Source organism: Melitaea cinxia, chromosome 19 (genome assembly GCF_905220565.1).
Source record: "Melitaea cinxia chromosome 19, ilMelCinx1.1, whole genome shotgun sequence".
Lineage (NCBI taxonomy): Eukaryota > Metazoa > Arthropoda > Insecta > Lepidoptera > Nymphalidae > Melitaea > Melitaea cinxia.
This window is the reverse complement of record NC_059412.1, coordinates 10,992,137-11,064,225: the sequence shown is the minus strand read 5'-3', so window position 1 is coordinate 11,064,225 and position 72,089 is coordinate 10,992,137. Positions and strand designations below refer to the sequence as shown.

Genomic DNA, 72,089 nt, shown 5'->3' with positions numbered 1-72,089 from the left:
ATCCCCGAGTAAATACCTCTAACACCACGGCTTTCTAGCCGAAGAGCAATCACATTACTCTATCACAACAACGGTCTCCATAGACCACGACCTCCGCCAGAGTTAAACTCACATCGCTCACCCACGGACCTAAGTCTGACAAGTTACTTTCAAGGTGCCCTTCGGAGGTTGAACGCTGCACACGTCCACGCGCCGCTCGCTGCGTGCTGCGCCGGCTTCACTGTTGATACAAGCGGTCGACAATACAAGCGGTTTTCGGGCAACATCAACTATGTAACGTCTAAAATAGCTAGCTAAACCCTGACAATCGCATGACCTCGTGCGTCCATGTCGTGCATCCGCCAACTCGGCGTTACTCCTCTCGACCTATACAACAGTAACGAGTGACTTTAATAAATGTTCGGCTATTCCTGACCAAAACGCTGAGACCGTAATGCACTAGCGGGTCGGGCGTACTAGGCCCCTTCATCCCTTCGTAACATAGCGTGGCCCGGGCGTACGTGGCCCCTTCAACCTGCTTACCAACCGTGGGTCGGGCGTGCTAGGCCCCATCGCCCCCACTCTATAGCGTGGCCCGGGCGTACAAGGCCCCTTCAACCAGCTTACCAACCGTGGGTCGGGCGTGCTAGGCCCCTTCACCCTCACTCTGTAGCGTGGCCCGGGCGTACAAGGCCCCTTCAACCAGCTAACAACCGTGGGTCGGGCGTGCTAGGCCCCTTCACCCTCACTCTGTAGCGTGGCCCGGGCGTACAAGGCCCCTTCAACCAGCTAGCAACCGTGGGTCGGGCGTGCTAGGCCCCTTCACCCTCACTCTGTAGCGTGGCCCGGGCGTACAAGGCCCCTTCAACCAGCTACCCATGGCCCGGGCGTACTATGCCCTTTCAACCCTTTACATAGACGTCGCTCGGGCGTACTGGGCTCATCCCACTTCTGATGTAGTCTTTCGACTGAATTGGAAGCTGGTTTTCTATATTTGCAGGACGCGGGCGTAGGTTATACTCGCACTCTTTACAATACTATGTAGGTAGTACGTAATGTAATGCGATCCGATCCAATCTATCGTGTGGCATAGGGAGTAACTCAGAGCAGTGCCTAGGACTTGCGACCCAGGTGTAGGTTTAAGGAGGCCTCCTTTGGGATGCGCATCAACGCTCACCTTCACTGCTCGAATTATACGTCCCGCCTAGCCACATTAATCGTAATAGATAACAATTAATTCGTTTGCACAAATTAATTATTGAACGAGTCTAGGTTAAGCTACTAGCAGGATACGACAAGTATATCGTGCCAAGCCAGAGCCAAGACTGCCTTAGCGGCGGTTGCACCGTTCGTTTCGTACACGTCAGAATAACTCGAGTAATATAATAAATGAGGGTAGATGACTATCGAACGATGTGCTAGGTGGCGCGATCGTTGCATCTGTTGTTTATAATTTCTTTTCTAATTGCGTATGAGAGTACTAGTGTTGACACATATTAAACTATTGTGGTATGTTGTTGTTGTTGTTGTTGTTGTTCACGGGCTCTTTTCCGCAACTCGACGTCTTGGTGCGCCTTTTTTGCGTGATTGGCTGGGGGGCACTCTTCGTGCCAGCCTTTCTCCTTGAAGAAGCCTAGCAGACCCTTCACGTTGCCGATGACTTCCTGAAGCAACCTTGGTGTCCCAAGGTGTAGTGCCCTGTAGTTCGCCACACCACCGCATTCCAGCAGGATATGTGAGGCCGTTTCTTCTGTCTCCATGCACGCTCTGCATAGGGGGCTGTCTGTAACACCTAGATTGTGTAAGTGCTTGTTAAGCAAGGCATGTCCGGTAAGAGCCCCGACCAGTAGTCGGAGCTGGGCTCTTTCATAACCGCGAAGTTTGCGGGACAATCCTGGGTTGATCGTCAGAATAGCTCCCTTGGTCTGCCTGCAGGTAGTTATGTTTGTCTAATATTCTTGGTGCATTACCTTGGTGTTGTGTCGTAGCTGGCTACGCAGCCATCCGAAAGGCAGAGGCAGAATGGGTTCGGGTCCGTGGACCCTCATCTCCGATCCATTCCTCGCCAGTCGATCGGCCGCGTTGTTACCTCGCGATCCACTGTGTCCCTTTATCCATTGAAGGGTAATGGTGTTTGTTTCACTTACCTTCGTCAGAGCTCGGTGGCACTCGTATATTAGCCCTGATGTCATAATGTCGCTCTGTAAGGCTTGCACTATTGTGGTATTCAGTCGTACAAATTGAACACCGCTGTAAGAACGACCATACGCGGGCTGGCGTCGACGTAGGTCGGTATTCAGGGCCCGTCCGCGCATGAGTTAAATGACATACCTGACTCCCATTATGACACTAGGGCATTGTTGTCGGCTACACGGGAAAACGGCGGACAAATTGTGTTTTCCATTAATTTTCACTTTCTTTTTAATTTATAAAAAGCTACATCATGGCCATGTCATTGATCGCCTGAATTTTGAATATGCTAAGGGAACTGTTTTATTAAGGAAATGTTACACGTGTATATAGAGATATGAAAAATAATCGGTTGGAAATCTTAGTTTCTTTTTTTCTCACAAAGTTGAACTTGTAAAATTTGTTTTTGATCATTTCTTTTTTGTAAAAATGTCAATTGAAAGTGAGCAGTATATTTGCATATATTTAGACTGCATTTTATAATAAAATACTCAATTAAAAATACAATGAATTCAAGACAAAAGTAGTTTATCCCAAAAATTTGAAGTTGTTTTCAATTTGTCAGAATAAAAAAGTTTCATTGCACGTATGTCCAATAACAATACCTTAACATTTATTTATTGTGTTAAATTTACTTACCTATAAGAACTAGTAGGAATAGAATTTGATAATAATTTAAACTAACATTTATAGAAATAGTGTAACCATTTACGTTAACCATTTTGACAAATTTCGTAAGAGAATCTTGAATATATATTACAAATTTTCACGCATTTTGGACCAGCATTGAGTCTAAATGCGGAAAATCGAGCCCGCAACTACATATCTTACAAATGTTTTATTATTTTCATTTTATTATATAAAATTTGGCTGTGTGGTTACGGCAATGAAGAATATAGCCACCCCCTCTCTTCCCGTGGGTATCGTAAGAGGCGATTAAGGGATAACACAATTCCACTACCACCTTGGAACTTAAAAAACCGACCGATGGCGGGATAACCATCCAACTGCTGGCTTAGAAATACACAGGCCGAAGACGGGCAGCAGTGTCTTCGGTGCGACAAAACCAACAACCCGCCTGCCCAGCGTGGTGACTGTGTGGGCAACACACATGGGTACACGCCATTTTCGGTCCGAACTTGTGGATGCCCAACAGTGGACTGCGATAGGCTGAAATGATGATGATATATAAAATTCTTGTGTCACAATGTTAGTTACAATATTCCTCCGAAACGGCTGGATCGCTTTTTATGAAATTTTGTGTGCATGTTGGGTAGGTCTGTGAATCGGCCAACATCTATTTTTCATACCCCTAAGTTATAAGGGGGGATTAATCGTCTACGAATAATGATTCCGACTAAATTTAAAGGAAAAGTTAGCATAGTTTTCGCCTCAAAAACACAACACGTAGGTACTCTCGAATCACGTCTATTACTTTCATATATTTGTTCCTATAAATATAGGAGAATAATCATTTTATTGTACTTGAACAAAACTTATTAAGTAACAAATCACATAATGTAATATAACCATGTTTAAATTGTTTTTATATTACGATTAAAATCATAATTAATCATATGACTGATAATAATTTTAACAACCTTTGTAACTTATTAACAAAATTTAAAATATCAGCACATCAGCAATTTCCTTACTGTTATGAAGAAAAAACGAAGTAGCCGTAATTATACACGAAACTAAATAGTACATAAAAATTTTATATACCGCGATACGTTGTAGTTTTAAAATTATTCGCCAGTATTTCATAGCCAACCATAAACATAATGCCATAGTGTCGGTCAGTATTTCCATAATACCAATAGTGGGTATCGCACGCTCCCCCCCCCCCTCTATCCCCACCCCACCCGGACATTTCCGGCCGAACCCGCGCGTGACGGTAGCCAGTCACGCGAGAGTGTGGCTCAAGTTACAAGCGTAGAGATTTTATTTAACTTTTTTTAAATATAGGTCTTAAGATATATGCTCATTTAATAGAGTTGATATTAATAACATCAGCTGTAATGAATTTATTTTAATAATTAATTTTTATGCGTAAAAATAAGTATAGAATTTGCAGGAACAATTTTTATAATAGGATTATACTTATTTATTTATTTAATAAAACCTTCAGCAGGTTTAAAAAAATTACAACGAATTGCATGCTTAGGTATTATGTATACAGAATATTTCCTCTTGAAGGCAGTTACAGCATACAATTGTGGGTAAATAATTACATAAAATTACATATACTTTAAAGTTATATATACGCGTTTTTGTTTTTTTGCGTCAAAGGTTTTTTTAATTTTTTTCCATTATTGGCCATACTACTGTAAAAATCTTATATAATTTTCACTAATTTTTATATCTTTAAAATATAACAGGAAATCTATTATAAAATTTCCACGAATCAAGCGTTGGGCCTATCCTAAAACTCCTACTGTTCGGGCCAGTATAAATTACTAGGTAAATAAAAAAGGATTGGAACAGCTCTGAACATTCCGAAACGTGTAAAACTGTTTCAAATTTAGATTTTTTTTTCTTCTTTTATTTTTGTTTGATTCCTTCATTTATGCAGTACTTCGTGCCAAACTCGTATAAACATTTATAGTATCAAAATTGTGCAATAATATTTTACAGAACACTAGTATCCCGCCCCGGCTTCGCACGGGTATTCTACAAAAATTTCATAATTTCATTTCTCTAATTTTTCTGAAAATATTAGCCTATGTCACCCACACATTTTAGTAGTTTCGGAGCCTATTCAATGCAAACAAACAAACAATCAAATCTTTCCACTTTATAATATTAATATAGACTAGCTTTCTGTTTAAACGCATGGATTACCCAGATTTGTCTGTCTTTTTTTTCTCCCATTTAAATATAGTCTTTGTTACAACGTGATAACATATCATTGTCCTGGTAAAAGAATTTATAAAATCGGTCGGGATAAAGGAGATATCCCGGGGATGGTACCATGATAAGGAAACCAGGATCTAATGATGGAATCCTAGAGACATCGAGGGGAACAATCGAAAATCGTAGTGACGACTAGTGCGTTTGTTATTTATTTTTTTCATCAACTTACGTTGTACTACTTGTCTATGTAATTGCAGTAGGTTATTTTTCGTTTGCAAGCAAATACAATTATTAATAATGTTATTGTAACAGTAAAAGACAATTATCGTCATTTAGACGTTTATATATATCATACTACTAGGTCGAGATCTTTCTAGTAAAAAGATAGTTATTCATGCTGTTTCTATGATGACTAGTGATTTTATAGGATCTAGAATTATACCCAGCACATACAAACCATTAGCAATATTTTTCTTAATCGCAAAACACGAAACAAAAGTGTTATCACAGATTTAGCTATTAATTCTTTTTTCTTCGAATTTGAGCTTATTAACACATTATTTTTATTTATCTGCTTGCTTTGCTTTTCTTTCAGTTTATTTTTATTTTATTTCACTGGACAATAAAATAAAATATTAAATTAATAATAGATTAAATAAAAGTCAATTGTAATTATATAAATTAAAATATTAATATAATTTAAAATTATAAATAATTCGTGTAATATCAATTTAATACATTGGATTACACTAATAATGACAATATGAGTAATGTTTCAGCTACGTCGTTCTATGGACAGAGAAGTGTATTTGTACTATTAATTGAATTGACCATGTCGAGTGAATTATTAAACAAGAAGTACGTTTCTGTGGAACATTCTCATTACGTTAAGTAAAAACTGCGTACACTTATAGAAATTAGAATATTTGATGAAAGAAAAGCAACGTTTTGAATATACATTTAAATATGTACAACTTCGAAGACAATCTACAGAAGATTTTTCATACTGACTAAAAGACTGTATGATGAACTTGTGTGAATCTTCTTTTGGCACACCACACACGTTTTTTCGTAGGTTGTAACTTAAGCTGATCCGTCACGCTCTGGGGTGAAAGACTCGATCGGGTTAACTCAGGACCGCCGAGTTTACCCGAGCGAGAAAGATACAGACAGCTGCTCTTCGCTGCTGAACGGTGAGTCTCGATTGGATGAACTCGGGACTTATTGCATTATTGCTTGATTGCGATTGCCAATGAAGTTTTCACTTCTGCCGTGCGATCTCAAGCTCACACTCTTTTTTTACCTACATTTATAAAAAAGAAGCGCACGATCAGCCTGAAGGTAAGCGAAAACCATGGTGTAAGGACGTTTACAACACTAGGGGCATTGCAAGTGCGTAGCCGACTCCACTCACAATCCTTAACAAGAGCTCTGGGCACCCTTATCACTACAAATACTCAACACTACTACAGCGGCATCATTTGGCTGTAATAACTTCTATAAGGTGCTTCCTGACTGTTTCTAAATTTAGAGGGATATCTGAGTTGCAACTAGAGTAGGCAACATCATGTTGATTTTTGAAATAAACCTTCTTTAAGCACGCTTGACTTCATATCAATATTCAAGCAGGCAGCTGACATATAATCCACCACGTTATGGTCAGCTAACTTTATTTTTCCTTCAAGATATTCTCTCTCTTGTCGGTCCCTCATGTCTGAGGATCGTGGTCAGCATCAGAGTTGCATCTGGAGCGGATGATGTGCCTCCACCGGTCTCTGTCCATGGCGTCTCTTACGACCGTGTATAACTTAGCGGCAGATGAGTTCTTGACCTGGTCTACCCATCTCGTTGGTGAACGACCGCGCGATCTTTTGCCGTCCGTGTTCCCAACCACAATCAGTCTCTCCAGATTTTTATCGCCTCTGCGCATCGTGTGGCCGAAGTACGACAAAATACGCCGTCGGCATATGGTGGACAACCTGGTTTTGATATGGAGCTGGGCCAGGATCGACGCATTAGTGCGTTTCGCAGTCCAAGGTATTCTCAGCATTCGCCTCCAGCACCACATTTCGAATGCATCAATCCTTTGCCTTTCTCGGGCCAGGATTGTCCATGTCTCAACTCCATACAGGAAGATAGGGAACACAAGGGCTCGTACCAGCCTGGTCTTGGTTCTGATACCGATTCCCCTTTTCTTCCAGATGTTGTTCAGACGCGCCATAGCATCCTTTGCCATCCCAATGCGCCTTCTTATTTCGGGGACACAATTGCCGTCATTACAGATTTGGGCACCTAGGTAAATGTAGCGATCGACGGTGTCAATGCCCGGAATGTTGAGAGTATCTTTTGATAGGTTTCCGGCTCGATCCACTATCATAACCTTGGTTTTCGTTCGATTTACTGCAAGCCCCATATTTAGACTTTCGAACTCCAGCCTATGGAACAGCTCTCTCATATCTTCTACGGATGTTGCGAGAAGAATGGTGTCGTCAACATACCTGAGATTTGACAGTCTTTTTCCACCTATAGGAAAACCTTTCCTCCAATTTTCAATCGTCTTTCTAATAATGTACTCTCCGTATATGTTAAAAAGTGCGGGGGACAGAATACAACCCTGTCTCACACCTTTCTTTGTTTGGAACATACTAGAGCATTCCGTACCAATCCTGACGAAAGAACGGTTCTCAGTGTACAGATTGTGAATAAGCGCAACGAGGTGTTCCGGAGTTCCCATCTCAAGTAGCACACTCCACAGTTTGTCCCATTGGACGCAATCAAAGGCTTTAGTGTAGTCAATGAAGCATAGGACCACGGGGCTATTGAATTATCTACTCTTCTCAATGATTTGCCGAACGTTGAGTATCTGCTCCCGTGTTCCTCTGCCTCTCACAAATCCTGCCTGTTCTTCGGGTATTTGACGGCTCAAAAAGTAGTTCAGGCGTCGGTTAATCACATGGAGGAGGATCTTGCTCGCATGAGATATTAACGCTATCGTCCTGTAGTTACCACAGTCTTTCGAAGAACCTTTTTTATGTAAGGGTATGAACACCGATTCCGCCCAGTCTTTTGGCCACCTTCCAGTCTTCCAGATGGTGTTACAAATTTCAGTAATCGCGTGCGTGCCTCGCCGACCTAAATTTTGAAGTATTTCGGCTTTTATGGCATCCTTACCCGGTGACTTCTTACACTTAAGAGCTTTGATGGCATGCTCAATTTCAGATGGAAGGATATCTGGTTCTTCTTCCGACCATGAAATATTAGCGTTACTGGACTCTCCCGTGTATAACCCTGCGCAGTAGTTTCTCCAGCGCTCTAACACTTGGTCCATATTAGTGAGTAGACGCCCGTCTTTGTCTTCAATGGCGCAGGCTTTTGGCTTACGAGTTCCAGTTAATTCTTTTATTTTTTGAAAAAGATATCTGGTTTCGTTATTCATCGCGTGTTGTTCAATTTCGAGACAGATTTTATTGATGTATTTCTCATAATCTTTCCGACAGCGAAGTTGAACTAGGCGGTTGAGTTCCGCGTAGCGCTGCATATCTTCAGTTGAGCGTATACCGTTCTCCTTAAGTTCACGTCTTTTCTGGATGACTAGTGCTGTCTCTGGTGTTATAAATTCTTTCATAGGTGGTTTCACCAGCCTATTATCCCTAGCTGTTTCTTCTATAATTCTTTTGAGATATTCTCATTTGGTGTCGCTGTCTGCGATGTTTTTTGGTAGGTCTTCTATTTTCTGTTCAAAACCTTTTTTAAAGCCATTGATGTTTAGACGGTGTATATTTGGAACTACTTTAGGTTTTTGTATCCTCTTTAGTCACACCCTGAATGTTGCTACAAGAAGCTGGTGATCGGAGCCGCAGTCAGCACCGGGGATAGTTACTGCATTTGTCACTGAGCTTCTCCACCGCGTCCCTACTAATATGTAGTCAGTGTTCAAGATATTAGGTAAACTATAATTTGACAAATTTCAAAGTGGGAAGAAATGACTAAATTTTTTTCTATGCGTAGGAGGCGTTCAATGACAGCCCTACCCACGGAATCGCAGTTGACGATCACGAATATTCATAATATAAATCCCTAATGCATTTTATGAAGTTTCGATTGGGATGAAATAATTGACCAAATTTGTACCTGGCTCCCGGACCATAATAGCAGTAGCTGCGATAAAATTCAAATCGACAGAGGGTTATTTTTTATGGCAAAAATGAAGTGTTCTTTATCGTTCTATGAATACATAATCAACTAGCTTACACCCACCGCTGTGGTTATTTTAATGGGTTTTCAAGTATCAGATTGTATAGGATAATGGTTTTTTGATTATTTGGTATTTTTAATATTCTGGAAATAAAAACTACATACACTTGTGTTTTTATTACTATATACTAAAGTTTCTTATCTATATTACTTTATTAATTTTTTTGTAACAAAACTTGTGTAATATTACTAACACATATTGTTACAATATAATTATGTAATTATATATTATAACTCTTTTTACTCGTGAAGTGTAGATATTAAATATCATATAAAAATGGTTCAAATTTTTTGATCTGCAAGATCCTTGACTAAATATAAAAAAAAATTACTTATTATAAAGATTTTTCTTTATTAAATATCCAAAAAAAAAAATATTGTTGTGACAATCAATTTTATCAAGTAATAGATATTATAATAACTTTGCCAACTACTTATAAGAATCTTAAATGTAATGTAATCATTTTCTTGAGATATCGGTAGCCAAAAACTGGCAGTCCTTAACCTGGCCTAGTGCCTAATAATTATTTTACTTAGGTCAGTAATTTATACAACTCGATATTAATTAGCTAAAAATTACTCATTATTTCATTCCATTCAGAGAACTAAGGTAATAAAAAATTTAAATTATTTTTTATGTTAAGGGCTTAATCTACTCTCTTAATAATTTTAATCCTTATGAATAAATATTTACGAGAATCTTAAACACAATCTGAAATTATATTAAATTGGAAAATACTTTCTTAGGTGACTCTAAGTTGGAAAGAACAACTTGATATTGTATATAGTTTTTGAAGTGAAACATCTTTAAGCGCATGAGGGTAAAATTTATACGGATGAAACGGCAACGTTTTGATGAAACGACAACGTTTTTGTCGATGGCGCTGGAACGAAAATCTAAAGCTTTAGATTTGTATAAATAATATACAAATCAGACTTACGTATTAGTTTGCCAAAGAAGTTTCACTTCTGACATGTGTAATTTGTACGCACGCACTTTTTTTCTATACCTAATCGTATTATTTATAAAATTTTAATGTTTTTTTTCCTATAACATTAAAATTAAAGCTATTTATATTTATTATAATTATGCCTACCTTAATTAGATTAACAGGACCTGTAATTCGTTTTAATTTTGAAATTTTTACACGTTTTTTGTGAAGATACATATAGATGTGGAATATACATGTGTATGAACTATGAATATATTTTATGTGTATATCTATGTAATAAAAATCGATCGCGGAAACTTTTCTGTACGTACTTAGGTACGCGCGGAACTTTCGAAGGACAACACCAAATAAGATATTTTTTGTGTAAGTATTTGTCAGTTCACAAGGTTTATTTAAAAGAAAATTTAAAAAGAATCTATATACTTACTCGCGGGAAAAGAGTACGGTGGTCCAAAGTTCGCCAGGTCAGATAGCTTAATATAAAAACAACGCAAAAATATCTTAAATCATAAAGTATCCACTTTAAAGACGGGCGATTTGTGTATCTTAAGCTTGTATATATTTATATATATTTAAGAGTATAAACACGAGCTACATGTGATTTTCGCTGAAGCTGATCTTTGAGTGATAACAATAAAAAAGGGCCTTTTTTTAATTTACCAAATTAGAAATTACCGTTAATTTTATTAACCACCCTTTTATTTAATTCCCCCTTTTATTTTAACAGCAAAGATCAGCGATACGGTAAAATCACTTTCCCCTTTTCTCGGAATGAATGAAATAAAAATAAAAAAAAACTAAAGCCAAAGTTTTATAAATCTAGGTTATATTTAAGCATATCCTTTGCGTGATCGCTTTAACTACCGCGATTTTACTGTTACAGTTGATTCACCAAACAATGATGCAAGCCTTAATAAAATAATTTTTATCCATTAAACTTACTACTACTACTAACTACTACTAACTAAATTAATGGGTGAAAATCGTGTCTTAAGCCATTATCCCTAGTGAATACCCAATGTCTTAATGACTTGTCAGTGATACGCATTAGTATTGAACCATTGTGTTTGACATAAACCCTATTTTAAAGATTTTTTTAAACATGGAACTATATAATTTTTTAACCGTATGTCTACTACTGGAAATAAATCTTCTGTACGAATTTCTGACGACTTCGTGCCTAGAAACATTGATTTGACTTTTAAATTTCTGATAAGAATATTACGAAAAATCAAAAATAACGTATGAAAGAATAAATTTCGGTTACCGTTTTAAAATGTTATTTAGCTGCTACAGATAATGAAATTGCATTTGAATAGAATTCGAAAACAGTTCTGTAATAGATGCGCAATTCCGCAGTAAATTGTCAGGGTTTAGGCAAGAGGTGTAATCTACGCGTTTCTAGATTAAGATTGGCCCTTCGCGTGAGTGGAGTCGGCCACGCCATTATAGGCTTATGTAAGAAATTTGACTGTAGGTATGCTTCGACATAAACACTTATGTGGATATACTGGCTTTAGGATTCCGTTAAGAAAATGTGTTTTTTTTATATAATTATTTATTATGATTTTATCGAACTTCGTATCGATTTTTTTTATTATTTATTAATAACGAACACAAAAAGAGAATTATTCAATTTAATGCACTACTTAGGAAGTTAAATATTATAATCACTCTTTGACTGTTAAAATATTTCGTAATTAAAAGATACATATAAATTTTGGTAACTTTTTTTTTATTTAAAACAATTATAATAAATCCTTATTTCTACGGAATACTCATATAACAAACTCATACTTGATTTTAAACTTTTTACTGCTTCCCGTAAATGAAATATAAAAACTTTTTGCTACTGTACAAATGGAATTTTAATGTCTGCAATGTATTTTCTTGTAATATTTTTAAAGTTTGTCATTTAAATTGCATGATTTAAAGTTTTTACGTCATATACACGCAATCATTGTGTTACATACATAAAAGAATAGTTATGTAATTGTATCGATTGTATTGTTACGTAATTGTCTATGGGTTTTATTATATTATTATTTACATTATTCTCGTCATATCATAATCGCTTAGCAAAAACTTATTTAAGTAATTAATAATAATAAATAAATATTTACACAATACACACACGGTCGTCTGTTCCTAAAGTAAGCAACTTAATGCTTGTGTTATAGGTTACAGCCGACTGGTATATAGCTACATATTTTTTTTTTTTCGATAAACATACTTATAAATAATACATATATAAATATATAAATAAATATTTATATTACACCCAGACTCGGGGTGGGAATCGAACCCACAACCCTCGGAGCAGAAAGCAGGGTCACTACAAACTGCGCCAACGGGGTAGTCAAAAAAAAAATTAAATATTTTTAATTATTATAATTTTGATTATCAATACTAGATTTGTGTGAGACTTTCTTTTTAAACCCACTAAATTTGGATTGTATACGTGAAACAAAAACTTTGTACCCCTTTTTACGAAAATTGCGCGAACGTAGGAATATGAAATTTCGTACACTTAAGTTTTACCTATATAGAGAAGGAGTACAGAATGCTAATATTTTTTTAATTATGCATAAAAATATATTAAATCAATAAAAAAAAATTACAGATACTGCCACGTATTTAATAAACATACATATGCACATTATTCTCTTTTGTTGATTGTCAGTCTGTAGTCAAATAGAATTTTTTTTTAAAAAGGTTCTTAATTTTCATTAAATTTAAATTTTCTTTAGGTTTTCTTTAATTTAAATTTTTAATTATGGTCAAATTAGGCGCATGTCCAGTATACTATAACCGATGAAAAAATTTTCACGATTGAAGAACACTACAATAAGCAAAATGATGAAAAAGTGTACGCTCACAGTTTTATAATATGCGACAGAGTCCTAGCGGAATCTTCATTTCTCGCGATAAGATTTTTTGTTTCCCAATAGGGTTTCGATGAATTCTGGCTTTAACAGCACTTACTTGACTGAGGTAGGGCACAGCAGGAATTTCCTGCTCAAAATATAGAGCAGCCCGACTGGAGTAGTAACCTCGACCTTACAGAAGATCACAGCAAAATAATACTGTTTTCAAGCAGTATTGTGTTCCTGTTGGTAAGGTGACCAGAGCTCCTGGGGGATTGGGGATTGGGTCGGCAACGCGCTTGCAATGCTTCTGGTGCAGGTGTCTATAAGCTACGGTAATCGCTTACCATCAAGTGAGCCGTACGCTTGTTTGCCGACCTAGTGACATAAAAAAAAATTAACAGCCTTTGTAGTTCTAAGTTGTCTTCGACAGACGAAGTGTTGCTGTATCTGTTGATAGTACGATATACGAACATACGGCTGATACCAAGCTTTTGAAGTGTCTGGAATATGATCGACGGCTCCATACCCACTTTGTACAAGGCGATCACTGCAATCCTATTTTCTTTAACACCATTCCATATTGTATTTGATAATGAACACGAAAAAATGTGTGAAATGGTGCAAAATCGAAATATTTTTTTTTAAATAATATACGTGTTCCAATTTCAAAATAATTAAAAAGTTGAAAAAAAGAAAAGTTTTTATGTAACAGTGTTTATGGCCAGACTAGTTATAATAAAGCTAGTACCTGTTTCGACCTTCGTGAGATATAGTATGATTAAAAAATATATTTTGTTTCATAGAGACTAAAACTATTGTAGTTACAAAAAATCTGTTACCATTAAGAATTGTCGTTTTAGCATTAATTTACGTTTTTTACATTTTTCAATATATTAGTAAAATACTGCCACCAAAAGATATAAGAAAAAAAAATTTAAACACTGGTAACACTCCTTGTAGTTTCAAAATTGTATGAAAAAAATATTTAAAAACTCATTTTTTGTCTATCAGTTACTGTTCAAAAACCGCAAGAGACGTCTATAATTTTACGGTTACATAATAGATATCGGTTAACTAGGGGTTTTAAAATCAAACAATGCAATTATTCATTTATAATTTTTATTTTCACTTTTTATTAATATCAACTTCATATCATCGTTGTTGGCATTTTTACAAAATATAGTCCCTTTCTTTAATGGAAGAATTAAAACATTAAATTAATTTGGCAAAACCAAGTTTACCTTTGTAACAATTACAAAAAAAAAACTATGTATAAACTTCACATAAATGTTTATATAAAATATACATTTTTTTACAATAGTGCAACATTAATTATTACAACTAGTAACTTTGAAGCTATCGCTTCATCGTACAATACTTAAAATACATCTAATTAATAATTGTAAAAATCAGAATGCATATTAGATAATCTCGTATTATTTACACGCGTATATTACAACATTTACAATTAAAACTTATTCACAATCTTACGTACGAGGTCGAAATATTGAGATGTCTGCCATCAGTACAATTTCAGATCAAATGTTTACACGATTTCATGGAATTATAAACGAAAAAACATACGCCAACATTTGAACAATAGTTGGAAAGCGTTGGTTCCAATGTTGGATAAATCGAATACTCAATTCACTAGGAATGAAATTATGGCAGGGATAAAACAGCCAAACGTTCTTTTAATCTCTTTGAAAAAACAAAAATACGACAAATATTATAAATTTAATCTGTCAAATATCAATGTCACATTGACAGCTTAAATTTTCAAGTGCCTGATTGTTGAGGAAATTAAAAAAAAAACATATATTTTACATTAAAATCGTCAAATCGTGTGACACACGATAATTATGAAATACACTCAAAGCCGTATATACAAAAGCGAACTTTTTGGCCTATCATGTTCAACTTATTCGGTGGAACCTACACGTCTTTATATACAACCGATATTACCCGGTGGGTCTTTACGTATCTATTTACACTTCCACTATTATTATTAAAAAAAAAAAGAGTTTGGCATTTTTTTTGTGACTCACCATACACTACTTTGTACACCGATGTTTCCTGCCCATTATGGCACGCGATCGGCCGAACGCACAAGGCACCGAAATTTAAGGCACATATTTGTACAATAAATATATAAAAAATGTATATAATATAAAACGTTATATCCGATCGTTTTTCTACTGATTTCATTATGGCACCCCACGTGTACGTACATTATTATAACATATATAGATACATATTATTACATTTCAGTCTTCTATCTAGAAATCTCAAAAGGCAAAAGCAATCACAGTAAATAAGTGAATTTTATACGGTGCCGTTTACTACGATCCTTTCACTGAACCTTCTTGTGATATTTAAATATATAATTTAAATTTAAGATCAAAAATGTTAAACAATTTTTAGTTTAACTCTACCATATTAATAAATTTGTTCGGAATTTTGTTGAATTATATCAAGTATCACAATAAGGTATTACAAATCGAATGTCCTAAGTAACAGACCACTAAGATACTTAACGTAACACATCTTCAGCCACAGTTCATACTGATCTTTCCTCTAAACTAATCTTAATTCTAATCAAGTAGCAGACAATAACCAGTTGGACGTAGTTTGTAACAGAACTACAAATTTTTATTTTGAGGGTAGATTGAAATAATATTAAAATCACACTGTTATAGAACACAATGTTATACCTACATAAATTTAGTACTAAACGAATTTACAAAACAATATTAAATATGAAAATCTTTTCAAGATTTTTTATATTTCTGCTAGCCAAATAAAGATATAAACAATTCATTGGGTAATAGATAAATGTACTGTTTAATACATATTTAACATCCGTAACAAAATAAGACAATTTTGAAGACAAAACACTTTTGAAGAGTTTTAGACTTCTGGTAGCCAAGTGGACAAAAATAATTAAATATATAGTAAGTTTGTTAGATATCGTCCAACTAGTCCATTCAAACTTGAACACCTAGGACTCGGTCAACAACAAAATCATACCTCACATCCTCAGTCTTTGACTCCTTATTTTCCTCATTTTCTTTAATAGTCAAGTTGAATGGTTCAATACACGGGTTTTTGCATTCGACGACTTGAGTTTGGTTGTCGGTTTGACTACTTGGTTCCCTTCGCAACTCGTATGAGGTTTTCGATGATCTTCCATCTGGAGTGCTTCTCTCTTCTAGTTCTTCCCAATCGTCTTCTGATAATTCACCTTCGTCGGGAAGTGGTAATGTTGATTTGGTTCGCGTGAAGAATGCCATCTTTTCTCTGTTGATGAAGAAAATTGCTTTTAAAACATTGTTGATATACGGAATAGGCCTACTTTTCCAATTACTTCGTCCTTTTATAATGGAACAGAACAAAATAAAATTTAGTTAGCAAATTATTTCTATTCTATGTTTTGACGAAATATATGATAATAAATTCATCATATGTTTAATTTTAGTCCGTATACCTTTTAAGTTTTAGTAATACCAACTACACAAACAGACAACTGAAGCAAATTTCTAATTATATCTAGACCCTGCATTTTCATAAAACTGTACATGATGACAAATCATTTACGTTACTTTACGTGTTACGTTTGCCATTAAAATCATAAAGAAAAAATAAATATTATTAATTTCTTTAATCATTTAAATTTTTTTTAGTAATTACAACAACACTAACTGGCAACTAAATCTGTATTTAACTTGACACTCACTTGAAGGTCACCAGGTCTGGCTTCCGTCCCCCCTGTCTGGACTTTCTCAATCGATATATCTCTCGGCAAGTTCGATGGAACAATCTAGAAACTCTGTCTTTAGACTCCGCAGAAGTTGAGATGAGACGCCGAAGAGTTTCATCTTCAGCCACCCACGCGGCTACGGCTGGATCACCGCGTGCGCATGCTTCCTCTAATCTGTTAAGAGGAATAGACAAACTTAGAGTGTAGAATTTTTTTTATTGGTCTCTTTTTGTGCTAAGCAAAGGTTTATCTTATCACAAGGCCTGTCCTAATTAGGAATTTAACTGAAATGACTACGTTAGTGACTACGTATAGTTTATACTACCACTTTGAAAATTTAATTAATATTTCCAGACTTATATGTAACATTAAGAGTTCGTATGTCAAAATATACTACAAAACTATTGTCTACTAGATAAGCATTTATCGTCAAGTGTTGTTTTCTTATTTGTAACTATTTCTTGTTCTTCGAAAAAAGGTTCCTAATTCGGCTATATTTTTTTATGTGTTTGCCTCATAGCTTTTTACGGGTATACAAATATTGATGATTCTTTTTTTCGAAAGCTGATGCTTGTCATGAGATCTAATTTTAACTCGATTGAGATCTAACGATTACTTTCTGATTTATGCCTGATAATACATATCTAAATGATTACGTTTTCGACTACGTACGTTTTATTGCTAGTCGAATTAAATTGAATTCGGCTTTTATTTAATTATTTTTTCACTTGATGGTAAGCGAATACCGTAACTTATAGACGTCTGCTCTACCAGAAGCATCGCAAGCGCGTTATCGACTCTACCCCCAATTCCCCCCAGGAGCTCTGGTCACTTTACTCACTACCAGGAAGACAACACTGTTCGAAAACCATACTACTTAAGGGATCATTCAAATATTACGTAAGTAGAATTTTAGTAATTTTTAACCCCTTCCTCTCCCTTGCCAGCGAAAGTTAGTAAAACCCTACTCTCCCCACTATGCTTATATAAACATTGGTTGTATATTTTTAATCTATTCAGAAATAATAAATAAATATTGCTGATGTAACCACCATCTAGACCCCTTCGGTTCCTACATCATCAAAAATAAGCAAAACATAGATCCCCCCATCCGCTTTCGGTGTTTAACGTAATACTTAAATCACCCTTAACTGTGATATTTTAGGTAGTACCCCAGTCGGGCCACTCCATATTATGAGCAGAAAATATCTCGCTGTGCCCTACTTCATAAAAAAAATAGATTTTGAGTTATTCATACGTCACAGGTTGTACCTGTTGTGCTGGCGGTTGCGGGTTCGGTCAACGCACATGACAAACATTTGTATTGGCCATACAGGTGTTTGCCGTGGTCTGGGTGTTTGTGCAGTCCTAGTGGGTCTCTCCACCGTGCCTCGGAGAGCACGTTAAGCCGTCGGTCCCGGTTGTTATCATGTAAACCTGATAGCGATCGTCACTCATGGTAGGGAATATATCCGCCAACCCGCATTGGAGCAGCGTGGTGGATTAAGCTCAGTTCCTTCTCCTAGATGGAGAAAGAGGCCTATGTCCAGTAGTGGGATACGTCGAAGCGATATGTCGGTGATGTTCTCGTTTATCTTTTGAGGGATTATTGAACGTGTGGTTTATGAAGTAGGGCTAGAGAGTGGTGTGTGCGCGCCCACCTGCGCTTGAGCTGCGCCAGGTGCGCGATCTCGCGGCGCAGGTCGGCGAGGCGCGAGTGCTGCGCGCGCAGGTCCAGCGACATTATTGAACGTGAGGTCTATGTCGTAGGGCTAGAGAGTGGTGTGTGTGCGCCCACCTGCGCTTGAGCTGCGCCAGGTGCGCGATCTCGCGGCGCAGGTCGGCGAGGCGCGAGTGCTGCGCGCGCAGGTCCAGCGACATTATTGAACGTGAGGTCTATGTCGTAGGGCTAGAGAGTGGTGTGTGTGCGCCCACCTGCGCTTGAGCTGCGCCAGGTGCGCGATCTCGCGGCGCAGGTCGGCGAGGCGCGAGTGCTGCGCGCGCAGGTCCAGCGACATTATTGAACGTGAGGTCTATGTCGTAGGGCTAGAGAGTGGTGTGTGTGCGCCCACCTGCGCTTGAGCTGCGCCAGGTGCGCGATCTCGCGGCGCAGGTCGGCGAGGCGCGAGTGCTGCGCGCGCAGGTCCAGCGACATTATTGAACGTGAGGTCTATGTCGTAGGGCTAGAGAGTGGTGTGTGTGCGCCCACCTGCGCTTGAGCTGCGCCAGGTGCGCGATCTCGCGGCGCAGGTCGGCGAGGCGCGAGTGCTGCGCGCGCAGGTCCAGCGACATTATTGAACGTGAGGTCTATGTCGTAGGGCTAGAGAGTGGTGTGTGTGCGCCCACCTGCGCTTGAGCTGCGCCAGGTGCGCGATCTCGCGGCGCAGGTCGGCGAGGCGCGAGTGCTGCGCGCGCAGGTCCAGCGACATTATTGAACGTGAGGTCTATGTCGTAGGGCTAGAGAGTGGTGTGTGTGCGCCCACCTGCGCTTGAGCTGCGCCAGGTGCGCGATCTCGCGGCGCAGGTCGGCGAGGCGCGAGTGCTGCGCGCGCAGGTCCAGCGACATTATTGAACGTGAGGTCTATGTCGTAGGGCTAGAGAGTGGTGTGTGCGCGCCCACCTGCGCTTGAGCTGCGCCAGGTGCGCGATCTCGCGGCGCAGGTCAGCGAGGCGCGAGTGCTGCGCGCGCAGGTCCAGCGACATTATTGAACGTGAGGTCTATGTCGTAGGGCTAGAGAGTGGTGTGTGTGCGCCCACCTGCGCTTGAGCTGCGCCAGGTGCGCGATCTCGCGGCGCAGGTCGGCGAGGCGCGAGTGCTGCGCGCGCAGGTCCAGCGACATTATTGAACGTGAGGTCTATGTCGTAGGGCTAGAGAGTGGTGTGTGTGCGCCCACCTGCGCTTGAGCTGCGCCAGGTGCGCGATCTCGCGGCGCAGGTCGGCGAGGCGCGAGTGCTGCGCGCGCAGGTCCAGCGACATTATTGAACGTGAGGTCTATGTCGTAGGGCTAGAGAGTGGTGTGTGTGCGCCCACCTGCGCTTGAGCTGCGCCAGGTGCGCGATCTCGCGGCGCAGGTCGGCGAGGCGCGAGTGCTGCGCGCGCAGGTCCAGCGACATTATTGAACGTGAGGTCTATGTCGTAGGGCTAGAGAGTGGTGTGTGTGCGCCCACCTGCGCTTGAGCTGCGCCAGGTGCGCGATCTCGCGGCGCAGGTCGGCGAGGCGCGAGTGCTGCGCGCGCAGGTCCAGCGACATTATTGAACGTGAGGTCTATGTCGTAGGGCTAGAGAGTGGTGTGTGCGCGCCCACCTGCGCTTGAGCTGCGCCAGGTGCGCGATCTCGCGGCGCAGGTCGGCGAGGCGCGAGTGCTGCGCGCGCAGGTCCAGCGACATTATTGAACGTGAGGTCTATGTCGTAGGGCTAGAGAGTGGTGTGTGTGCGCCCACCTGCGCTTGAGCTGCGCCAGGTGCGCGATCTCGCGGCGCAGGTCGGCGAGGCGCGAGTGCTGCGCGCGCAGGTCCAGCGACATTATTGAACGTGAGGTCTATGTCGTAGGGCTAGAGAGTGGTGTGTGTGCGCCCACCTGCGCTTGAGCTGCGCCAGGTGCGCGATCTCGCGGCGCAGGTCGGCGAGGCGCGAGTGCTGCGCGCGCAGGTCCAGCGACATTATTGAACGTGAGGTCTATGTCGTAGGGCTAGAGAGTGGTGTGTGTGCGCCCACCTGCGCTTGAGCTGCGCCAGGTGCGCGATCTCGCGGCGCAGGTCGGCGAGGCGCGAGTGCTGCGCGCGCAGGTCCAGCGACATTATTGAACGTGAGGTCTATGTCGTAGGGCTAGAGAGTGGTGTGTGTGCGCCCACCTGCGCTTGAGCTGCGCCAGGTGCGCGATCTCGCGGCGCAGGTCGGCGAGGCGCGAGTGCTGCGCGCGCAGGTCCAGCGACATTATTGAACGTGAGGTCTATGTCGTAGGGCTAGAGAGTGGTGTGTGTGCGCCCACCTGCGCTTGAGCTGCGCCAGGTGCGCGATCTCGCGGCGCAGGTCGGCGAGGCGCGAGTGCTGCGCGCGCAGGTCCAGCGACATTATTGAACGTGAGGTCTATGTCGTAGGGCTAGAGAGTGGTGTGTGTGCGCCCACCTGCGCTTGAGCTGCGCCAGGTGCGCGATCTCGCGGCGCAGGTCGGCGAGGCGCGAGTGCTGCGCGCGCAGGTCCAGCGACATTATTGAACGTGAGGTCTATGTCGTAGGGCTAGAGAGTGGTGTGTGTGCGCCCACCTGCGCTTGAGCTGCGCCAGGTGCGCGATCTCGCGGCGCAGGTCGGCGAGGCGCGAGTGCTGCGCGCGCAGGTCCAGCGACATTATTGAACGTGAGGTCTATGTCGTAGGGCTAGAGAGTGGTGTGTGTGCGCCCACCTGCGCTTGAGCTGCGCCAGGTGCGCGATCTCGCGGCGCAGGTCGGCGAGGCGCGAGTGCTGCGCGCGCAGGTCCAGCGACATTATTGAACGTGAGGTCTATGTCGTAGGGCTAGAGAGTGGTGTGTGTGCGCCCACCTGCGCTTGAGCTGCGCCAGGTGCGCGATCTCGCGGCGCAGGTCGGCGAGGCGCGAGTGCTGCGCGCGCAGGTCCAGCGACATTATTGAACGTGAGGTCTATGTCGTAGGGCTAGAGAGTGGTGTGTGTGCGCCCACCTGCGCTTGAGCTGCGCCAGGTGCGCGATCTCGCGGCGCAGGTCGGCGAGGCGCGAGTGCTGCGCGCGCAGGTCCAGCGACAGGTCCAGCGACGTGCGCGCCGGCCGCGACCGCGCCGCGCCGCGCACGCGGCCCCACCTGGGGGGGACAAACGGTAGCTATTACTATGGGCGGGGGCAACATCACAACAGATGGCATCAATTACTATGGGGGGGGGGCGACATTACAACAAATGGTGTCTATTACTATGGGGGGGGCACATTACAACAAACGGTATCTATTACTATGGGGGGGGGGCGACATTACAACAAATGGTATCAATTACTATGGGGGGGGGGGCGATATTACAACAAATGGTATCTATTACTATGGGGGGGCGACATTACAACAAACGGTATCTATTCTATGGGGGGGGCGACATTACAACAAATGGTATCAATTACTATGGGGGGGCACATTACAACAAATGGTGTCTATTAGTATGGGGGGGGGGGGGCGACATTACAACAAAAGGTATCAATTACTATGGGGGGGCACATTACAACGAATGGTATCAATTACTATGGGGAGAAACACATTACAACAAACGGTATCAATTACTATAGGGGGGGGGGGGGGCGATATTACAACAAATGGTATCTATTACTATGGAGGGGGCGACATCACAACAAATGGTATCAATTACTATGGGGGGGCACATTACAACAAACGGTATCAATTACTATAGGGGGGGGGGCGGTATTACAACAAATGGTATCTATTACTATGGGGGGGCGACATTACAACAAATGGTGTCTATTACTATGGGGGGGCACATTACAACAAAAGGTATCAATTACTATGGGGGGGGTACATTACAAAAAATGGTATCAATTACTATGGGGGGGGGGCGACATTACAACAAAACGGTATCGATTGCAACATATGTAATTATCTCATTTAGTGACAATTAGTCGTCTAAATAAAAAACACGAAATTTCTACAATATATACACGTGATTGAGTAATACTCTATTGCCGACGGGAAATTGACCGCAGACTTACCTCAGAGATCTCCTCTCCCTAACGGTCCTGTCGAAGGGTATACCGACAGTCGGAGGTTTTAAAGTAACCCTTCGCGCGTACTGCGCCATAGATGAATCTGATTCTGATCTATTTAATCTGCAAAAAAAAGTATTTAACATTATATTATGACGTCTAGTATAACTAACTGTACGACGATTTAGACTTTTGCCTATACAGTGAGTAACGATAGCTATCAAGTTTTTTTATAACATTCAGGACTAATAGCTTAACGTGCTATCCGAGGCACAGTAGAGACACCCACAAGGAAAGACATCCAAACCAGAAATAATCGAACCTGCAAACCGTCGGGATTTTCGGCAACTACCCGCAATACTACACCAGAGCGTTTGTAACTAGCTGTACATTGACATTAATTTTCATTTCTATGTTGGAGGTTATAATAAGTTCCTACGATGAGAATAACTCAACAGAAAATCAGAAACCGTAAATTGTAATTGTTCTCATTCATAGGAAAAGTATACTGTATACTATATGTATACTGTATGTGTGTCTGAGTTTTCTATTCTATGGTTTCCAATAGCATAATTGATAAGAGACCTTTATTTATCTAAACCTCCTTTTGGGGTTTAGTGTTTAATTTAACCTCCTTTTTCCCTTCTTTTTTTAAATCAGTCAAAAACGTAACTGGTTATGAGAGAAATAGAGGACGAAAAAGTGTTTTCGCACCTCTCTCTTGCTCCGTTCGCCTCACCCGGTCACACAAAAAGACAAAAGATAATACATATTAGAAAATTAATTTCTCACCTGCAAATGTACTGGCCTCTGCTAATGCTTTGCGGTTGTGGCGAAAATGTCTGAGATCGTTTTATAGTCGCTAACGACTCTTCTTGATTTGAGCTAACTTGTTGACTTTTTCTGTAAAACAAAATATAATTTTTAAGTATTTATTGCAGTTTTTATTTGCAAAAAAACACGCACAAAAAAATTGCTCTTGAATTAATAACCTCTTTATACTTTTTTTATTTGCAAGAGTTTGGACAATTTTTCTATGTCAAGTAATTGTCAAAATATCGAAATCGAGTTTTCGAAATCTTTCTGAAATCTTAATTAAAATAGCTGATCTTTTAATTTCATATTATCATCGAAAACCATGCGTTAGGTTTAGTAGATAATAATAAAAAAAATATAGATACATTCACATTGTGCCACGTTTCATGCCATGCAAAACTCACTTTCCATGCAATTTCCATAAAACTAAATTTATCATACATTTTTGTGATCTATAAAATATTAGTTATAATATTAAAAAAAAAACAGTTCGGTAAATTTTTATTATATTCTTCCTTATTTAACAACTTAAGTAACTCTTTTTATCTCCTAAGTATCCTTAAAAAAGAGGTTCACAATTCGACTGTATTTTTTGATACGTGTTAAATCATAATTTTTGTACCGCTTTTAACGATTTTTTAATCGTAAACTGGTGCTTGTCATGCGGACAAGTACTTCTGGAGTTAATAATGCTAATTATTTATGTATTTAATTGATTATTTACTACCTATCGGTCACCATACGACTATGAGCAAAACACATGAGTTCACGTTATTTTTGGCGTAAACTTGTGGAGGCCTATGTCCAACAGTGGACTGTTTAGGCTGTAATGATTACTACCTATATTATATTACCTCTCGATGTAAATAAAAGTAAGTTTTGTTCGTTTGCGAGCAAACACAATTATTTCACTTATCAAATTATACATTTAGTCAATATATTAGCTAACGCAATAAAAATATGTTAAACATCAATACAACATCAAAATCTTGGAAATTACGAGTGTTTTTATTATTAAAAAAAGCGATATTAATATGAGCACACGTCTCCAATCAAAGCTTTCAGACACAGTGCAAACATACCTACGTTACAATATTTACATATATATATTTGGACGGTATATAACTATTTCTCTAGGGCGATATCTTCGTGGGGCTTGCCGTCGGCTTCCCGCCTCAATATGTATCTGGAGGAAATTAGGTATATTTTTTGGCGCCCAAAAATATTACCATTACTGCTCTAAATAGGACTGCTATTTTGATTTATTTGATTTTTGAGGGTAGTGACACATTGCCTTAATAGAAGGTAATTTTTGAGGGTAGCGACACATTGCTTTAATAGAAGGTAATTTTTGAGGGTAGTTACACATTGCCTTAATAGAAGGTAAAACCTTTGCTCTCTGCATGATGTTTACAAGGTCTGGTAATGAGAATAGTATACGATAGATGTATGTATATTTTGAACGGATTTATGAAATGGTCTGCATTACATTTAAATACATGAATCGGGTAAAAAATAGTACTTATACAGGATTATATTCAAGATGCCAGATGAAAAGGTTGATTTATATTTGAGTCATAAATAACTGTAAGAAATATATAAGAAATTCGAACAATTTGAAAAATGTTTTAAAATAATGAGAAAAAGTTTGCGATTGTAATGATTATTTACTATGCCATTAAACAATGAATTTGAAAAAGGTTTCTCAATAATATATGTACATATTCTTATGATGATCTATAATGTTTAATATCCCTTACTATGTACAGCGTGTCGTCTAAAATACACGTTTCACGCATCCTAATAATTCTGGAAAATCTAATAATTTACAATCATCTGTTTCAGCAATACTACTAAATACTAAATAAAGAATGAGAGCGAAATTTACCTATATTACAATGATTGATCCGTCATCTAAGATTAACATTGTATTAATTGAAAAACTTTGGAGAGTTTTTTGGATAAATACAAAGATCCTAAACCGAAAACAGTACCAAAGATTTCTAAAATCGCTAACAATTATATAACTTAAAGGACTAATATTAGAAGAGTATATACCGTCTGTGTAGTTGTCTCGCTCCCTCCGGACAGAAGTTACATTCGGTGTTTGTTTCCTTTTCCGCAGTAGTAGGATGTAAGTACTCGTCTTCCAACGTTATATCTTCAGGAATGTAGTCTTCGAATGAATCTTCCTCTACGATCTGTTAAGAATAATATTTATTAGATACTATTTATTCGTCTGTTTTCGCTTTTATTAAAAACTAGCGACCCGCCCCGGCTTCACATGGGTGCAATGCTTTTACTAAATATACTACAGAATGTCTTTATTTATAGTGTGAAGCTAGCTTATAGCATGGTAATTAACATAACAACAACAACAGTCAAAAATGCGTCGTTAGATTACACGTTGTTACAGAGTGCATTGAAGAAATAAAGGTTCACTGCTCGTTCCCCGTAGGCGATAGCGTGATAATATGTAGCCTATATGTTGACCCGACTTCTTTATAATATTCGCGCCAAATTTGAAGTAAATCCATACAGTACTTATTTAGTTTATCCCGGTCATACATACAGACAAAGAGACAAACAGACAAAAATTTTAAAAACTATATTTCTGGCTTCGGTATCGATTGTAGATCACACCCCCAAGTATTCTTTAAAAAAAAATATTCAATGTACAGTTTTGACTTTCCTACCATTTTATTATATGTATAGATTTTGTATGAGCAAACTACAGCATCTAATTGAATTTTAAATTTTTTAATTCAGCCTATAACATCCCACTGCTCGGCATAAACCCTTTCTCCATTATGAGTAACGATCGCTGTCAGGTATTTATGATAACAACCGGGACCGACAGCTTAACGTGCTCTCTTAGGCACGGCGGGGAGACCCACAAGGATTAACAAATCATATTTAAAAATATTTTTACCTGATTCAAAGGTTCCCGTGACTCTTCGTCCTCCGAAGCGGAATTCTCACAGTCGACATTACATTCTGCACTTGTCATACTCTCTGGACCTATTTAAAAAAAAATCTTAGGTTATTTAATATAATATAGTAATTAAGATATATGGTATATTATAATAAACAACTTAATACGAATATAATAAATATTTATAAGAATTTGTTCTTCTAATGTTGCAGGCGTCTATAGGCTACGGAAATCACTTATCATCAGGTGAGCTGTACGCTAGTTTGCCAACCCAGTTGTATGAAATAAAATATCAAACAAAACTCGACTGATCTTGCTGAAATTTAAATGGGACCACATGATAGGCACTAACTTTAAAATAAAAAAAGTATCATCACTATCGTTAAACCTAGTTAAAAATTAGCAAATCTTACCTCTATTCCTCGTAAGAGTAGATGTCTGTGAGCTTATAACTGTGGATTCGTCAGAACTTTCATCCCTCCTAATACTTCTAAAGCTCAACACATTATACCACTTCTGTGACACGGTGTCGGGGTCAAAATCTGCTAAACTGATTTGCGTACAACCCTGCAAAGGATTTAAGACTTAATTCCCAGTGCATTATTACTAAATTTGCTCGTATTTAAATATTATATCAGAATTTTTATCGCTCTCGCCTCATTATTTTTCACATGGCACTCAAGGCGTAAGCCGAATACTCGAATTTGGCTAATATCATCATTTCAAAATGTCGATTAATTGTATTTGTTATTTATTGCTATTAAATTACTAAGCCCAATAGTAGGACCAGCGATCAAATGAATTTTATACCAAAGCAATCAATTAAAAAAAAATTAAATTTGAATATGATTATCAAATTTTCTTTACAAAATTAATTATATCATAATTATGTACATATATCAAATACACTCTTTATAACTTGATCTACATACCAGGCATTCAGCTCCAGCGGCTACATTCAGTTGTAAGGTCGCAGCCCTTAAAGCTCTAGGTCCGAGAGAAGCCCTCTGTGTCTTTCGCCATAGCAGGGTAGTTCCCCTCCAAGGTAGGGCAGTGGTACTGAAGGCAATACCACGACCCCCTCCTTCAACTAATGCACCTCGTACTGCACTGGAATAATAATCATTTCATTAATTACTTGCTTTATTAATAAGTTTTCTTTATTATATTGCTAAAGATGTTTAACAATAATTTATAATTTATAATTACTGTTAATCATACATGTTGTATTTTTTATAGATTATATTTCTGATGCGAAGTTTTTATTATTATTATTATTATTTACATCGAAAGAAATTGAGACTACCTTTAAACAAGCAATCTTATCCACATTTTTATATAGAAACTATATCCCGCAAACGTTGTTTTATATATAACAACTTAGAGGTACATGAAATCCGTCCAGCCGTTTCGGAGGAGTATGGTAACTAACATTGTGACGCGAGAATTTTATATTTTGTTCATTATATTTAAATAATCTTTTTAAATTATACCTAACGCATTATGAAAGTCAACTATAAACATAATTAAGAATATTGTCTCTAAGATTGCACCTAGTGAAATCCCTAAATCACATTTAAAAGGCAACTACAACACTAAAACTGACTGTCTAATCTATTATAATTAACATAATACAACTATTTACTATTCATGTTTTACAGTTATACATTCAAATAATAATAAATATGTCTAGTACTTTTTAAAATATATTTCGTCGAAGGTTACTTATTCTTCTAGCAATCCAGCAGATCAAGCCTATCACTTATTTTTGTATTTTACATTACAAATTATACAGTTTTTACAATAAAACCATTGATAAACAAACATTGTATCCCTTTTTATTTACTCTAACTATATGTAAGTAACAAGTAACTTACACCTCAGTTCCCATATCGATGTACAAAGCGTGAAGATTCCTAGCTCTCAAGATGCCGATTTCGAGAGCGCTCTCATCGGAACAGTAGCGAAATTTAATTTCAATTTGTGCACTGTTCACTGTAACAAAATGAAAAATAAATGAATTGAAAAAATATATACTACTTCTTCTATAGAGGGAAAGAGGTCTAAGCCCAGCTGTGAATAGTTACCGACTGGATCAAATCAAAAATATAAGTATAAACAATATAAAATATACTAAAACGATTGACCTAACGTTGTTTTCATGACATTTGATTATATTTAAATTAGTTCTGTTAAAATAAATAGAAGAAAAGTGCTCAAAGAAAATTAAACACTTAATTTAAGTTTTGACAGAACACGTTCAAATCCCGTACTAAGCAGGATTGAAGATAAAATAGCTTTCAATATAAATTTTGCAGTCATCATCATTACAGCCTATACAGTCCACTGCTGGACATAGGCCTCCACAAGTTTACGCCAAAAATAACGTGAAATCATGTGTTTTGCCCATAGTCACCACGCTGGGAAGGCGGGTTGGTGACCGCAGTACTGGCTTTGTCGCACCGAAGACGAAGAAATTTTGCAGTACTAACAAATATATATTTTTTATTACATTGTTAAAATATAACAAGCATTAGAAGTGTCTCCCATATATGTATTAAGCAAAAAACAAAGCTAATAGCTTCCATAGTCACAAATTTTCTTATAAATAATGAAAATAAAATCTTACCAGCATTAGAAGCGTCTCCTCCTTGAGCTGCTTCGAATACACCGGAGTCGCCAGCCACCGACTCGTCGCTAACTGCTGCCGATACTGATCTAGTGTTTGTACCTGAAACACATAATAGTTATTATGAAATAATGGAAGGTCTGATGCCAGTCCTACATGGAAGACGAGGTCTGTCTAGTAGTGAGATGAATCGTATTATTTATTATATTATTGATCGATTCACCCTATAACATCTGGGCATAGTCCTCTTTCTCCACATATGAGATTAATTGGATTGTTGAGATAATTTTAATGAAGCTTTCGATCCCATGCCCAATTTATAACGAGATTTTTTTTTAAGTAACTGCGGAGTTTTGCCGATTCTTCTCTACAGAATCAAAGTACATTCTAAATCTGCAGTAGCTTTAGCTTAACTATGATTAATAATTATATTGAAATCAAATATAATTTTAATTTTAAAAATGACGATATAGACAAAGGTGCTTTTGAAGCCTAATTTTTGATTTTGATTTTGAATACAACTTTAATGAAGCTATTGATTTGTCACCCCCATCTGTAAGATTGTATTGTCATACGTTGAAATTTTTGAAAATAATGTCTAGTGAAAACTCACCACTAGATGACGGAGTTCTCGGCGAGAGCGGTGGAGGCGGTGTCTCTGATATTGGTGATAAGGGCTCACAGGGCCGGCCGGGACCTTGCAGTTGCACGGGAACTATAAGAACATTATATTATTTTTTTGAGTACAGCAAGACTCCTACTCAAAATTTGGAGCAGCCCAACTGGGAAGTATGAAGACCTCGAAGTACCTCGACCTTACAGAAGATCACAGGTAAATAACACTGTTTGCAGTACTTTCGGCAACGCGTTTACGAAGGCTTCTGGTGTTGCAGGCGTCTATAGGTTACGCTTCAGCCTGTAATATCCCACTGCTGAGCATTAAGGAGGCATAGACCTCTTTCTCCATGTAAGAGAAGGCTCAGAGCTTGATCTACCACGCTGTTCTAATGCGGGTTGACGGCACATATTCCCTATTATAAGTAACGATCGCTATCAGGTGTACATGATAACAACCGGGACCGACGACTTAAAAGTATTCTCCGAGGCACGATGGGGAGACTCACAAGGACTGCATAAACACCCAGGCCACGACAAATATCGGTATGGCCAATACAAATGTTTTCATGTGCAAGGATCGAACACGCAACCGCTAGCGCAACAGCCACAAACCAGTGCTATGACCGTTGCGACAACGCAACGTCACATACTATGGGCTACGGTAACCGCTTATCATTAAGTGAACCTCAGGCTTGTTTGCCACCTTATAGATTAAAAAATAATCGAGATTAATCCATGTGTTTAGCACTAATTGTGTTTGTGTATGTGTGATGTATGTAATTAAAAATTTCTTTTTAAATTTGAATATTTATAAACAAATCATGCAATATCCAAAACAATATCCGGTGTTCAATTATTATTGACATCTACAATTTTAAACGCCATTGTTATTTAACAATAAATATTTAGAAAAGTAGGGGAGACCAAAATAAAATAAATTTTAATGTAAAATATAGATTTATAATTATATATAGGAATATATTTATACGCATATCACGCTAACATTTTTAACTATGGGTGTATTTCATTGCAAGAAAATAATTAAGTTTCTCGAGATAGAAGAATAGTCGATTTCCCAAGATTACTGATAATGAAGAACAAATTGGTCTATTTTTGATACTTACTTGTAGATAGTCCAATGATTTCATTTGATCCGGTGGCGATGCCTATTCTCATTTCAGCTAGTTTCTCTTCAAGTTCCCTTTGTTGCCGCCTTTGTCTTTCCACCTATTGTAATAAAAAAATATAAATCAAATAATTTCATAGGAGGTCATATCTTTTATATTTAAATTAAACAATTTTTATATAATAAAACACCAGTAGTATCTTATCGTTATTGTTGGAGACAACTTTAGTCGAAAATATTTAGATCAAAGGATAAAAGGGCTTGAGAAATAATAATAATAAAATATATATTCTGAATTTTAATCGTTCTTAGATAATCTTGCTAATGAGTATTACTGATACCATATATGCCATAGTGAATTTAAAGTCAAAAATGAAATTATAGTAATTGTCAATTTTGAAATAAAGTAAAAAATGTTGGATATACCTGATTATAAGACGGCGGAGGTGGAGGTGGGCTCGCTGATGATAAACTGCTTCTTGGTGATAGAGAGGGTTGTGATGGTGAACTACTTGTTCCCGGTGTGACACTGTCCGTAAAACTTGCCCCCCGAAGTAATCTAGAAGAAAAATTACCTTATAAAACACCAAGAACTAATAAAATAAAATGTACAAAATAACGTTTATCAAGATCAACATATGTCGAAGCTTTTAATACTAAAAAAAGTTAATAAATGAAATAATATGTAGCATACACAAATGGTCGTCTATGTTATTTCCTAAGATAAGCAATTTAATGCTTATGATTGTAACATATAAACGTGTTATGTAAATCAATCAGGAATCGATCCCACAACACTCGTAGTAGCAAGCATTTGTAAGTTGTTTCAAAGGGCTCATCAAAGTTAATAGTAAAAAATTCTGTTTCAGTTCGTACCTTTCAACTCGTCGATGCAGATCAACCATATCGATAGGTTTATCAGCTTGAAAGGTAGTGGCTATTTGCGGTCCTCCGTAAATATCCGTGAAACTGATCTCCGAACTCAGCGACCCTTTACTACTCGCTGTAGAAAGGGAACCTAAGCTCGAACTACTCGATACTGACAACGTAGATGCTGACAATGTTTTCAATTGCCCCTCCAAAGTCGTCATTGACGTTAACGCGTCTTTTAACTGCTGTAACAGCAATTGCTTTTCTTCGTGTAGCCTCAGTCTATCCGCTATACATTTGTTTGACATCTCGAACGCATTTTTCAAGTCCTGCTCTAATTTCTTGCATTCTGATTGGATGTCACTCATTTCTTGTTTCGACCTTGTTCTCGGAGTTATACTCCTTAATTCCCGTAAGAGTTGCTCTTTTTCTTGGAATAAAAGTAGTCGATCTTTGTCTGATTCAGCTTGACCAGGTTGGACTTTGTCCTCTAAATCGGCTAATTGTTGTTGAATTTGCTGTATCCGCTTTCTAGCCTCATCGTATTTTAGGCGAACCCGCGCCATTTCAGCTAATCTTGTGCCTATTGGGACTAAGTCCGCACATAAGTCAGTTTGGGAGGCAGTGCTCAATTTTTCCTGAGGTAAACTCAGGGTTGAGAGATCTGGCGAAGCGTCTGCTAATTGTAGCCTCGTTAAGTCGTCCTTTAACTTTGCTAACGATTGCATAAGATCAGCTCGTTCTTTTTCTCCAGAGGTAAGAGATTTCTGGACATTTTTTAGTTCGGTCATAATCGCCTGAGCTTCGGTTATATTGTAGCACCCCTGCTGTGAGTTCAACTTTTGCTCCACTCTGAAAAGAATACGCATATGAAACAAACATTACGTACAAATGTAACGGAGAAACAATTCGTATCTGTCTATCAATAACACACAATGGAGAGCAGAAATAAAATCGGACACCTCGTCATCATCAATCATAATTGACCCGTTGACCTGAGGCCACTCGAATAAATCATACAACGAATAGATATCGGAACGGCTCGTAAAGACATGAGCTTTCCATGAACTGTAGTGATTCGTTTTTTCAATAAATATTGATTGGTGTTGTCAAAACTAAAAAAAAAACTTAATGCTTAAATTGCTTAATGAAAATAAGTTTTCAGAATTTTATTTATAAGGTTATTTATTATATCTTATTGGACTGTGTTATTTCTTGTTAATGGTACCTAGCACTATTATATAGATTTTTGTATGTAATGAGATAGCGCTTGTATATAAAAACAAAAGGAAAATGCACGAATATGAATTAAATTATTATGAATTAAAAGCCAACAAAGCTATACTAATATTTTTACTTGTTTCTGTAATATCATTTGCAAAACTTAGATCTTTTACTTGTTACACCTTCAAATCTATTATTTTTATATTTATTTTATGAAAAAAACTTACTCAGCTAAAGTATCAACTCCTCGCCTAGCGCTGGCGACCTCTGCTCTCGCCTGCCTCAACTCTTTCCTCAGCTGAGCCACTCTACCTCTTGCTTGAGTCACTTCAGCTCTTAGTTGTTCTGGATCATGACGGGAAGTCGTCGATGTTGTTGTTACCGACGTTGTTGATGAACATACTGAACAACAATTTAAATATATCATTGATACAGAAAGACTAAAAAACACGAGTTACAAATTGTTAAATCTATACAGATGTTTTAATTTTTTGATACACTTCTCCAATTCAACAAAAATTACGCATCAGAGAATTTGTTTATCTGGAAATATTTTAAACTCATAATATATTACATATTAAACATAAAAGCGGTTTCTCATACTACATATTAGATGATTCAGATATACAAGAGGATGTCTAATCAAAAATTAATATAACGTGATGATTAAGGATACACGTAACTATATATAATAAATGTAATTGCTATGTTCTCTTACATGTACAGCATATATAATTGAATATAATTACTGTTCCTATGTACAGCTTAAACGCTTATTAAAAGTTTAATACACGCTTTTTAACACGGTAATTCGCAGTTATGATTATGGCATTGACAATTAATAGTTTAAAATTACTTAAATTTTAAATGTATGAAAAGAATGGTATTTTTATTATAAATATTACGTAGAGATAGTAAGAAACCCTTTAGAAGACATAAAAATCATCATTCCGTTTTCATTTAAGCTCAAATTTGAAGTCAAAGGTTTCATGTTCAGTTAATTTTCAAAAATACGTCAATCATAAGCAACTGGATACAAAAATCAAAACAAAAACCTCTTTCTATTCTTTAGGCCCGGTTTCTACCACAGCGGAGAGGAAAGGAGACGAGAGGAGATGTGTTTTGATTAACTTATCAGATTTCGTTATTTCTAGATTTCTCAGCTTAGTTTCGGTGGGAATGGAACAATTGGAGAGGAGAGTAATCTCAATTTTCTAGAATGTTGTGCTGATGTGCGGCGCCCGTACTCCGCACAGCGTTCCCCGTTGCCTCCTCACGCCTCATACTCCCGAAAACGTTAATTCTAATATTTCCTCAAAAAGGTTATGATTTTAGGTTAGTAGGAACTTTAGTAACGACACGATGTCTTCATTTTGTAGACAGCACGTGCCAAATTTCGAGCTCTTCACACTTCACATCTCCGTTAGGCATAGCTGACATCTCTTCGCTTCGCAGCACATCTCCCGTCGTCTCCGCTTTGACGGAAACCGGTTCTAAAAGACTATCATCTCTATTTTACACGAAATTACCTAATATTCATAGATATAAAAAATATATTTTTCAATTTAAATATGTTGCCTTTATGTAACTGACCTTTAAGGATATGGATAATCTCATATCCTATTGTACTCGTTGTATTGTATAGAGTTGTATAAGGAATTGAAAGCAACACTGCAACATTGAGAATACGGGAGACCAAAAGCTTGATTCGTAACTTTACTTAAACAATGCCTTCTATTCGGAATTTATATCTATTCACCTTATATTACCTTTGTGTAGTTTTAGGAATATTTTATTTTATTCTATTATAATAAAAGAATTTTACTTTTACTTTATTTTATTCGATATTCTATTATAATCGAGTGGTATTTTTACTTTTATTTAAGTTGTTACTTTCGAAATCAGCGTAACAGTAAAATTTAAAAAGCAAAACCGTATCGTGTTTGTTCTCTATAGTACGAAAAATTGAAAACTAGGTCTTTACTCTTAATTATTATTATTTGAAATTTTATATTGTTATTTTTTTATAAATATAGAACCCAGAAAATGCAAGTATATAAAACTAAATCTTAAGATCCTTATTATTAGTACTTATGCATAAAAATATTGTATATATGAAGGAGATTTTTAAATACAAATATTTAGAATTAGTATAGCTAGTACTTACAGCTCGTTCTGGACGCGGCGAGGGTGGACAGAGCATTATTGAGATGCTTGTACTCATCTTGAGCTAAACACAGCCTCTGTTTCTTGACATCGTACATCTCTCGCTTTGCCTGTGAACAATTAAAAATAATATTTATTATTTTTTGTCGAAAAATCGAATATCATAATTTTTTATATGACAACTATATATGATATAATAGTGGAATCAATTTTTGATGTGATATTATGACAGGAAATTATTTTAATATTAAATATTAAATTAGTTTCTTCCTTAAAATGTTTTAAAAGATTTTTCCTTGTAGTAATAACAAATAGTACCTATATAATGTTTAGTAATACCAGTGTAGATTTTATAATATTCCCGTACTTAAAAAACTAAGTAAACTTATTAAGTGCCTATTTAAATATGACATGAATAAAATAACTTATCTAAAAACCAACCAATAATTACGCGGTAAGTATACATGTCAAAAAAATTATAGAAAAATTAATATTTGCATGTTTATAATTTAGACGTTCGTTAAATAATTAATTCATGTTAATATCGCTTCAATTGCCTAAATTAAATACATTATTGGGAAATAATGTTTAATAAAACGTGTTTTAGTAGTTATTATACATATAAATACGGTTTATATTATTAATTATTAATATATAAGTGAAAAAAAAAATGTGTGAGAAATAAAGAAATCTAGTTAATAGTAATTTTACTTCACGTTCTCTCATTACGTTATTAAACATTACGCTTAATATACTTTTATTACTTCCGAAGCGCAAAGCGTGTTTTTTTTTTAATTATTATATGAATAATGATTATATGAATAATTTTAACAAAAAAAAAATTAAAGTGGATAAATTACGTTTTTAAATGAGCAATACCTATAGGCAAGCATTTAGGCAGGTGGAGCGTAAAAATACCTCTGAAAGCCTAATATCATTTGACAAGCAGTTGACCGCGGCGTCGCTCGCATAGAAATTTATAATATATACGTAGAGAGGCTGAAGTAGTATATAAACATTGAAATATAACAATTCATGGCCTCTTTTTACCACATTTATGGTTCACCTTTCTTGCGTTAGACTACCAGGCTGCTCGCAAAGCTCGCTTTTAACCAAGCTTCATGGAACAGTCGTGCGATACACAGTCTTACCTTAGGTATCTCAAGCCATTTTTGGCTAATTTCAGTAATACGAACTAATCTCCTACTTTACCGTACATAATTTCCGTAAACACTGGGATACTTATTTCTGTAATATGCAATCAAAACTCTAAAAATAAAATTTCATGCAATTTGTACTTCTGATATGGCAGGAATGCGTTAAAGACATATTGAGCCTATAAGATGTTTTTATAACAAATATTGTATGTAATAAAATTTAAAACAGTTATACATAAATATTGAAAAAAGAATATTAGTCGATTTTTCGGCATGGCATGTAGATTTTTGTTTGGAAACAGATCATATAACTTTATTATTTATCATTTAGCTATAAACAAACAGTTTGAACTGCGGTTAATAGTATTAAAGCCACGGGTTACGATATTTCACGGGTAGGTACGAAATTCATCGAGTCACCACAAAAATTAACGAATCATTAGAGCGAAATTCCATCGGTTATTTTTTGCGATCGACATAAATACGGTATTATACATACTGAGCAACAACTTTTTGCTCGGAATGCGCATAAAAAGTAACCTCATCACTCGTACACATATCCGGTTTTGCCTAAAGAAATCAAAATTTTATACGGGCACCGGTCTATAGCAACGTTAAGACTTATAGCGCCTCGAAGTTGAAGCGAAATATTTTACGTTGTATTCGAAGATTTTTGAATTGAAAATAGTTATTTTGTTGATAATATGATTATATAATATTTACGGTGAAAAGCCTCAAGGATCCCGTCATCCTGATGGCATGTTGCAGCCGGCTCCATGTGTGCGGCGGGCACTGCGGGAAGGTTCCATTCCTGCTGAGAACTTGAGTCGCCACGTAACCTTGACCTTCGTAGTATGGCACCTCGGACACCGGCACTAAACGCACTTCCGCGGAACGAATTTGACGCACTGACAGTATATTTTCATAGATGGCCTCGTCCTCTAGGTTCTGACCTTCGGGGCACAGGCGGTAACCATACTCGCGACTGATCTCGTCCAAATTAGCGTACTCGGGGCGTTTGCGGAGCTCATTCAAATTTTGATACTGGGGCTCATCGCGCACACACAAGCCGGGGGGACGAACGGAGGTAGGGTCCACGCAGACTCCGTACTCTCGCGGTTCATTACGCACCATTTTAGCGATATGACGCGCGCCAAAACATCCCCTACACCAGCTGTGAGTGTCGACAGAGGAAGCACGAACGCGGAAGGATGGTTCGACCTCGGGCTCGGGAGGAGGCGGCTGGGACCACATAGTGACCGTCCGCCGCAACGGACACATCTTAACCCCCAAAAGGGCGCGCGTCGACTGGCGCGGGCGCGCGGAGATCCGATGGCGCGCAGTGGAATGCGCCCGCGCCGCCGAAAGAATGCAATCTCGGGCGCATTTCGGAGGTCGATCTCTCCGAAGGGCCGGCGTCCCCGCTCCCGCCTCCCGAGCCGCATCTGTCGTAATAAGTTCGACGAAACGCGATCCGGGGCCCGGCCCGGTCGACGCCGTAACGGACCCCCGTGACCTCGTCCCGTGTCCTCCGCACGCGAATCATTCACCACCTCACGAATTCCTGCACAATTTAATTTTAAGGCCCCGATATTAAATAAAACGAATGCTCCTCGGTTTATTTGCGATGCAACTAATTACCGGTCAGGGAACAATTGTCGTAATCGGGTCCTGGTCGTCGGCGACAGGACACCGGCTCGGAATGCAAAAAAGCTGACAATTTTTCATATAGCGGCGCGTCGCAATGAGGTGGTTACGCGCAGTTAGCGGACGATTTTCTCAGATTTTCCACGTAAACAATTTACATGGCTTAATGTTGGTATGCGCGGGATGCGAGCACATCTGGCGGGTGCGTCTGCAGGTAAGACGTGAGCATTTTTGTTCCGGAATTCCTTTACACACATTTGCAATCCCGTCCTGGGCCGATTTTTTACTTTGCTACTTATTAAAATAAGCTATCAAACGGTATTTCGGGGAGTGATACAGCAAAACTTTCCACACAAACACATTATTTCAAAAAAATTTCTACCTATTCATTAAAATAAACTAAGTCGGTCGTAATTGTCATTTAAATGGAAAAATAGTTTTTTTTTTTTTCTATCTAACTAACCGCATGATTCTCTAGCCGCATATTGGTTCAAGAATGTATATATTTTTTTTACAATCAAACTAGTTCGCGTTTCTCTCGACAACACAACAGATTATCTTAATAGGATTTCTTAAATCGTCGAGTTATACAACTGTACATAGAACGTTACATATTTATATCATTGTAAGCATTAGGATTTGATTAGACCGTTGCGTTGTCGCAATTAGCAGTGACCATACTTTCTGCTAATAGGTTAGCTGCGTTAATTACGGGTATATTATTTAGCTATATTATATTATTATTTATTATTACATTTAACTCGCCTACCTGAGACGAGTACCATGTTCAAGTATATATGTTAACACATACTCATTTCTATATATTTATTACAGAATAATTTTGAGAGTTTACATTTGAAGATCTAAACAAAATACGATTAGTAACTTTTAAAAGTAATTTAACTCATAGCATTCAACATTGACGAGTTCAGACGAGCAGGTAATTTGGCCCGCTGCCACGGTATGTTCAACTAATAGCTGTTTTTTTCTTCTTCTAGAAAACGTCGACAGAAATTCACGTAAAGAGAAAATAATGCAATACATCTGCGATCGACAGGTTACGTTCCCGACTCGCGAGGTATTTAAACGGCAAATAAAAAACAAGCAACTAAAACAATTATTAATAACAGTTGTACAGGTATCCCAATATTGTAGACAACAAGGTGTTTCAATTCATAATTATTCAGTTTCGTATTCAAACTCCCTTTGATTCAAAGAGCTACAACGCACACACACACACACTTCAGCCTAATACAGTCCACTGCTGGACATAGGCCTCCACAAGTTCGCCCCAAAAATGGCGTAAACTCGTGTGTTTTGCCCATAATCACCACGCTGGACAGGCGGGTTGGTAACCGCAGGGATGGCTTTGTCGCACCGAAGACGCTGCTGCCCGTCTTCGGCCTGTGTATTTCAAAGCCAGCAGTTTGATGGTTCACGGCAACATTGTGTTTTCTCGGTGTAAGAATTTTTTAAATGTAGACAAATACCGCTTGCATATAACAGTGAGAAATAAGAAAAGAAAAAAATAATACACTTGATAATCGATTGATTATTGTCCAATTCGGGCGACTTATACACGCTTCGTTTCATTTGATTTAACATTATCTCCTAAATTATGCGTCCAAATAAAACGCTACAAAATACAAAGCTTATCTTCATAAAATTGGCTTGTTGACGAAGTATTTTTCAATCGTAAGGATCTAAATGCCTAACAAATACTGCAAACAATCACCTTTTCATTTTTTGTAATTATTTCGTTTCAAAGTTATTTTAAAACTATGACATCTTTTTAAATTGAAATCAAACGATGTCAAGGACAATTTTTTTTAAAAGAAATATTTTTGATAAATAACGTATTTAATTGGATAAGGATTTATATCATATCTATATACCACCTTCTTAGATAGCGCATTATTTTAGAATAAACTTGATCACCAAAAAAAAGGTTATAATGAGTTAACCTTAAGAGGTAGACATAGTATGCTCGATTCCAACCAGCAGTTCCTGACACTAACACGTTTAAACAAACAAAGAAACAAAAATAAATAGGTAAACAAGCTCTTCAGCTTTATAATATTAGTATTGATAATGTTATGTTAAACATTTATATAAGATTTTTTTTCCATAAAACGTAATAAAATCAACAATTCACTATATGAAATGGCCAGGGTACGCGATTAGTTTTTCAGAACAAATAACTAAATAATATCTCGACTAGCACTTTCTCGCGTTTATTTCTCTGGAAGATCAAATTATATGGAAATTTTTAGGTACCTATCTAGTGTTAATCGGAGTCTTTAACTAAGTCATGCTAAATTTCGTGTATGTATTAAAGTTGAAGTAGTATAAGAGAACAGAATAACAGACAAACATCCATCCACCCTACTCTCCGTCACCATACAAATAAACACAAGAATTTATACCTAGCATTTATACAGACAGCCAACAGGACACCGTGGTAGTTCTAACACAATTTTCTTATTGTCGGAATCTGTATGCCTTGGGGGTTTCAAAGCACATCTGCCTCCCCTGGACCGGTTACATTTCGACTCACAGTTTGTCCATCTCTTTCTAACATCGAAACGTTCCTAATACGTCTATCTCTTTTACACCCGTAGCCTCACGAAACTAATTTTTGTTTTTGTTTTTTGTCTTTGACTATCTATTGGAAACGCGTAGAGATTTTCTCCAGTAGCTACAACTTATCTTATTTATATACTGTATTATATGTATACACTTACTGTATTAATATACAAAATTTCAGAAAAAGTCAATAAAATATACCACTTTAAAAATAACAAAAATACATGTAACAATTATACATACTTACAACAATTTTCAGAATACCGATAAATGTTGATAAAAAAAAAAAAAAAAACTAAAGAACATTTTATAGATAAACGCTCAGAAAATGCAAATGTATGAAGTACAAAAGTAAACAACACCTACAAAGTATTTCCTTTTCTTCTAAATACATATTAGTATATATATAATATAACTATGACATAAAGAAACTACACATCATACACAAATTAATTCCATATATTTAATATGTCAATATACAAAGAGTTATAACAATAAATACATAAGTGTTACAGTTCAGTACAGTGAGTATTTCATAAGCACGAGTGCTATGTCATAAATATTCCATATACATAGCATACAATACGATGCAAAGAATTTCATATGAACATATTCTTAAATATAACTTTAATGATTACATATGTATGTTAAGACTTTTATTTGTAAATTCATAACATACTAGAGGGTTTCGAGGTTCTATTCGCTTCGAAATAGCTACTAATCTGTATGTATCGGTCGTAACGTAATGTTTTATGGCTTTTAATGCTAGTGGACAATGACTGTTTTTAATATTGAAAGAATTGTATTAATATCGATTTAAAAGGTTTAGTATTTGTTTTATATAAGAATTAAAAAAAAACAAATACATCAAAATATCCAAAAGCATTCTTGAAAAATCTATTTCAAACTTTAAATATATACCTATCTATATATTGAATACGAACTAGCCGTTGTTTCATATCCAAAATGCAGGCTGCTTGCTTTTTTTATTGCCCTCGGCATCGGTCAGCTTCGATGCGATTAAAATTCCTCTCTGGCCTGACGCCTGCCGGCCCTTAGGCTTCTGTTACACTATTAAGACTGCCTAAATTTATATGATAACCAATAATCGTATTTCTGAATAAAAGAGTTTAAGAGGAAATTTTATTGAAAATAAATTGTTATTTAATATTTTATACCTATTAAGAACTTTTATATTATGTGCTTATTAAGAACTTTTATTTGATAGTATGTATTTTTAATAATAAAGTTTGGCAAATGATAGAACAAAAAAAAAATACAATTTTAAAAATACAGTAATGATAACATATAGCAAGTGAACTAACATGTTTTTGTTTAAATTTATTTTAATTATATTTAATATACAATTATTTATTTTAGCTTAAAAGTTTCTGTATTATAATGAATACCTTCCTAAACTAAAATAATCAACGGTACACGGCTGCAATATTAGCATACAAGAAAACTATTTATCACTAGACAGAAAACATGACAACGAACAAGCCTTCAAACTGTCTGTTCTCGTCTGTCTGAGTGACGGGAATAGAAAAAAATATGTAACATGCATTTTTAAGATCAATTCCTATAGAAGAAACAATCTAAACATATATGCAAGTATTAATATCGCATGTTCTTAGAAGACAATGTATATTTTAATACATCGTCTGTGGAACCATGCGTGGAATCGAACTTGTGCCTTCTCGGTTCTCCGTTATATTCCGACCGGTCAATGACTACACCATTTATCCTTATCAAGATACAACGAAAATATCGACCTGTTTACAAAAGAATTCAATTTGCTATAAATTCTATCCATTAATCTAACAATGGAGGTACAAATGATTTTCATATCAATAAACCTTAGAATGCAGTCTAGCGTTACACATGATTATCCTCGAAGCAGAGAAAAAAGAAGGAGATAAAAAAAAGAAAAAACTTGAGAAAAAAAAATATGACAGAAGGCCGGGGCGGCTGAGGCGCGGGCGCACGAAACGTTCGCTCTGACGTATTTCTCTTTTTTTTTCGTTCATATTATTATTAAGCCGACAAGCTCCCGGTGTTACGAAGAAAGAATGCGCCATAGAATACGCTCAACGCAGACGCGGCACATATTATTACCGCGCTTGTATTTTATAGTTCGCATGACAGCTATGGTAATAGACTTCGTAATTGAATACAATGTAAAAAATAGTGTCGACTTTAATATATTCATCAATTTTAATAGCCGTAAGAGTTTTATGTTTATCGCGGGATGAGTTTTGATTGAATATTATGTTGTACGTAAAAGCGAGACTATTTAGGATCAGAGGTAGTTGCACTTTTTCATAATTTTATTTAGAATACATGAGCGTCGTGTTTTGAACTCGGCTGCGCGTGGATGCCATCGTACAACGAATTAACTTCAAATCTCGGACAGTTATCAAATTCCGTAAATTTTTTATAGCAATCAACCTATCATTTGAAATATTTATCAAATTCTGAACGGCCATTACTGCGTAATTGCGTTTTAAAATTTATTGAAATGACACCGTTCGGTACTTGCAATTATGAATGTATTCAATAAGTCATTATATATTATATTCACAATTTTTGAATGTTTTATGTAGTTTTACTCTCATTGAAAATTATAGGTACCTCCTGTAAATTTTATAAATGAATTTTTATAGCCTAGTCTCTCAGTAACGTAGTCCTAGTTTGTCTCAGTAACGTAGCAAGGCTTAGGTAGTTTCAGATTTGATTTATTAATAAACAGATGAAAATATATAGACCACGCTTGCATTAAGAAATTATTACAAAAAACTAAAACAATATTATTCTATTCCTTGTTCTACCAACAATTTATTTCGGCGTGTGTATGTTAAAAGTAAAGTTATGTGAATTTTTCGCTATTATAAAATTATGTTAATTATACCAGTCTCCATAAAAATTACTTCGTGAATCTATAAAATTAATAACGATAGAGTCGAACGTTTAAAATTCCGGAGGAGTATTGCAATATTTATATAAAAAATAGCAACTACGGCTTGCCTTTATCATATACCTATCTCATAGGCGGAAAATATGAAAATTAAATCCCGTAATAAGTATTGGTATATAATTATAGATAAATTTCTTAGCGTATGACGCGGTATCGGTACGATTCGATCGCTAGCCCTACCTGCGTAAAACTATCTCAGGAATGCGATGAAAAAAAGGAAATACCCTCGTGAGAATTGAATAAAAAAAAGGCTATTCTTAGATCGCGTTGGGAATCTCTACTTCTAGGAAATCGCGTGCCAGCCGCTCTTTTGTTCAGGACATCATAATAGTCTATTGTATTATATAGGCCGATCATTTAACGGTTTGTTATATTTTTTTACTTACAATCCATTTGTGTTCAAAAAATCCTCATCAAAACATTTTTTTATGCATACACACTTAATAAACAATGTGATAAATAATACACAAGCCATCATAACTTTATACGGTATATATCTACAGATTGTACAATGCAAAATAAATAAATTTAGTAATAAATGTTAACAATACTTCTATCAAGTAAAACTAGATGGCGCTGCCCGACGATCAAATTGTACTTACGTTTGGGTATGTTTGTTTGCAGTTAAATGAGTAACTTTCTACATAAAATAAATAAAACTAATTACCTACAACAGTTACTCTGCAACTCATTTCAAATATCACTAGCTACTCATAACTTACTAACTCAATAACAACCGTATATTCTAACAAGGCAACAAGGAACGTTTAATAGGGCCTTTAGGGCCTTGTTTTATGAATATATCCACGTCTGCTTGTGTTGTAAATTGAATAAGTCTATGCGAATATTATTTATTGATAATTTAAGGGAAACGCTGCTATAATTTGGTTCAGTTACATATTATATACATAAAATAAATTGTAACAATTCATACATGATATTTTTCAATACCCAGGCTGAAATTATCCAATTAGATAAAGGCTCTCATTAAAAGGAAGTAATAGACACATTTATTTGGATTTTAATTTTTATAATAATTTTATATTAATTTTTATAATTTTAAGTAAAATAATGATAACTAAATTTAATAATTTAGAAATAATAATAACAAAAAATCACTTCATTTCAAAAGCAAGCACTATATATATGTGACTACTTAATATAGGTGTAGAAAAAAAAATCTGCAACAAAATGTCTGAAAATTGGATGACCGATGATTATAACTGATTATTATTAGTAAATTCTTATCAAAGTTTATTTTCATTTTAACGAAGAAATTTAATGCATAGTCTTCTTAACCGAATGGAAAGCAAGTTCATATGCAAGACATACAGATGTATTTTTAATATTGTCTTTACATCTATCGGCAACATGGTGTTTTAACTATCTTATTTTAACACGCTAAAACGGTATTTCCATTAGACACCGTGACAAAATTAATTATTAGACCATTTATAACAATTAGCTACACATTTAAGTTTACTGCGCCCACGCATAGGTTCGAAGTTTGATAAATGATGGGTGTGACTGTCATGGAATGCACTTACCCTAATATTATGACAATTGATATACAAGATCTGTTCAACAACTAGGTACTAGAATATTTAATAATTTACCATCCATTAGTCAAATATGTATGTAAGTTCTGGACAATGTAAATTTTATAATATTAAAAATAGCACGTTTAAGAGGTAATAGTAAAATACCAAAGTAAATAAAAGAGTAAATGACAGGACATTTATGTCTAAAAGTGAACAAAAGTCTTATAAAAAGTATACAGGTACAGAGCAACCCATATAAGAGTGTATTAAGACTTAAATAGCCTATATTAAATAGAGCCTAACATTGGTCCAAGATGTGAAAAGAATCAGAATTAAAAAAGAAAAGAATCGCAAGGTATGTGTAGGTACAAGCACAGCAGGTTCAGTTATTGTTATGGAATCACATAATCTTAGTGCGTTTGTTTCAAGGCCCGTATCGGAGGTCGTTCGACATCGCCTGCGCGTGCGCACGTCACACTGTAAAAACAATCTCGGGTTACCGCGTAGGGTCACTACGTGCAAAGGTTTTTAAGGACGCTTATTTACACCACTACTCGGACTATATAATATTCATTTTGATTTATTTAATTTATAAATTATTTTTCACAAAAATGTAAAAGGTAATATATTTTATGTCTCATCATCATCATCATCATCATTTTAGCCTATCACAGTCCACTGCTGGACATAGGCCTCCACAAGTTTACGCCAAATAACGTGAACTCATGTGTTTTGCCCATAGTCACCACGCTGGGCAGGCGGGTTGGTGACCGCAGTACTGGCTTTGTCGCACCGAAGACTCTGCTGCCCGTCTTCGGCCTGTGTATTTCAAAGCCAGCGGTTGGATGGTTATCCCGCCATCGGTCGGCTTCTTAAGTTCCAAGGTGGTTGTGGAACCTTGTTATCCCTTAGTCGCCTCTTACGACACCCACGGGAAGAGAGGGGGTGGCTAAATTCTTTAGTGCCGTAGCCACACAGCATTTTATGTCTATTTATACTTTTTTGTACACCGATAGAAAAGATAACAAATAATGCAACCAAGCAAAAAAATAAAATAATCAAGTTACATTTGGTGTAAAAAGCGTAGTGTAGTAGTAGTATATTTTCATTACACACTCTTTAATTTGTATGTATTGATATTAAATTCGTATTTACTTATTTAGGATATTTTACATATATATATTACATTTCTTAAGCTATCAGTCTGATACAAAGAAGTGCCAAAGTAAAAAAAAGATGATAGGTAGATGTTTCACGAAATGAAAGAAAGTGATAAACATTATGATTGTAAAAATAATACGAAAAACAAAACGTTACAAATATCATCAGTGTGTGATGTAGCATATATCTAATGCAGTGTATTTATAATGGGAATATCCATATTTTTATTTTATTAATTATAATGAATGCAATAAATAATAATTTTAATATTAAAAAAAAATTGTTTGTATGCAAGCATTAATCTCATCAGAAATTTATTTATTTAAGTGGGTTTTAATAGAAGCTTTTAATAGTTTCGGGAACTAAGATAAAATAAGGATTGAAATCTAATGTGAAACCAGAATTATATTATATGACATCGAACATATGACAATAGTTACTAAAGGAAAAAATAATAATATCAAAACCAAATAAGCGCGGGTGCCTATAACGTGTGCATTATTTACTGGGAACTGTAGTGTCTACATAACAATAAGTCTTTTTTCTTACACTATATTTTTTTTTTTAGGTTTTCAAATCTTAATCTATGATTTTAAGAATGAAGGAATTATTTTTTGTTGCTGTTTGTTGACGTTTACATTTTTTTTTAGCATTTTTTTTATTAAAAGTACAATTATCATGATTGAGTCTAATAATATTTTGAACTCAAATTGTTTGGGGTTGTAAAATTGTCTCTTTTAGTGATAAGGGCCGCCATGGCACATACATTATATATATTTTAAAATATTGTATTTCTGTGTCAAGTGCGAAATAAAATTCACTTTTGCTGATGACACAAATTAAGTAGTCTTTCATTTTGATTCTAAAAGCTTTGTTATCGCGTGGAAACCCTAATGTTTTTATGAGTACCACAAGCTGAAACAATGCGCACACGACGAGGCCACGGGTCGAGGACGCGCACCCCGTCCTTCGTCCCCCCCCCCCTCCCCCCACTACCCATAAAACCTTCGCCACAGAAAGCCATTAACTACGTACACTCCATAACAAATGCATTGGAAAATACCGGTGTCGGATCACACGTAATCATACATGAATAAGAATTATACATTTTAGCATTTATGAATCGACGTCGAAGTTTTATACCCTCGACATATAAATGGAATAACACCATTTAAAAGGTACATATGATATCAAGTTAAAAACCGCTTGACCTCACGAATTTCGTATAACCCAAGTATAATCCCTTAATACCTGGTCCGAGCAATCACTCAAAAACGTCACGTATCTCCTACCGAACCACGGGATTTCCTTTGTCACGCGATTATGATATTTGCGAGTACATAATAGAGATCATTTTGATATGCATCATTTAATTTTTTTCCCTTTTGTATTCATGAGGATAGGATTCCATGGCACGGAATGTGACTTTCACGATCATAAATTGTTGACAACTGACACGGTCTTTTTTAAGTGACATTCTTCGGAGGTTTTTTATTTTTTATCTAAAAGCGATACTTTAATTCCAGCACTCAAAAATGTATGAGTGGATGTTGTGTTGTGTCACTTTGAGTAATAAAGTTAATAATATCGTTTTACTTTAATGGATTGAATTAAACTTGTGATGTATTATGGTAAAGTAAAACAATAGGTTTGTTGACGCGTGTAATGCCTTTATTTTATATTGTGATTACGTACGAAATGTTTTCTCTTGACGTTATATATTATCCGAACTATGACTTTGCTGTAACAATGTTTCCAGCAGTCTGTTAGGCAATTTAATTTAATATGTAACTATATAATATGAAATAATGATGTTATCTTAACGATTAGATTTAAGTTCACCAATAAAATATTACTTGATATCAATTTAGACCTACAAACAAAAACACTTCTTAGACACATAAAACAAAAACACTTCTTAGATTATAACAAAACTTCTTTTTATATAAACTTATTAAAAACTGCAATGTTACCGAAAACATTTTAAATCGTCGTTAATTACTCTGAATGTATATCCGTCAACAGTTACAATACTTATCTAATCTGTGCGTAGCACGGGAGCCGTCCCATTGTCCTTGTAAAGGGGACAGCATACAAAAATTTCTTAAACCTTATTTATATTTCCATAAGTACTATATTCGATGATTTTACACCTGAGTCTCCGAACTTAACACATAAACTGGCTCCCGTCCGGGCGACATTCCTTACTTATTTATAACTATGGAGGGCTCCCATAAATTGTAGACTTTAAAATTCTAGTACCGGCAATATTATTACTAAGTTTTTGATATATCGATATAAAATAAACAGGTACGATAAGTGTATAGAAATATTACAGAAATGTGAAGGAAAATAGCGTGTAATACGGTACAGAGTATGTGTAGTAATATTTAAAGCAGTAAATGTTCGTAGATTCGAATATTACCCAATCAAAGAGCCAATATTGAAAGGACTAGACTGTATATCGTGGTTATAATGAAAGATACTGTCTGCATAGAGTTAATTCCGTGATACAGTAATGTATAAACAATAAATATTCTCGTTTTATATGCGTATTGAGTAAATCTATACATTACAAATAAGAGTATATATGTCTGTACATTAAGCCTCTTTTTTCATGTAGAAGAATGATTGGAACTTAATCCATCACGCGGCTCCACTACGGGTATATTACTATAAGTATGACAGACACCCAAACCGGAAAGAAATATTTGTACAAACACAAATATACATCCCGAGCGGGAATCGAAACCGCAAACCGCCGGTTGTTAGGTGCGTACATGCCACTTCAACAACGCGGTTGTTGTAAGCTAAGGAAAGTAAACGAATAACTAGAAAGCTGCATTATCCGACAATGACATTGGCGATAAAGCATTACGTTACACAATACAGACAGAGGCTACGACCTCTGTTCGTTGTAATGACAATACAAGTGAAACCGCGAAAATTATTATAGTTAAAATATAATTTTAAAGTTTTTGTAATAATTTCGTTCATGTAGAATTGTTTATAATATAATAAAAGCTGAAGTAGATATTATTTACTGACACATTTAAATACTTAAAACATTGGCATTATCATCAACATTATTATTTAAGCCTATCGCAGTCTACTGCTGGATATAGGCCTCCCCAAGTTCAAGCCAAACATCCCGGTTTTCCGCAATGTTCATCCAGTCTCCACCGGCAATCTTACTTAGATCGTCGGTCTAGCGACATTTTATTTAGACATTATAACATAATTATAATATATGTATACTAATATATAATATAAAACTTAAAGCATTTAACCAAAATCGTTACGAAGACACGGGAAATAAATTTTTTAAGTCAATATGGTTTAAAATGCGGAATGTTTATTATTGGTAATTCCTTCTTTTACGAGCGGAGTAGGGTCAACACATATAATCTATTACCATCTCATTTAACTCTAAAGATGGCTCGAGTTTTATTGCTATCGATTAATTATCTACTTCTTTTCCATAGTAATTGAATAGGAATCGCTTCTTAAGACTATTCTTATCACAAAATTATTGTAGAAGTACCATTAGGAAGGTGCTTTATAGTTATTTTTATAGCCGAGCAAAAAGTTTTTTATTAACGTAACCTATGCCATAAATATTTACAAAAAAATATAAATTCAAATTGTTTGTGTCGTACGTCACAGTAGATAATAAAACAACGGAATACGTTCCAAACGTAATAATCATTTATCCTTCGTATAAAAATAATTGAATTATAAAAATTAATACTACATCTCATTAAAATGAAATAGAGCAACAATTAAAATTCTAAACGATTTTTTATAAAATTTCATATATGACAGGGGATTAAATGCTGACCGTACGTGAGCAACGCAAAAAGTCGTAAAGTCCGTGTAATGCGGTGTCCACATGTTCTCAAAAAGCATCTCAGGCACGCAGGAAACTGTACCCGCTCAAATATTCGAGACAGTATATGAATAAAATTTTAATTGCCACTCGACCAATCTAATTTCTGGTCTTTCTGTAACTTGCTTTATTATTTTTGAATGCGGATGAGTTGGTTATTTTTTTTAAATTAGCTTTAAGTTTAATTAGGAGTTTTTTTTGTCTATTCTGTAATGACGCACAAAACGACGGGTATAGATAACATAAAATAATAAATGACAGGTACAAATTATGTCAAAAAATGGTTATATATATAAAATAATGTTTTCCTTTAAATCGCTGTCTTCACACTACAGTCGAAATATACAAAGTTTAAAAAATGTAAAAAAGCAGGTCCGTATTATAATTTAAAGAAAAAATATCAATGCGCCCGTCAAAATGGTCAATTAGTCCGACATTTTCGTTCACATCTCCACAATCAGTCAACCGTAGTGTGTAATTTATCAACAGTAGCTGTGTACGTCTGTACGTTGTAATTATTTAAAATACCTTTAATTTAAATCAAAAAAATATGAACGAGCTACAGATACTTACTTACACGAGTTTGTCGTATTCGATGTTACAAAAAATAAATTATAGAGCACTAAGACTTAGGAAATCTGAATATAAGTACATAAATAAATATTTTTAACATACTCACTGTTTCTAAGGCAACTTAATTGTGCTTTAATAATAGCTTGTTGATATACGAATACCCACATTTTTAAACAAATACAAAACATATAATGAAAATTGCCCAGACTTGAGACGTTAATCAAATTCAAGAAACTATGAGCGAAAAGCAGCCAACAGACAAAATAATAACCAAAATATCGACATAATTATATTTAATTATTTCCATGTTTAACATTTATGTATCTCCTGCTCTGTCTGCCTATCTAGATATTTATAGAATATCCCATGAAAACCAATTATTGCTGTGGGTGTGTTCTGAAAGTCCAACAGACTATAACTAATGACAGCTTGAATCAACACTGGCTATTCTCAAGATTCTAATCTGTTACTTAGTCATAATAGTCGTACATTTTAAAAAAAGGTATAATAGTCTAAAATTCGAATTTTATTCGATTTTGCCAAAAAAAAAAAACTGATCTATCTGACAATTTATTCATTCGGTGTTGTCATAACGATACTATAATGACATTAGATTTTTAGATTTCTTTCCTCATATTTGTTCTACTCCAATACAATACAGGTATTAATTTTTTATATTACATTTATACCATATTAATATTAAGTAAACTAATCTAAAGATTCTGAAAAACTGAAGTCAGTTTAATTTAGTTTGTTTTAGATTATATAGAAACGCGAATAAAAAAAGTATTTTAACCTATTTTTTTTTTGTATTTAACAATAAATGCTTAAAATTATAACGGTACATTAATTTTCTATAACAGGAAAATATTTACAATTTATTGTCGTTTTTCAGTGTCCATGACAACGTTTCAACGTTTTATTGATTAAAATCAACCCCCCGATTGCCACAGATACAAACATAAACACGCAAGATTTATTTCACCCTTATTTTTAAAAATAATACATTTCATGGATATTTGATTTTTAAAAATACATGTTTATCTAAAAAGGACAAATAAAATTCAATAATATTTATTTTTTATTTATAAACAACAAACTATTATTTGTTTATCTATTTGAAATGTTTTTAATTATACCAAAGTTTTGACGTAAATATTTAAAAAAATCCCTGTAAAACTCTTAATAAATTTAGTAATAAAGTCATTTGTTTTTTCTATCCCACGTGACATTGACGAAATCCACAGGGTTCCCTGGCACAACTGAAAGCCATTAAACCCAAAATTAATTAAATAATAAAGTCATTGAATTTAAAATATCACTTCAATAGCCACATATTATCACGAAGTCTTAATTATAATATCCTTATTTAAATGTCAGATTACTGTGCAGAGTTCAGATCGATCAAATTACAAACATCAAAACAATGGTACGTAATATAACATAGTTATATCATTAGTCAAACGTTCAAGAATGATCGTTACGTCATCTGTAGTAGAATCCAGTTTGTAAACTATGTAAATTAAGAAATGAACACATAATAAACACTTTAAATATTATCGACAAACATAACAAGAATATTTGACTAATTTTTAAAATACAATATAGGTATATAAATATATTTTAATATACATACACGCTCGTTTGTTTCTAAGGGCTTTAAACCTGTGTTAGACAACACCGACTGATACATATTTTTTAGGGGTTAAATGTACTCATATAAATAAATATACAACACCCAGAGTATAAAAAAGAAACATTTACAAAATTATTGTTTAGAACTATAATACAAGTAGGTACATAAAAACTCGAAACTCATCCATCCAGACTGACATTTAAGCTACAATATCAACATAATTAAACTCTTTGCTTTAAACCTACCTTTGTTTAATATTTCCTTTTTCTTACAACGAAACTATCAATATCCGTAAACCTTCGTTATAATACAGAACCAATCGACAAAACATTTAAAATATTCATTCCCGATTACAAAACGGACATTTTAAAACGCTACCGGGCGGAGTTTGACGTGGAATTAATGGTTCTTAAAATTCGAACACACGAATCACACTTTTATATATAACATAGCTTTTTGCTCGTGGCTTTGCCCGTCTGGATTACACCATTTTGACCTTTCCGTTTTCTAATTAATTTTTATTAGAGTGCTATTACATACTCCTGGTAAGAATTGTTAAAATCGGGCTAGTACTTTTTTATTTTATTGTTCCTTACAAACAAGAAATTTAATCTTACATTATTTATAACATTATTACAGATAAACTACTTTTTTGGTCGTGGTTTGCTTGCGTGGTTTACACGATTTTGGACTATATCATAGCCTCTGTCGCTCAATAATCACGTAGCTTTGTCATAGTGGAAGAATTTTTAAAATCGTTTCCGTAGTTTTTCAGTTCATCCATTACAAACAAACAGAAAATGAAATCTTTTTTGCTTTATGTACTTAGTATAGATAGATTACATTTGCGCCTCGGGCGATAATGTCGTGGTTTTTTAAACAGAGATCCGATTTGTTAAAGTTAAACGATTGAGACGAGATGACTGTTATTGAGTTTTTAAAAACAAGAATACATCGCATTCCTTTGTTAAACTAAAAACTTTTGTAAACTTACAAGATTACTTTTAATACTAAAGGATTTATATTATCGTACTTTATATTTATTTGTATTGTAAATTATAGGTAGTATTTTAAATTTACTAAATTAACAAGACTTCCGTGACTTCTGCGTTAGATATCAAGTTACATTTTTGTTTTTTATTGATATTTTCGTGATTAATATATCATATATTTTAATGGCTATAAAATTTGGAATAAATTAAAACTTATTATGATTCATTCAGTCCATAAGTTAATATTAATTAATAATTTAATATAATAATGTAGATGTATCAAAAGTTACATTACTTGAAAATTAAATTTAAAAAAAAATATCATAGTTTAATTCATTCGGAAAATTTCATCCTATTTTTAAATTAATATTCGTAGAATACTTTCTTACGATAAATTAATACAAATCAATTTATTCTTGGGCTAATGGCTTTTAGTTGTGCTAGGGGGCTGTCGATTTCACCAATATCAAGTGGGATAGAAAAGACACGAAGAAGAATGATCAGTGTGGTTGAGATTGTAAGCTACATTGATTATTACAGAACTACAAATCAAACCAATTACAAAGTATTTTAACATAATTATGACAGCAAGCAAGAAACCAGATTTACGATGTTAAATAAAACTCAATACAAATTTTAATGCAACGTATATGACTCACAAGAGTCAGGAATGATATAAGAGGAATCGAAAGCAAGTTATTCTTCTACAGAATGCATCTATAGAAATTCCGAGAGTATGAACCATGTCACACGTGGCATAACAGGATGCGTATAAACATGCGACAGTCTTGTCTTATTATAATAATTAAAGAGCTGACAAATGAACAGTATTAAGTACATATACAATTTTCTTCCACCTTCTCATCAAATTCTTTTGCATCAAATCATGTAATTTTCTTGATTTCGTTTTACAACATTTGAATAAATGTACTCAATAGCTCTAAGAACTCTTAACACAAGTGGTGCGTTTCATCAGTTGCGTCAAGTAAGAAGAATGATATGCGGAATAGAGAATTTAGAATAAATATGAATATCTACATTTCAAATAAAACAACAGAGATTATTTTTATGATTTTCATGATTACTATTATCCGTGAGAGTATCGTTAATGACACGTAAAACGAGATATTTAATATGTTTGTCTTTAGTCAGTCTAAGTTTTTGATATTTCAGGCCAGTTACAATCGTCATGACCACAGATACTTAATAGCCCTCGTGACCATGTATAACAAAGACCACGCAAAAAATGGGGTACCAAGAAATTTTTATATCGTACCTATCGACTAAGACACGACGGTCGTGGACAAAAAAATCGTATGACTATAGACCACTTATTCTAAAACGGTATTCAAATATGAAGGGTAGTGTTTGCCGACGTGTTTATTATTATAAGCGCATTCAACCTGATAATTCTGTGCTCAGATGGTCAAAGATTCAACATGGAATTGTTTTGATGCCTTTGGTATGTGTATCTTTCGAGATAAAAACCAAACAAAAACCAACATGAAGACGTAAAAGTTAAAAATATTTAATATTTTTACTACAAAAAAAAAGGTACAGTCACAAAATATTAATTTATAAGAGATAAAAACCAAACAAAAACCAACATGAAGAGGTAAAAGTTAAAAAATATTTAATATTTTTACTACAAAAAAAAGGTACAATCACAAAATATTAATTTATAATTAAACAAACTATGGCCCTCAAAAGGCCAAAATAAGGCTGAAATTATTTTATTTCCGAAATAAAATTGCTATTCGCATAAATTAAACACAAATCATTTAAAATACATCTAAAATATTGGATAAATATTACTTAAGGAAGTAACAGAAAAATACCAATAAGAGGTGTTTATTAATTTAATATGTAAAAATGTCTAGCATATACCTAAAATATAAAAATTATACATTTCATCTCGATGGATAAATAATTCGATAGGAATATATGAACAAAATATTTAAAACAATTTCAAGACTGGAATTTAAAAATGGGTTTATGAATAAATGATACGTTTTAATTTATAAATAATGAAAAATGGAATGGTATATATTATAAAGATTACAATCAAATATTCAAATTAGCTGACATCAAGCACGCATCTAACGATATAATATGCTAGACTAGACGTTCCTGCTGGCGTCACTCGAGATCAATGTTAAAATTTTGTTAAATAGGGTAACCTTTAATTAATACTTTGTTATTAGGAACAAGAAAAGGTTTTGTAAAACGAAACTAGCCACGAAATTAAAAGATTGTGTCCTAATAACATTTTATAATTACACAAAACGAAAAAAAATTACAATCGAAATAAGATTATAATAATTAGTTGTTTTTTTTTTTTGAGCACATTAAGCTGTCGATCGCAGTTGTTACCTAATAGCAATCGTTACGTTACTCATAGTAGGGAATATATCCGCGATTAAGCTCCGATCCTCAGATTAAAAAACACAAAAGTTTTTTATTTATTAATCTGAGCTCCGATCCTTCTTCCCTTATGTAGAAAAAGGCTTAGCCCCAAGAGTGTGATGTTACAAGCTAGATCGTTATGCATAGTAAAGCTCCTTAGTGTGTATTTTGGAATGAGTACACTGCCATAGTTATACAATTTTTCTCAATTAAATCATAAGATAAGTTAAAGCCAACCTAACAATTCCTTTTTTAAATATTTAATTACTGCCCTGACAAACTTCGTTCTGTCAAAAGTTGATAGTATTTTTTTTTGTTTAATTTGTTTTAGTATGAAAGCCTTCCATGGGCCTTAAGGAACATACAAAAAATAAATTAGCCGAATTGTTCGAGCCATTTTCGAGTTACGCGCTTAGCAACATTCATTTTTATTTATAAGAACGATATATACTAGATAATAATACCTGCTATAGAGCTATTTGAATGTATTTGTACCTTTATGTTTTTAGCATATCCTTTAGTAAACAATCTCTGCAGTTTTAACCGACTAAAAGGAGGAGGTTCTCAATTCGATTGTTTTTTTACCTGGTCTTTTTTTACTGGGTGTACCGATTGTGATGATTCTTCTTTTAATCTATAGCTGGTGCCTCTCATATGGTATTATTTAAATTTTATTGATATCAGACGAGTACTTTTTGAGTTATCTCTAATAATGCGTAAATAATCGATTATTTTTTTCAACTACCTTCATTGTTATTACTTGACGATGAAAATTAAAATCGGTATTTTTTCTTTTCTGTGTAAAAACTATTAAATAGGTATTAATGCGTTGTATCGTTATTTTTAGAGCGCATATCCTATAATAATTCTACAATTTTTATGTCAGCCTGGTAACATGATATTATTGCGTATAAATACACAGACGTAGCTTTATTATATGTGTAGATATAAATGACAAATGCGCACGTGCATATGATTTGTATCGATTGTATTATGCAAATGCATCTGATCGGCTTATTTACATTCATAGCTAGTTTTTAACTCGCTACTTCATTCCCATGAGCTTATTTGATATAATCTTAGATAATTCCACTGTCAATTTTATAAAGGAATAATATACGGATTTTATATGTAGTAGTTAAGGAGAACAACCATAATACCTACTTAGGAGTCGTGCGTAAATCACGTGATGTTTTAGAAAGTTTTTGTCCCTCCTACCCCACCCTTCCCTGGTGATATAAAAAAGTGTCCTCAAATTAAAGCGTGTGAATCCGCGCGACTCAGCTAGTAAAGTATATTATGATCGAAAAGTCACTGAAGTATTACGTTAATTAAATATAAAAGTGTTCCTATAAATATATCGATTACAAATATAGTATCAAGTTCGTTGGAATATTAATTTTAACTTAAGTTATGTAAAGCATTTCCGCATCCACATACATGTGTGTTTCTCAGAATTTTCAACAGTTTCCAAATGTTATTTTTATTATTTATTTACTCAACTCGTTAAGGTAGTTTGTTAAATTTTAATGTAAAGACTTATCTATATTACTGTGGAATTCATAAGCTTTGTAACGTTAAAATTCATTCAATGGTTTTATGGGTCTAAGCGTTCCCCATAATTTACGGCTGAGTTAGATTATCCGGTTGAGAAAAGTCATTAAATCCAAAATGCGTGTTTACCTTTCACATATAATAACTATCATAAATTCCGTTGGTTCTTTAAAATTCGATAAAATGGGGTACTACATACACTTTGCCGTATAAAAAAAAATTCTATTGTTTCTGCAAGGGTTGATTACATAGTGCTAGCTTTATAATAGATTAGTTCGTTGAACAATGGAATTATTCAATTATAGTAACAATGCCACATTGTTTTCTAATTATTGCATATTATACGACAAAACACGGTGGATCGTTCAACTCATCTTGAAAGACGCATGACATACACATATATATGTGTGTATAATATACATATTAACATACATATACACTGTATATTTAATTATGCAACAATGATCATGTGACACTGCAGCCATCGACAGAGCAACATGTGTTCTTATCGCTTTGTGCTGCTATCAAAACAAAATAATATATAAATATATATATCGTTTCGATACTGTTATATTGTATTATTATTTTTAAATTAAGAAAATTAATTAAACGTATTTATCACAAAAACAAACTTATTATTAACCTCTTAATGCACACGCGTACATATAAACGCACGTAGTTGTTGTATAGAAGTGTAAGCCACAAAGCTCCAGGCTTATAACTCGAAACTTTTATATAATATTCATCATCTTAAATATATAACATTATGTTATTCAGTTTGATTCCAACAAAACATATAAATAAACGCAACGTTGCTTATTACATCATATAAGTGTGATGAATACTACAAATATTTTAGTAACAAATACGAGTATAACAGTACGTAGCTTAACGTAACGAAACGTCCCGTTAAGGTGTGAAATATCCCTCAAGTTTGAGAACACTGATATTCATAGGTGCCATTATTTAAAATCGTTCTGAAATTCCAGTTAAAACGCATAAGATTTGTGAGGTAAAACGGTGAACCGATACAAATTACACCGATAATGATTCAGACAAAACAATGCCGTTGATAAATGGGCCGAGTTATTTATCGTATTGTAGATTCACATGGAATGCGGTCGTCGTACATCGCACCCGAGCGTATGGGCGTTATAATGTAACGAATTTTTGAGATATTTACGGATACATTATATTTTGACCGGAACAGTCGTTGTATACGAGTCGTGTTTGTTTATTTTTGAAGTAATTGAAGTTATGTGAAAACATAGAAACCAAAATCTAAAAGTTCTTCTGGTGAGATCTTTTTATCCATTATGAAAATTCAATGTGGTAATGTATTACACACATTACTATTTTTTACATTAATATTTTCACTTTTTAATTCTATTTAATAAAAGTAGAACCCAGCCCAATTAGAGACTTATGTTACAATAATTTATCTTATAAAATTTAGAACATTATATTGTATAAAACAACATGTAAAAGAAGCCAATCAGTAAAAAACACGATTTTCTTCTTCTTTCATCGTATTTTGTTCTGTTCATCTTAAGTTGAAACCTGTACAAGTTTAAAATAAAAACTCCAACACAATAAATAAATCAAACTAAAAGTTTCAAGACATAGCTTGGAATTTCGACTTCATATCATCTCAAAGTTTTACAGTCAGAAGTCTCTACAGTCATAAATGGTTTACAATTTGTTTTCATTTTACAGAAACATATCCTATACCGTGCATTATTTTCTTTACATTGTTGCAAGTGACTTTAATTAATATCTTCCATTGCGTGTGTCTTGTTCAAGTATACCTTTTAGGACTGCAATTGTAGTAATTTTTTCTTATTAGTGTTCGTACTAAAGTCTAGATTTAGCCTAATCATACCGGAGCTTATTTGACACTAAAAACTTTTTTAACGGACTTCGACCGTATATATTTTTTTACGTGTTTTCGTGGATAACTTCTTCGTATATGAACCGATTTTGTAAAGTATTTTTTTCTGATACAAAAGAGATATCTCAAGGTTGGTACCATGATAAGGAAACCAGGATCTGATGGTGGTATCTCAGGGAAATCGAAGGGAATCTTCGAAAATCGTAGTAGCAACTAGTGCGTTTGTTAATTTTATTCGTCTACTTACGTTGTATTACTTGTCGATGCAATAGAAGTCGTTTTTTTTTCGTTTAGTAGCAAAGACAATTATAATTTTATACATAAAATTCTCGTGTCACATTTTAGTTACCATACTCCTCCGAAACGGCTGGACCGATTTTTATGAAATGTTATGTGCATATCGGGTAAGTCTGAGAATCGGCTAACATCTATTTTTCATACCCCTAAGTTATAAGGGAGGGGATTAAGGGGGGTAATAACATATATGGTAAAACAACGTTTGCGGGATCAGCTAGTATACGATAATATACCCATTGTTAATGAGTCAAGTCAACTGTCATTTTCATAAAAAATAAACTTCTTAAACCACATTATCAACTATTTCTAGATCTATATAAATAAAATTCGTTATTTGTATGTTTATCCTCTATGTGTTGAGAAGCCATTGATCAGATTTTGATAAAAAAATTGTATTTTCTGAGAACGCTTTCAGACTCTCTACCTTATTATATACTCCCGCAACAAAACCGGGGCAGTCCTAAATAAAATTAATATCTATATAATTGTGTACTTTACCTAAAGCACTTGTTCGTTAACTTCCCACACTGCATTGTTAGGAATGTAGACTAATTTTCCAGACAGTAAAACCTACAACTAATGGTAATAGCGTCAGTAATAAAAATGACCAATTACACCGACACGAGAACAATGTAACACAACCTTGACTCGGTACCAGCATCTGGTGACATTTGTACGTTTGTTTATAATGACTGTAATCAAAGTTTCCGAGAAACATCCAAGGTGTTGGCGAAGGGAAAAAAACGTTACGAACGCGACTTAAGATCTTCCAGAAAACGCGTTTCTTTTTGTTTTATTCTAATAAAGGATATGGATTCCAGAAGATTGCTATAATATTTGCTTGTATATAGATTTTGTTTATGTTTACTGGTAAACTGTACAAGTTTACCGAACGAGAACTTAATGTCATTAAATTGTTGATTCAGGTGCGAGAATAATATGACCAAAGCCAAAATGATAAAACATAAAATTTTGGGAAATATTAGGGTTAATTAAAAAAACGTATGTTACATTTTAAAGCCATTTGAAACATGTGACTATTTATGTTATGACGTGTTGTCAATATTTCCATTATAGACACAGGTTATGTTATGACATGTTGTCAATGTTTCCTTTATACACTATATACACTACACACTACACTACACTTTATACACTAATGGTTGTCTATAAGAAATCTATGGTATTGATAAGACAGTCGTTCCTCTGTAAGTTTATATTTTGTATTTTTCTTTCACGTAATATTTAAGTATTAAATAAATAAAAAAATATATGCGAAACATTCAATTATATTCAACCGTTTATAAGTGACAGAAGCTTCCATCCGCTTCATCATACAGCTGGCCCAAGGTGAGGCGATCTCAAAATCTCGACCCCAACAATTAGGATCAAGAGAACAAAAAGTAAAAAATACAAATTGCTACCTTTTCAGCAGACCCCGAGACTAAGGATATCATTAAAATTGTTTTATATTCCATTAAATGTACTTTGAACTCAACCATCAAAATGTAAAAAAAACTTGGATTTTATTGATTATCTAATTTTTTACATAATACTGCACTACTACAGTGAATTATACTAAAACTAATAGTATTTCTGACCTAAAACATTTAATATATTTAATATGTAATTCGAGGTATATGTATGTACTAGCTGTGGACCGCGGTTTTACCGTTAATTGAATATTATATAGTCTATAGCGTTCCTCGGTAAATGGACTCTCCAAAACAAAAATAACTTTTTAATTCCAGCCAGTAGATACTGATATTAGCGCGCTTAAACAAACAAACTCTATTAAACTTTCTTAGAAAAAATAAAATCTCAAATCTGACCCTACCTTCTCATATGTTCAGTCCAAGGATACGAAAAGCATACACCCAATAATTAATGACCAAACATCAGCAAAAAAAAAAAAAACTAAATTACTACCATTTGGTACTCCCGTACTTCGGTTTTCGCATCAAAGAGGTCTGGTACGAAACTAAATAACTTTAAAGGGTTTGATGCATTTAGTGTTTATTCAATTTTGTCCAAAAAAAAATAGATAGGAACTAGTTTTTTTTTTATTAGTGATAGTCAAAAAAGTACATTCTTGTAGAACTCAATTTATATATGTATATTTTTAGCCTGCACGCTCATAAATATAGTTTGATTTGTGTCATAATAAACAAATAAATACATATATCAATGAAAATATATGAGTGAGTGTTAACCACTGAGATAATAAAGCCTTTGGCTATGCTCCTGCAAACGTAAAAGCTACTAACTCTGTATGTCAAGCTTATATTTAGCCATTAACATCCTTTTAAATAACAATAATAAAATTCAGCAGCGATCTATATAGTCGTTATCTACTCTAAATATTCAGGGTGAGCGCAATCAAATATGTATTAGCAATTCTCGAGGCGGACATTTGAATAATTGCATCTTTAAAGAACGCACGATGTTTCAACGCCTCCTAAAGCGTGGATTTGCATTAAAATAACTCGACGCATTAACTAAACAACTGTTTACGAATTAATACCCACGAAAACGTCACGAAAACGTCAAAACAATAGTTTTTATTTTTTTGCAATTTCCTATTTACTATTTGATACATATCTCACATTAACGATATATATAAATAATTGTGTTTGCAGGCAAACGAAGAAAAACCGCCTTCAATTATATCGACAAGTAATAAAACGTAGGTAGACAAAAAAATTGTCGAGTAAATACGTATTATCAGATTACTCCATGAGTTGTAATCAGATCTCGATGAAATTTAAATGTGACCACATGATAAACATCGGCTTTCGATTAAATTAAAAATCATCAAAATCGGTATACCCAGTAAAAAGTTATGCGGCTTTTCGAGACTATAATTATCTTTTTTAAAATATGATTTAGATTTTATTTTCTAAATGTTTAAACAAGTATTCTATTTATTGATTATATTAAATAACACATGCTTAAATGTATTGGAAATAAAATTATTATCAGCTAAATAGCACAATAAATATAAACTAATAATTCTATAATTATCTATTATCAACATAACGCTATCAACGATTTACATGATACAAAAATAACTGGACTTGACTTGTGATAATTATTGCATATTTCGACTTTGAGTCAATTTTAGTAAAACTTGCAAAAATTTTGATATTATTAAAATAAAATATGTTGGAACCAAGAATATCTGCATAACCTGTTGTATATATTTAAAACTGAGTTCAGCTTAAAATTTCCTTAAAAGATTTGCAATACCTTTAAAAGAAAGAAATTAAATTTGTAACTACGCGTTAGTCTAATCACTTAACTGATGTAAACGAAGCTACACATTTCGCAGAATATTTTAATGATATATGGACACGAGATAAAAAATAATTATAGGCTCGATTGTACGTCAGTAGAACAAGGATGACATCATTATGTCAACATTAGACCAAAAGTGAACATGTGATCAAATTACAAAATGGAATCATTATACCAAGCCATCCCATCCCATATCAGAACAGTTCCTTTATGAGATATTTTAATATGTAACTTATTAAGATTCATATATAAGATATCGTTATAGTTATGAGAATTTATTAATTTTTTATTGCCTAAAGATAATTAAATATTAACAGCATTCGAATTAAAATCACGAATTGTAGCAAGCTGGTTTGATTTTTTTAAATGTAAACTTTATTGGAACAAGTTTTTTTTTATACGTTTAATGATTTCCAAAATAAAGCGGTTTTGAGTTACGAAACTTCCGAATTATTTTTAAAATAAGAACATAATAAAAAAGCAGAGCGAAACGGGCTAAAAACATAAAAAAACTGCGCAATATGTCTGACAATCACAACTAAAAATCTTTACGTTATGCAAATAATTCTCATTGGATTTGAAAAACTTCGTTCTTTAATTAGTGCATAAATTTTATTTAAACGAAAGATTCGTCCGATTGAAGCTTAAAAGACCATTAAAGTTCCATAAAATCTTTGGCAGCTAAATTAAATATATCGCGACACTAAAATCAAATTCGAAATGACAAATTCCGTTATGCGGTAAATTAAAATACCATAAAGAACTGACATATAATTACGTATATAACGATGGGTTTTGTATACATTTGCTATTATAATGATGTTAATGTTTCACTAAAATCTCGGTACTATTTTGTGTTAATATTAGATAATAATAAAAAAACATACAAAAAAGTAAATTAAATATGAAATGGTAATACATCTGTTGTTTTTTCAATATTTAAGATTAACAATTCACGTTTATTACTTTAGTAACCCGACTCAATTATCAACAGTTAATAAATTTGCAATGTGGTAGCTGTAAGCGGATAGTAGTCAAGACATTCGATATTGATGCTCTCGCGCACGCTTTCGTAGAAACGAGAGATGGTCCGACCTTCTACGAAATGATTCTACGCCTATGAAAAGGGTTAATTTTGTGTGAAAAAAGTTAATGTTCTTTTTTATTAAATATCTTTCAAGAATTTGAGATGAATCAACTTATAACTCAAAAATATTTAAAAAAAGAATTATTATTTTAGATATATTTATTAAGAATGATATCATTTTGTTTTTTTTTTTCTATTTATCAAAGAGATACAATATATTTTAGTTTGCATTTTTATTTTTAAGTAACTTATATAATTTGGCCTTTTAAAATAAAAACCTCTCTTCTAAATCTAATTGAAAACAGTAATTGAATTAATAAATACGTAGTTTGTGATCCACCTTAAGCTTAAACGTAAAAGACAAAGACAAAATAAAAAGTTATTTCCCACTATCTGTTAATTCCAATTACTCTAAGAGATCAACTCGATATGTATGTAAAATATTTGATCAAGACTTCGTGATTTTTAGTTATTTATTCGACTACTACATATTTGTATAGAGTACACAATTTCGTATTCTCAAAAATATTTCAATCACCAATGTCGCCATTGCCAAATACACTATAACAAGGACCATGTGACATCTTCTTTGCGCAAGTATGACCGACACCGTGCTTAGCACCATTACAGCCAAACCGGACTTGGAGTTCTCGTGTCTTACATCGCGGACATAAGGCTTGTTATTGAATGATTATAAATCAAACGCTCTCTGATATAAAATTGTTTTGTATGCATAACTCCACGTCTGAATCGGTACCACCGTGCTATGTATTAGACTCGGGGAAAGATAACCCGGTGAGTTTTTACGTGCCCGCAGCATATTAAGTGGCTTACGACGGATCTTTATGCAACCTTCGTGAAATATTGTTAGAAATAAGTTTTTTTTTATCATAGATAAAATGCAAGAGTGTGGTGTATACGATTTGAATGCATATCACGATTTATGATGAGTTTTTATGCGCTCAAACATCAATGGAAAGTCTAAATTTTAAGCTTATTCCATTTCTATTCCGTGTTTATATCTGTAACTAGTCTTACAAACTCTCAAATGAGTGTAATTAAAATAATCGTCACATTTTCAAAAAAAAAAAAAAAAAATATATCTGCGCAATTTTCATTCCGTATGTTTCTACTCGTACTACCAAGTAATAAAAAAAAAACTAAGAAAGCTGAAATGATCCAGTAGAACCCGTGTTTGCTCTTAGAAATACTTACGTATAGTGATTTATTTCAATTCATATTAAAGTAAATATATAAAATACATACAAATGCATATAACATTGTTTTAACAGATGAGACATAGATGAATACGAAATAAAATTAGAGTTTTGAGTCACTTAGCAAGTAACTCGGGCGAGAGGCCTTTGCTCTGCGGAGCAGTAATAGGCCATTACTTCGGTTTTATTGGCCAGGTCAGTACCCAGCACAATCGTGATTACATAACAATAAACAAACTTAATTATTCCATTCGCATTCGTTAAATGATATCACTTAGGGTCGGAGATAATTTATACATCAGACTATAAAGCTTATTGTAACAATGTAAAAATTAGGGTGAAAAGGAGATATGGTAAAAATTTAAAATACTGCGATGTAATATAGTTAAAAAAGTGAGCACGCTGTATGAGACAATTTTACGTGTGTAACAAGCCACAAACAAAACAATTTCCATTTTTTTTTAAATTATTAAATTCAATTTACTAACAAGTATCAAAACCTCTAATTACGAATACAGCGCATCTTTGAAATTGAAAAATGTCTATCTAACCTTAGGTAGATTACTCCAACACCAACAAACACCAACTCAACACCAACTCGGTACAACTACCCGGTACATATTTGCCAGACTTAAGTACCATGGTACTTATATAGCAATTAACAAGAGCGATCTTTAATAAAGATAAAATGTCCGAATAATTTCCTTTATAAAATTCACTTACTCGTTTTTATGTAACTATATATATGGTGATATTAAATGTAGAATTCATGTTGGGATTAGGTACTAGATAGAAAAAAATGTTTTAGACTACAAATCCTTGAAAAATCTCTTAAAATTTATTTCAATATTTTGATGATCATTTACATACATGGGGACCTAAAGTATTTATAAAATGTATATCCACACATAAGATAGGCAAACGTGTATGCCTATTTATGCATGAATCAGGCGGAAGTTGTTGAGTGAATTATAAAGGAACTAGTCATAGTTAAGGCAATATACCCTGAGTCAGCTTATAGAATATTATATCCTGAGAAACGCAAAGGTACGCAAAATGTTTTAAAAACTGTACCTTCACCTTCCAAATGTATCGGCATGTTTCGTTTAAAATAAATACGGATTAATCCGTCAATCCTATCTGCAGATATGCTCGTCTGTGCAGACGCAGCGACTATTCGCGGAATCCACACTACGGCGAACTGGAGCGGCTATCGAGTGATTGAATCACGCAACGGAACGCAATATCCGACCAGAAGTTTACAAACTAGTTAAAATGGTCGATGGAATTCAGTTTGCGGCCATAAAAGATAGATAAGGAAGGAGTACTATGCCGTGTAGAAAGGAGAACTTAGTTATAGCAGAATGAAATTTTTGAGCGACGGAATTTCATAATGATCTAACGTTACTTAAGAGAAATGTTATAAAAATTCCATTACATTAGCTATAAAATTGTGAAATGGATTAAAGGAAAAGATAAAATGGCTTCAACAGCAGATACTCAGGATAATCTACTAGCAGTTGCAGGTAAGTCTTCGCTTTTGTCAGCATATATGTTAGACTAAGTGCAAATTATTGTAATAACAAGATTATTTGTAAACGGGTTGCTAGTTTGCAGTGCGACAACTTTTAAGCCTATCGAAGGTCAGCACCGCTCAACCAATGTTTATATTTACTTTATAACCAAACATTATTGCATAACAGATCCTCATGTAAATAAAAATATAATCGTCATTTATAATTGCTATCACTTGTAGACTAAATTTTTCCTGCTTTGCACTTTAATAAATTCTAAGGTATTTTATAATGTCTTGTTAATTACATAAGGTTTTAATAACATGGCGAATTTGAGGTAGAAGTTCTGTTTTAAATACATAGTTTTACGTACTAGTTTTCCCATACTGTATGTGATTCACAGTATTGTGAAACTAACAGTAAACCAACGAAGCGGAAAAAATAAGGTTGGTATGCAAAGCTTTTTCCGGTCAAAATCCAGCAAATTCCTATCATATCTAGTACGCACAATTTCGGTTAAACATCCTAGTTTCACGCGTTTAAATATGTTCCTAAACCTTGAAGTTATAAAGATCATTTTTCAGTGTCGTCTCTTCGAGAATACTTCGCAATACAAGAATGTGTGTGAACAAATATTTGCATAAAACTTGAACTGTTTTAGATATTGCACGAAAGTGTACGAAATTTAATGTTTGAGTAAAATTGTGGCGTGTCTAATCAAGAAAATATTTACTACTTTTGAAATATTTATAATATGTTTAGTGTGTATTTATTTTCAATTCTTCGATTATGTAAACCTCATGACTTAAGTCTCTGAGACAAATATTGGTCATGTAAAAAATTTTACCAGTACATAATTTACCAAAAACTTGTAGAGCATTCGGCCTTTAAATGTTTAATTTTAGGTATTCAATCCTTTCTATTTTCTCCGACCTCCACGGTATCTTACAGTAAACAAGACTGTTATGAAACTAAAATTTTACTTCATTAATACGACCTCCGTCGACCTCTAAAGTAACTTAGAGGTCGAATTACCACTTTTACCTTTTACTTATTTGCTTCGATATCAAGAAAATAATAATAAAAAGAAATTAAGTTTAAGAATTATATTACGTAGTACCTAGAAGGTCATAATAATATGTAGAATTTAAATGATAATTTACTTTCACATTATACTTTACCAGTAAAATATCTCATGTTGACTATGCAATGAGTAGGAAAAGATCTTTGGCTAGTGGGGTACTGCAGAACAATATAATTGTGTACTGAATCGAAAAAATTAATATCAGTTTATAAAACATAGTAATACACTAAGATGAAATAAATCCTGATAACTAGCACTGGGGTCGAATAGTCACATTCCTAAGTTATCTGAATAAAATGGGGTCTAAGGTGAAAACACATTTGATTTGAAATCTTTTTGTTTACTTGCATTCTTATCGATCACTTGACGTCAGTCAGGTTATCATGTTCTGCATCAGGTCAGGTCACGTGTCAACGTCAGATATGATATATGCGATCTTTTTAAAATCTATCCATCTTTGGATGTGTTAAAGGTGAACGTTAAATGTGTTGTTTTTGTGCTTAGGTCAAAAGATGAAGATAAACATGATGCGCACTACTTAGGTATAATTTTTTTATTTTTTATTTAGTTTACTTTTTAAATAGTATGAAATGTTTGGTAAGTAAGTAATATTCTTTTACATTTAAGAACATGTTGGTAACACAATTGTAATTGTCTTAAAAATTTCATTTGATTGACGTATGTTTCTAAACTAATGCAGATTTGATAACTATTTGATAACGGGATTCTCAGAACGAGTGTCGCACGTGATGTATTCAGAAAACCTCTTAAGTATTACGATTCAAAGAATTCGACTCAAATATTCAATAATATCACGGACAGATACAGTTCTTGCAGTAATATCATGCTGTATGAAATGTAAAAGAAATTCGTAATTTATACAAAAGCAAATCGTTTGAACAAAGGTTTCGTGAAAGTTACTTTTTTTGTTTTTTAAGCGCATACAATCCAAATATGCACGTTATAATGACAGGTTAAAATCCATTTAAGACTCTTGGACCTACTATTGCCCTTATTTAGAACGATATATATGAATTTCATATCTTCTTGCGTACTCAATTGGAAACAATATAGCACTATCTTATCTCACGTTATCAGAGCCATCGCATTCCTTCATTATCTCCACGGGAGAGATTCACCTAATGTGGTTCTGAGTACGCTGCAAAGATAGCTTGCAATTAATTACGTACTATCCATTTTTAATTATCGCAGACCCTCGGATGAATTTAGAAGAATATCGAATGACAGTCGGCTACCTAAACGAGAAAATGATGTCAGCTACGCTAAAAGTCAATTGCTTTTCAAGATTCATTGAGCAGTGGAACTGGTTTCGAACTACCGAGATTCAGATAAAGATGGGTAGAAAAATTACGTTGACTATTAATTGAATCCCAATCGAGTTTCGCTGAAGCTATATATTTTGTTTATCATTAAGAAATAACGGATCCTTGAGTAATAAATTACGGAAGATTTAAAATGGGAAATAAGAAACATAATAACATTTATAATAGAATAAAAAAAAAAATGATTTATGTTATCAAAACACTTGCTAAGCGTACGAAAACATAGATTAGTTTGTAAATTTTCCACATATGAATATATGGTAGAGAATTATGTAACGCAAGTTAGAAGCAGGTCGTCTCATATGATTCTAAATTACCACAATCAATATATTCATAGTCATCAATAGCGTAATAAAGTAGTCCAACTTTGATACTGATCGAGAAAAATCTTTTTATTAAATATGGTGATTTATAATTTTGTTTTGGTTTTGTTACTTGTTTGTAACTTACCTCGAGAGCCTCCTGAGCTGTGTGGAGGTAATCCCGCAGCATCGCTTCTTGGATGCTCAGCCATTCTAATCTCGGATCTTCTAGCTGCGTCACCTCTGTAAATGAATGATTGGTTGTTTTTATTGAATGTTTATTATCACTAACTTTTAAAGACTAGACTTATACAAGTCTAAAATTTTTGTAATATTCAAATGTTATGTGATTACATAAACGTAAAGTAAAATAACGTAACAGCTGTATAAAATTGTTTTGTTATTGATGTGACATTTGATCTATTGTAGTCAAATGTATACAAGTTTTATCTACTTTGTAGACATGCTTTTAATATTCATATGAAGACGAATGTTTATATCGTTTTTTCGAATAAATATAACTCAGTAGATATACTTAAAAAAAAAACATTAAAAGTGTTGCTGATGTAATTTCAAAGAAAAACGATATCCATTTACAGGCATGTATGATGATGTATGTGCGTTTACACACGTCAACCTAGCGTTCATAATTTGTATTACGTATATAATTTCACAATCAAAACGATCGGTAAACTTATCAACACGAGGTATTTTTACGTCACTTTCTATACAAAAAAGGACAGCGACAGACTAAAATAGATAATATGGATAAATTGCATACTAATAATATAGGCTTATACGGTTTCGCTTAATTGAATATTGGACATGTCAGAATCTTTAACCTTATGTATGAGACATCCTTAAAATCCTCATTTAAATAATTCAATAGATAGTACACATTCATTTTAATTAGCATGTTTATTGCCTAAGCCCTTCATTATAGACATCTCATTAGTGATTATTTAATCAAAAGGTCTAAAATAAGCGTGAGCATGCAAGATTTCGTATTATATCGAAGAAGAAGTGTTCAAAAAACTATATTCAAGGCGATTGCTAACAAATTTTTGCGGAGATATCTGGTGTGAACTTAATATTGAAAAGTAGGGATTCTTGTATATGTCAAATATGTGATAAAATTATTATATTTATTACCTATATTTTATAAATAATTTCATAATGGCACGAAAATTAAAATAGATAAAAATTGTATATTTTAATTCATATTTTATTGCAATATTTAGATATCTTTAACTTTTGATCAAAATAAATACTGATATTCGTCTTTTTACTTTCGAAAGATTTACATAAAGACATATAAGTTATGTCAATAAAAATGTCAAAACAGTTACCCTTTTACTGGTTATTTTTTTAACATTTTGAAGAATATGTCAGAAATGTAATATTTTTAATTTTCAATGACATTATATTTTATAAACATTAAACATGTGTTGTAACTATCAACATGTATTTTATTTACTTTTTATGTAATCAATATGCTTTAAATTACTCAAATGGGTTTTTTGACTGTTTGACTATTAAAAACCTTAACCCTGCTAATAAACTACCTACTACTAATAATCCTGCTAGTAACCCTACTAATATTAGTATCATTGACTTCAATGTACCTATGTAACTGCAAATATGACTTAAGCTAATCAAGTCACAAGGAACGACTTTCTGTTCATGTAATTATATAGTATTACCAACACTCTATTTTAGTACCCCAATTTATTTGAGCGAAATAAGCGTTTTTCCAAGGGAATTTTAGAATAAAAATCTTCGGTAAATATTAAAAGAGATACATCCCAGACAAAAAAGCTCCTGAATATCAAACTTTCCCATACATCCTGTTCTATCCCAAGACCATATCTAAAGAACGAATCCGAGACCACCATCCTTATTCAGACTATTAAAACAACACAAACTAAGTTTTACCAATATGTATTTATAGTGTATATAACATTTGTGATTCAAGATTATCTTTAAAAAAATTAAGACACATAATACGTGCCGAATTAAAAACCGCTTATCGTACAAATCGATCTCTACGAAATAGATTTATTGTAACTAACTAACTAGATTAGATTGTAATAACTAAATTCCATTAGTACTTTATTGTACGTATCGATCTTTCGATATTATTGATAAATCGTATCGGAGTCATCGTGAAAGCATTACCCAATTACTACGATCGGCTACCGAACAATAACGACTGATAACACGCTGCGTGAAATTAATATTAAGTCGAATATACACTGATGAAATTATATTACGGATTTCATGTTATTAAAAAAAAGCTTTAAGGAGTTTTTTAACTGACTTCAAAAAAGGAGGAGGTTTCTCAATTCGACCGTATGTGTGTGTGTGTGTGTGTGCGTGAGTGCGCGTGTGCGTGTGCGTGTGTGTGTGTGTGTGTGTGTGTGTGTGTGTGTGTGTGTGTGTGTGTGTGTGTGTGTGTGTGTGTTTGCTTCGTCGTTTATGAACCGATTTTGCTGATTATTATTTTGTTAGAAACGAGATATCCCAAAGGTGGTACCATGATAAGGAAACCAGGATCTGATGATGGCATCCCAGAGAAATTGAGGGGAATCTTTGAAAATCGTAGTGGCAACTAGTGCGTTTGTTATTTTTTTTCGTCTCCTTACGTTGTATTACTTCGCTAGCAAACACAATTGTAAATCGTCATTTTACAAAACATTATTAAATTAATAGTCAATAATTTAATTTTAATTAATGTGATGCTACCTCCCATTCGGATTATAGTTACTAATGAGAAGTATCGGCAAAAAACAAAGCAGTTAAATTGTCAATTATAATACTCGTACCTATATTTAATAATACTTGATCGATTGACCAGGGCGAATATTGCATTGGCGAATATTTGAATTGTTCATACAAATTTTTCTTGTGGTCTGGTGTGGTTGTTTGTGTTTGTAATGTGTGTATTTCCAGTATTTCTTCCTACTGGTGGCTGTAGAAT

General features: G+C 34.6%; 1 protein-coding gene and 1 long non-coding RNA gene across 2 annotated transcripts; both read right to left on the bottom strand.

Moving 5' to 3' along the window:
• Nucleotides 1-15,820: 15,820 nt before the first annotated feature.
• Nucleotides 15,821-37,396, bottom strand: LOC123662604 (protein kibra). The gene is made up of 18 exons (XM_045597424.1): nt 36,839-37,396; nt 34,960-35,068; nt 33,020-33,194; nt 31,575-32,420; nt 31,125-31,257; nt 30,697-30,799; nt 29,568-29,669; nt 28,955-29,056; nt 28,203-28,320; nt 27,258-27,435; nt 26,739-26,892; nt 26,323-26,411; nt 25,449-25,591; nt 23,367-23,471; nt 22,581-22,697; nt 21,538-21,675; nt 16,839-17,036; nt 15,821-16,402 (listed from the first exon to the last, which is right to left on the bottom strand). The coding sequence occupies exons 1-18, from the start codon at nt 37,394-37,396 to the stop codon at nt 16,090-16,092; spliced, it is 3,681 nt and encodes a 1,226-aa protein (XP_045453380.1). The 3' UTR covers nt 15,821-16,089.
• Nucleotides 37,397-56,099: 18,703 nt separating this feature from the next.
• LOC123662605 lies at nt 56,100-59,165 on the bottom strand. Its single transcript, XR_006744518.1, has 3 exons — nt 59,082-59,165; nt 57,151-57,152; nt 56,100-56,157 (listed from the first exon to the last, which is right to left on the bottom strand). It is a non-coding gene; the product is annotated as an uncharacterized LOC123662605 (long non-coding RNA).
• Between the last annotated feature and the right edge of the window lie 12,924 nt (nt 59,166-72,089).

Excerpts from the sequence above, each read along its gene's own strand:
- LOC123662604 (XM_045597424.1), bottom strand. The coding sequence starts at position 37,396 with ATGTGTCCGTTGCGGCGGACGGTCACTATGTGGTCCCAGCCGCCTCCT. Across the intron at positions 30,800-31,124 it reads CTCCGCCGTCTTATAATCAG|GTGGAAAGACAAAGGCGGCA; the intron begins GTATATCCAACA and ends TTATTACAATAG. Across the intron at positions 26,893-27,257 it reads CCGCTGGAGCTGAATGCCTG|GGTTGTACGCAAATCAGTTT; the intron begins GTATGTAGATCA and ends AATCCTTTGCAG.